General features: G+C 42.5%; 1 long non-coding RNA gene across 5 annotated transcripts; it reads right to left on the bottom strand.

Annotated features, from left to right (window-relative positions):
- Positions 1 to 22223: 22223 nt before the first annotated feature.
- On the bottom strand, positions 22224 to 65385 carry LOC108350462 (uncharacterized). Of its 5 annotated transcripts, XR_005502460.2 has the most exons (4): positions 65070 to 65385; positions 64468 to 64564; positions 64225 to 64367; positions 58071 to 58710 (listed from the first exon to the last, which is right to left on the bottom strand). It is a non-coding gene; the product is annotated as an uncharacterized LOC108350462 (long non-coding RNA). The 5 variants fall into 5 exon arrangements; XR_005502459.2 differs by lacking the exon at positions 58071 to 58710 and adding an exon at positions 22224 to 24066 and having other exon boundaries at positions 64225 to 64564; positions 65070 to 65208; XR_005502461.2 differs by lacking the exon at positions 64468 to 64564 and having other exon boundaries at positions 58080 to 58710; positions 65070 to 65234.
- Positions 65386 to 72089: the final 6704 nt, after the last annotated feature.

The following is a 72089-nucleotide window of genomic DNA, read 5'->3' as shown; positions in this document are numbered from 1 at the left end:
TGAAAAAACAAACAAACAAACAAACAAACAAACAAACAAAACCAAGATGGCCATCTTACCAAACGCTGTACATTCTCTATCAAAATAATAGCACAATATCTTTGCAGATACTGAGAAAATAATCTTAAAATCCATTTTAAAAAGATAAAGAATACAAGAAACAAAAAGAGAGACAAGGCAGTCCTGAGCAAAATAGTCAGACTGAAGATATCACCAAGCCTAATTTCCAGTTATGCCACCTGAGTTCTGGCAAAGATGCTAAAAATGTTCACTAGCAAAAAGACATCCTCTTCAACAAACGGTACTGGGAAAACTGGACATTCATATGAAGTGAAAACTGAAACTAGATCCTATTTTTACCTTCCAGAAAAATAAACTCCAAGCTGAGCATGGTGATGCACACCTTTAATCCCAGCACAGGCAGGCAGATCTCTGTGAATTTGGGGCCAGCCTGGTCTACATAGAGTGTTTCAGGCCAGCCAAGAATATATAGCGAGATGCTGTCTTTAAATAAATAAATATAAACTCCAAATGTATTGAAGACCTTAAAGTAAGACCAAAACCTCTGAAAATGCTAGAGGAAAAAGTGGGGGAACTATTTCATGATACAGGCAAAGTCAAAGATGTTTTGAGGACTCACGATGCTCAGAAAAGAAGGCCAACAATTGACAATTAGGACCTAATAAAATTTAAACACTTCTGCACAAAGGAAGCCTTCCCTTTTAAAGATTAATTCATTTAGTTTATATACATGAGTACACTGTTGCTATCTTCAGACACGCCAGACACAACAACAACATTGGATCCCATTACAGATGTTGTGAGCCACCATGTGGTTGCTGGGAATTAAACTCAGGACCTCTGGAAGAGCAGTCAGTGCTCTTGACCACTGAGCCATTTCTCCAGCCCCCAAAGAAATGCACAAACCCAAAAATGAGTAGAATGGTAGCCTGCAGAATGGGAGAAAATCTCTCCCTGCAGAATGTACAAAGAATGCAACAACAACAACAACAACACAAAATTCACTTAAAAGTGGATCGCAAAGCTGAACGAAACAATATCAAATAGAAAACACAAATAGCCACTGTGATGGTTTGTACATGCTTGGCCCAGAGAGTGGCACTACTAGGAGGTGTGCCCTTGTTGGAGTAGATGTGCCACTGTGAGAGCGGGCTTTAATACTCTAGTCCTAGCTGCCTAGAAGCCAGTCTTCCACTGGCCAACTTTAGATGAGAAAGTAGAACTCTCAGCTCTGCCGAATTATGCCTGCCTAGATGATACCATGCTCCCACCTTGATCATGATGGAACTGGTAAGGCAGTCCAATTAAATGGTGTCCTTTATAAGACTTGCCTTGGTCATGGTGTCTGTTCACAGCAGTAAAACCCTAACTAAGACGGCCACTAAGTATTTTTTTTAAGTGTTGACATCTTTGGTCATCTTGGAAATGCAAATTAAATTACTCTGAGATTCCATCTAAGAAATGTCGTAATGCCATTATCAAGAAAACAACAAATGCTGGGAAGGGTGTGGGAAAAGGAACACTCATTCACTGCTGGTGGGAACCCAAACCAGGGCAGCCATTATGGAAATCAGTGTGGAGGTTTCCCAATAAGCTAAAAATAGGCACATGATCAAACTATACCACTGACTAGGTGTCTAGCCAGCAACTCTATGTCTTATTCATAGATATTTGCTTATCTGTTCATTTTAACTATGTTTAAAATAAGAAGGAAATGAAATCAACCTAAGTCTCCATCGATATATGGATGAGTAATGAAGACAGGGTACATATACACAGTGAAATTTAATTAGCCACAATGAGAAGAAGAATCATACGAGTCGCAGAAAAGTAGATGTAACCAGAAACTGTGTGAAGTAAGACTCAGGAAGACAGAGACCACATGTCCTTGCTCTTTCAGAGCTTAGCTTCTAGCTTTCTATAGATTCATATCTTTGTGAGAGTGAAGGAAAGCATTTGCCAGGAAACTATAAAGGGGCTTGTAAGAGGAGAAAGAATGGTGTTCACCGGAAGTCCCACACCCTCGGATCCAGGCCCGCAGCAGCTCTCTGCTCCCAAACCCCGTGGGAAAGAGACCTCACCGCCTGATCAGGTGGGCACTCCTGAGGCTGCAGAGCGGAGGAGACCACCAACACTGCCCACCCCTGCCCACATCCCTGGCCCAAGGGGCAACTGTATAAGGCCTCTGGGTTCCCGTAGGGGAGGGCCCAGGAGCGGCAGGACCCCTGCGCCTGAGACACCGCCGGAACCTGAAGGAAACAGACCGGATAAACAGTTCTCTGCACCCAAATCCCGTGGGAGGGAGAGCTAAACCTTCAGAGAGGCGGACACGCCTGGGAAACCAGAAGAGACTGCACTCTGTGCACATCCAGACGCCAGAGGAAGACACCAAACGTCATCTGGAACCCTGGTGCACGGAGGCTCCCGGAAAGAGCGGCGCAGATCTTCCCGGTTGCTGCCACAGCGGAGAGGACTTAGGCAGTACCCCACGAGCAAACTTGAGCCTTGGAACCACAGGTAGGACCAACTTTTCCCCTGCAAGAAACCTGCCTGGTGAACTCAAGACACAGGCCCACAGGAACAGCTGAAGACCTGTAGAGAGGAAAAACTACACGCCCGAAAGCAGAACACTCTGTCCCCATAACTGGCTGAAAGAAAACAGGAAAACAGGTCTACAGCACTCCTGACACACAGGCTTATAGGACAGTCTAGCCACGGTCAGAAATAGCAGAACAAAGTAACACTAGAGATAATCTGATGGCGAGAGGCAAGCGCAGGAACCCAAGCAACAGAAACCAAGACTACATGGCATCATCGGAGCCCAATTCTCCCACCAAAGCAAACACGGAATATCCAAACACACCAGAAAAGCAAGATCTAGTTTCAAAATCATATTTGATCATGATGCTGGAGGACTTCAAGAAAGACATAAAGAACTCCCTTAGAGAACAAGTAGAAGCCTACAGAGAGGAATTGCAAAAATCCCTGAAAGAATTCCAGGAAAACACAATCAAACAGTTGAAGGAATTAAAAATGGAAATAGAAGCAATCAAGAAAGAACACATGGAAACAACCTTGGACATAGACAATCAAAAGAAAAGACAAGGAGCTGTAGATACAAGCTTCACCAACAGAATACAAGAGATGGAAGAGAGAATCTCAGGAGCAGAAGATTCCATAGAAATCATTGACTCAACTGTCAAAGATAATGTAAAGCAGAAAAAGCTACTGGTCCAAAACATACAGGAAATCCAGGACTCAATTAGAAGATCAAACCTAAGGATAATAGGTATAGAAGAGAGTGAAGACTCCCAGCTCAAAGGACCAGTAAATATCTTCAACAAAATCATAGAAGAAAACTTCCCTAACCTAAAAAAAGAGATACCCATAGGCATACAAGAAGCCTACAGAACTCCAAATAGATTGGACCAGAAAAGAAACACCTCCCGTCACATAATTGTCAAAACACCAAACGCACAAAATAAAGAAAGAATATTAAAAGCAGTAAGGGAAAAAGGTCAAGTAACATATAAAGGCAGACCTATCAGAATCACACCAGACTTTTCGCCAGAAACTATGAAGGCCAGAAGATCCTGGACAGATGTCATACAGACCCTAAGAGAACACAAATGCCAGCCCAGGTTACTGTATCCTGCAAAACTCTCAATTAACATAGATGGAGAAACCAAGATATTCCATGACAAAACCAAATTTACACAATATCTTTCTACAAATCCAGCACTACAAAGGATAATAAAGGGTAAAGACCAACATAAGGAGGCAAGCTATACCCTAGAAGAAGCAAGAAACTAATCATCTTGGCAACAAAACAAAGAGAAGAAAAGCACACAAACATAACCTCACATCCAAATATGAATATAACAGGAAGCAATAATCACTATTCCTTAATATCTCTCAACATCAATGGCCTCAACTCCCCAATAAAAAGACATAGATTAACAAACTGGATACGCAACGAGGACCCTGCATTCTGCTGCCTACAGGAAACACACCTCAGAGACAAAGACAGACACTACCTCAGAGTGAAAGGCTGGAAAACAACTTTCCAAGCAAATGGTCAGAAGAAGCAAGCTGGAGTAGCCATTCTAATATCAAATAAAATCAATTTTCAATTAAAAGTCATCAAAAAAGATAAGGAAGGACACTTCATATTCATCAAAGGAAAAATCCACCAAGATGAACTCTCAATCCTCATCTTCGGTTGGTTTATATACAAGTGTGCAATTTCTAGGCTTGAAAGTAAAATGATGCTATCTGGTGCTGGATAGAGGAGCCTTATTTTTTATTATGGCAGCTTGCTATTTTTGTAACATGGTGATTTGGTTGAACACAATAAAGTACAGTAGTAACTGATCTCCCCTTCTTCCTGGATGAGTGAGAAGATGATTAAATGTTGATGTCAGCATCCATGAGCATATTCAGATGAGCTTCTGCTTCTGTTGAAAAGGATGCTGTGTTTGATTGTGGTCCGAAGCTTTGAAGCACTACTTGGCATCTCCTTCCTTGGAGGTCTCACTGTTTAAACATAACAGATTTGATAGCTTGTTGGTAAGGTGAGGTCCAGCTTGTCTCCACTAGGTCATCTTCATGTGAATCCGGTGGTTATACTGTTTTGTTCTAGGGATATTTCATTTTTTTAATAACGGTTTTAGCTGACATTCATGGAGAGAATGAATCCTTAGAACTGTGCCACTAATGAAAGGAAATCCTGTCTAGAGTATGTTTCTTTACAAGGCTGTGTCACACCATCCTTTGGGCCCTCTGCTGGAAAAGTAGAATCAAGTCTCAAATAATGCCTTTTAAATTGTATCCTCTAGTATTATAGATGTAGGACAGTACTGTATCATACCTCTGTGGATGTAAAATAGCTTGTACCTGCTTTATGATACGTAGTAGTGACCGTGCTTTATCAGAGCTGTTTTTAATGATGTTGCTCAGAATGTTTTCTTTCCAGATGATGATTGAGAAGCTAATTTAAAAAAAAATGGTGCCAGGTACCACAAGAGTAACAGAACTGTGCTGTTTTCTCGGGTTTTGTTTTTTTACTTTTTTTTTTTTTAATGGAGTGTGCTGGATGTCTCTACAGTTTTGTTCAGATGACTGCAGAACCTGGAAAAGCTGTTGCTGCTGTTGATGCATAACACACTGCTATTATTGGTCTTTTTATATAAATATAAATATATATATACAGATATATAATTTGAATTTTTTGAAACTTTAGCTGTGCTGTCAACTTTGGAAAAAAGTATCCCCGTTTACTGTGTTGAGTTGGCACTGTACAGAAATTAACAGCCATATTGGTCTAGAAATGTTGAACTTAAGTTTTTTCCATTTGTACAGGGGTAACACACTGTATTAAATATTTAAGGTCTTATCTACGTGGGTTTGATTACAAAAACTAATAAAGTATTCTCTAAATTTAAAAAAAAAAAAGAGGAGAAAGAATTACTTTCATCAGAAAATTACCCTGTAATTAAATCTCCTAGCTGGTATTTATTTAAAAACCAAAAGATTGTGATTAGTTAGATTAGCTTCTGGCTATTCCTGAGAAATGTTAAATTCCTGCTGATATCCTTGATAGAACTCCCGCTTGAGTGCTAGTGAGGGGGTTCAGTAGCTGAGACAGCTTACCACCGCGCTTGGTGACGAGTTCAATCTGAGCTCCCACGTGGTAGAAAAGAAAGAATGTTTCTTTCTTAAGACATAAGATGTGCTCTGGCCTTCATGTGTATGTCAACACACACACACACACACACACACACACACACACACACACACACACACACACAGAGTAGTAAATGTTGAACGAAAGAATTCCTGTTTAAATTTATTTCTAGATATATTTCTTCCTCTAACCTGCAATATTACTTAACGTGATTCTCACCTTCCCTTTAATATAGTTCCTCATGTTCCTCATGTGGTGACCCCTCCACCATAAAATTATTTTCATTGCTACTTCATAACTATAATTTTGCTACTGTTATTAATTGTACTGCGAATATTTGATATGCAGAATATCTGATATGAGACTCCCAAAGGTTTTGTGACCCACGGGAAGAGAAACACAGCTTAATATGTTGTGGTATTTTGTAGTGCTCATTTCTACACATTAACTATTTCTGTTGCTTCCTTTTATTTTGATCTTTATGTCTTTCAACCTTCATTAATTCTCATTATGTAAATTTAAATCTTATAATAAAAATTTGACCAGAACAACAGTGTACAGACAGAAATGTGAGTTCTTTGAGACACTGTGGGAAGACTGAATCTATGAACCATGTACATAGAAAAGTTCCATTCCAAAGACATCAGAACATTTTCAGTAAAATTATAACACAAATTTTCACAAATATTGGGAAAGAAATGCCCTTCACATTATAAGAAACATCTATGACACAGACAGACAGGACTGTAAAGAGATACTCTGTATCTTAGAATAGTTAGGACACAAGATGTTCAGAACAAACTTGTTGACATTTTAAAGTTGAAAAAGAAAAACAGTAACTCACATAGAAAGGCAGGTTCGTCAAAATAACAGCTATTTCTCAATGGAAAATTTAAAAGCCAAATGTCTTGGAAGGACATACTTCAGTTCTGAAAGGCCACAGCTGCCAACACCCACTACTAAACCCTAACAAAACTATTTTTCATAATTAAAAGAGAAAGGAACTCTTTCTGTGATAAAAACAAGCCAAAGGACTTTTGACCACCAAACCAACTCAACAGAAGATTCTGGGAGGAACTCTTTGGACTGAAGAGAAACATAAATGTATTCAAGAATCATCAGGAAAGAATAAGCCGTGCTGGAATAGTGGTTAGGCAAGCGATGATTGGGAAGTTACTACATACTACAAGTTGAATTGATACATACCTTTCAGTAATAACACTGAATATTAATGGTCTTAATTCCACACTGAAAAGGCACAGAGTAGCACTTGGGTTAGAAAACAGGATCCATATGTTGTTCATTTTTTTGTCACCAAGGAACAGACTTTACCATTAAAGATAGGCACCACCTTAGGCTATAAGGTTTAAGCCAAAGTATTCTATGAAGGGAACTAGCAGACAGGAAGGCAGTATTGTTCTAACATTTGACAAAACTAGGTAGAAGGGATAAAGAAGGCTGTTCATATTGATTAAGGGAACAGTCTATTAAGAGGCTATCACTTAACATGAGTGCGTGCCATGTATGTTCTCTTGTGACTGGGTCACCTCACTCAGGATGATGTCTTCTAGTTCTACCCATTTGCCTAAAAATTTCATGAAGTCATTGTTTTTTTTTTTCTTGGATAGTTTCTATTTACATTTTAAATGTTATTCCCTTTCCTGGTTTCCCAGCCATAAGCCCCCTCTACCCCCCTCACCTTCTTCTATAAGGGTGTTCCTCCTCCCCAACCACCCCACATTCCTGCCTCCCCCCTGACATTCTCCTACACTGGGGGGGTCCAGCCTTGGAAGGACCAAGCAAGGGCTTCTCCTCCCATTGGTGCCCAACAAGGCCACCCTCTGCTGTATATGCCACTGGAGCCATGGGTCTGTCCATGTGTACTCTTTGGGTAGTGGTTTAGTCCCTGGGAGTTCTGGTTGGTTGGTATTGTTGTTCTTATGGGGTTGTAAGCCCCTTCAGCTTCTTCAATCCTTTTTCTATTTCCTCCAATGGGGACCCCGTTCTCAGTTCAAAGGTTTGCTGCTAGCATTCGCCTCTGTATTTGACATGCTCTGGCTGAGCCTCTCAGGAGACAGCTATCAGGCTCCTGTCAGCATGCACTTCTTGGCTTCATCAATATTATCTAGGTTTGGTGGCCGTATATATATGGGATGTATCCCCAGGTCGGGCAGACTCTGAGTCACCATTCCTTCAATCTCTGCTCCAAACTGTCTCCATATCCCTTCCTATGAATATGTTCGTCCCCACTTTTTAAGAAGGACTGAAGCATCCGCACTTAGGTCATCCTTCTTGAGCTTCATGTGGTCTGTGGATTGTATCTTGGGTAATTCTAGCTTTTAGGCTAATATCCACTTATCAGTGAGTGCATACCGTGTGTGTTTTTCTGTGATTGGGTCACCTCACTCAGGATAATATTTTCTAATTCCATCCATTGCCTATGAATTTCATGAAGTCATTGTTTTTGATAGCTGAGTGGTACTCCATTGTGAAGGTGTACCATATTTTCTGTATTCATTCCTCTGTTGAAGGGCATCTGGGATGTTTCCAGCTTCTGGCTATTATAAGTAAGACGGCTATGAACATAGTGGAGCATGTGTCCTTGTTATATGTTGGAGCATCTTTGGGTATATGCCCAGGAGAGGTATAGCTGGGTCCTCAGGTAGTGCAATGTCCAATTTTCTGAGGAACCACCAGACTGATTTCCAGAGTGGTTGTACCAGCTTGCAATCCTACCAACAATGGAGGAGTGTTCCTCTTTCTCCACATCCTCGCCAGCATCTGCTGTCACCTGAGTTTCTGATCTTAGCCATTCTGACTGGTGTGAGGTGGAATCTCAGGATTGTTTTGATTTGCATTTCCCTAGTGACTAAGGATGTTGAACATTTCTTTAGGTGCTTCTCAGCCATTTGATATTCCTCAGCTGAGAATTCTTTGTTTAGCTCTGTACCCCATTTTTAATAGGGTTATTTGGCTCTCTGGAGCCTAACTTCTTGAGTTCTTTGTATATTTTGGATATTAGCCCTCTATCAGATGTAGGATTGGTAAAGATCTTTTCCTAATCTAGTAGTTGCTATTTTGTCTTAATGACAGTGTCCTTTGCCTTATAAAAGTTTTGTAGTTTTATAAGGTCCCATTTTTTGATTCTTGATCTTAGGGCATAAACCATTGGTGTTTTGTTCAGAAATTTTCCCCAGTGCCCATGTGTTCGAGGCTCTTCCCCACTTTTTCTTCTATTAGTCTGGCTTATGTGGAGGTCCTTAATCCACTTGGACTTAAGCTTTGTACAGGGTGATTAAAAATGGATCAATTTGCATTTTCTACATGCTGACCTCCAGTTGAACCAGTGAAGTCATTGTTTTTAATAGCTGACTAATACTCCATTATGTAAATGTACCACATTTTCTGTATCCTTTCCTCTGTTGAAGGACATCTGGGTTCTTTCCAGCTTCTGGCTATTATAAATAAGGCTGCTATAACATAGTGGAGCACGTGTCATTGTTATATGTTGGAGCATCTTTTGGGTATCTGCCCAGAAGTGGTATAGCTGGGTCTTCAGGTAGTATTATGTCCAATTTTCTGTGAAACCTCCAGACTGATTTCCAGAGTAGTTGTGTCAACTTGCAATCTGACCATCAGTGGAGGAGTGTTCTTCTTTCTCCACATCCTTGCCAGCATCTGCTGTTACCTGAGGTTTTTTAAAAAATATTTATTTTATTTTATTTATATGAGTATACTGTAGCTGTCCGACACACCAGAAGAGGACATCAGATCCCATTATAGATGGTTCTAAGTCACCACGTAGTTGCCAGGAATTTAACTCAGGACCTCTAGAAGAACAGTCAGTGCTCTTAATCACTGAGACATCTCACCAGCCAGTCATCTGAGTGTTTTATCTTAACCATTCTGGCTGGTATAAGGAGGAATCTCAGGGTTGTTTTGATTTGCATTTTCCTGTTGACTAAGGATGTTGAACATTTCTTTAGATGCTTCTCAGCTATTTGATAGTCCTCAGTTGAGAATTCTTTGTTTAGCTCTGTTATTAGATTATAGTGTTATTTAATTCTCTGGAGTCTAACTTCTTGAGTTCTTATATATTGGATATTAGCCTTCTATTGGATATAGAATTGTACAGAGGGATGGGGATAGGAGAGGAGGCTTCAGGAGGGGAAACCTGGAATGGGGATAACATTTAAAATGTAAATAAATAAAATATCCAATAAAAAATAAAAAAGAGGTTATCACAATTCAAAACATGTATGCATGCATATATCATATATATATATTCCACAAAGTACAAGGAATTTCATAAAATCTATTCTATTCTACCATATCAAGGATACAACAATAGTAGATTACTAAAATACCATATTATCACCTTTAGACAGGTCACCCTAACAAAAACAAACAGAGAAACATCGAAATTAAATGACATCATAGATAAAAATGTACCTAACCTTAATATATAAAACATTTCAGGCAAACATGACAGAGGACACTGTCTCAGAAGCCTATGGGACCTCCTCTCAAACACAGCTACATATCATGACTGAAACCAAGTAACAGCAAAGACGGGAAATGTAAGTAACTTCTAATACTATAATCACAAAGAAATAAAACTAAAAATCAATAGAAAGAAACCTACACAAACCCATGGAGAGTAAACAAAACATTTATCGAATGGTGAATGGTCAATGGTGAATCGAATGATAAAGACATCAAAGAAATTTCTAGAATAGAATGGAGATGAAAACACAATGTATCAAAACCTATGGGAGACAGTGAATGCAGTCCCGAGACAAGCTCATAGCTCCACTCACCCACATTTAACAATCCCAGAGACTAAACAAATAGCTTAAGGATATGGAAAACCATAAGCACTGCCCCAAATCAGTAGAAATAATTACAGCGGTGCAGAATGCAAAGAATCAGTGAAATGAAGGGTGGGCTCTTTGAAATGTCTCACCAAAAGCAATCTACAGATTCAATGCAACCCCCATCAAAATTCCAACTCAATTCTTCACAGAGTTGGAAAGAGCAATTTGCAAATTCATTTGGAATAACAAAATGTCTAGGATAGCGAAAACTGTTCTCAACAATAAAAGAACTTCTGGGGGCGGGGGGGGTCACAATTCCTAACCTCCAGCTGTATTACAGAGCAATAGTGATAAAAAAAAATTGTATGGTATTGGTACAGAGACAGGCAGGTAGATGAATGGAATAGAATTGAAGACCCCGAAATGAACTCACACAACTATAGTCACTTGTTCTTCGGCAAAGGAGCTAAAACCATCCAGTGGAAAAAAAGATAGCATTTTCAACAAATGGTGCTGGTTCAGCTGGAGGTCAGCATGTAGAAGAATGCAAATCGATCTATAATTATCTCCTTGTACAAAGCTCAAGACCAAGTGGAGCAAGGACCCCCATATACAACCAGATACATTGAAACTAATAGAAGAGAAAGTGGGAAAGAGCTTCAAACACATGGGCACAGGGGAAATTTTCCTGAAACAAAAACACCAATGGCTTATGCTCTAAGATCAAGAATCAACAAATAGAACCTCATAAAACTGCAAAGCTTTTGTAAAGCCAAGGACATTGTCAATAGGACAAAATGGCAACCAACAGACTGGGAAAAGATCTTTACCAATCCTACATCTGATAGAGGGCTAATAGCCAATATATTCAAAGAACTCAAGAAGTTAGCCTCCAGAGAATCAAATAACCCATTAAAAAATGTGGGACAGAGTTAAACAAAGAATTCTCAACTGAAGAATATCAAATGGCTGAGAAGCACCTAAAGAAATGTTCAACATCCTTAGTCAACAGGGAAATGCAAAACAAAACAACCCTGAGATTCCACCTCACACCAGTCAGAATGGCTAAGATAAAAAACTCAGGTGACAGCAGATGCTGGCGAGGATGTGGAGAAAGAGGAACACTCCTCCATTGTTGGTGGGATTGTAAGCTGGTACAACCACTCTGGAAATCAGTCTTGTGGTTCCTCAGAAAATTGGACATTGCACTACCTGAGGACCCAGCTATATCACTTCTGGGCATATACCCAAAAGATGCCCCAACATATAACAAGGACACATGCTTCACTATGTTCAGAGCAGCCTTATTTATAACAGCCAGAAGCTGGAAATAATCCAAATGTCCTTCAACAGAGGAATGGATACAGAAAATGTGGTACATTTACACAATGGAGTACTATTAAGCTATTAAAAACAATGATTTCATGAAAGAAGATATCATTCTGAGTGAGGTAACACACATGGTATGCACTCACTAATAAATGGATATTAGCCCCAAAGCTCGGAATACCCAAGATACAGTCCACAGACCACATGAAGCTCAAGAAGTTGGAAGACCAAAGAGTGATGCTTCAGTCCTTTTTAGAAGGGGGAACAAAATACTCACAGGAAGGAAATACAGGGACAAAGTGTGGAGCAGAGACTGAGGGAAAGGTCATCCAGAGACAGCCTCACCTGGGGATCCATCCCAGATCCATCCCATATTCATACAGCCACCAAACCCAGACAATATTGTACATGCTGACAGGAGCCTGGTATAGCTGTCTCCTGAGATGCCCCGCCAGAACCTGAGAAACAGAGTCAGATGCTCTCAACCAACCACTGGACTGAAAATGGGGCCCCCAGTGGAGGAGTTAGAAAGGACTGAAGGAGCCGAAGAGGTTTTCAACCCCGTAGGAAGAACAACAATATCAACCAACCAGAAACCCCCAGAGCTCCCAGAGACTAAACCACCAACCACAGAGTACACATAGAGGGGGCCATGGCTCTAGCCACATATGTAGCAGAGGATGGCCTTATATGACATCAGTGAGAGGAGAGGCCCTTGGCCCTGTGAAGGCTCAATGCCCCTGTGTTAAGGGAAAGCCAGGGCAGGGAGATGGGAGGGAGTGGGAGATAGATTTGGGAGCACTCTCATAGAGGCAGGGGGAGGGAGAAGGGATAGGGGGATTCCAGAGGGGAATCAGGAAAGGGGATAACGTTTGAAATGTAAGTAGAGAAAATATCCAATAAAAAAAGAAATGTTATTTAAGATTGAGCCTTGGCCAAACTAATGAGAAGAAAAGGAAGACCCAATTTCATAAAATTAGAAATAAAAAAAAGACGCAATTTAATAAAATTGAAAATGCAAATTTTAATATCATAAGGACATATTCTGAAAACATATTCTATTAAATTAGAAAATTTTAAAGAAATGAATGCATATGACCTATTAAAGTTAAAATTAAAAAGGCACAATTTAAACAATCTTTAAAGTATTGTAATAAGCAATGAGATTAAAATCATTAAAGACACACACACACACACACACACACACACACACACACACACACACACCCAGATAGTTCACTTTAGGATTTCACCAGACCTTCAAAAGATAACAAAATGATCTCACATCATTACAAAAGAAGAAAAAAACCGAACACCACCAATCTCATTTTACCAAGCCTTTATTGCTCTGATGTTGAGTAGAGATAAAAACACAAGAAAGAAAATTACAATAATAATGGATACATATGCAAATCCTCAGTAAATACTTGCAAACAATTCAAGAACACACACAAAAGGTCATTTACCATAATCAAGATGCAGAGCTGGCTCAACTCATATTCATCAATAAATAAATCATAAGAAAAATTATAATGTCATTTCAATAAATACAGGGAAAGCTTTGGGAAAAGTCTAACTTCCCGTCATGATAAAAGCCGCAAGGAGATAAGGACTGGAGAGATTTTTTTTTCCAGACAAGGTCTCCAGACAAGGTCTCACTATATAGCTCTGGTTGTCCTGGAACTCCCTATGTAGACTTTGCTGGTCTCAAACTCACAGAGATCTGTCTGCCTCTGCCTCCCGAGTACTGAGATTAAAGGCTTGTGCCACTATGCCTGGATCCAGTATCGATTTTAATGGGTGGGGGGTGAATTAGATGCATTTATACTAATATCAGGAACAAGAGAACAAGAGACTACTATTCAGTACAGTGCTTGAAATAATAGCTAGAGGAATAATGCAAAATATATGTATACCTATCTATGTGTGTGTGCGTGTACATGTGTGTGTGTATGTGTGTGTATGTGTATGTGTGTATGTATATATGTGAGTGTGTATGTGTGTATGTGTGTGTATGTATGTGTGTGTGAGTGTGTATGTATGTGTATGTGTGTATGTGTGTGTATGTGTGTGTATGTGTGTGTGTGTGTGTGTGTGTATGTGTGTGTGTGTTGGGGGAAAGAGCACAAACAGGCAAGAAAGAAGTTAAAATGCCCTTATTTGAGATTATAGGGTTCTATACATGTAAAACTTTTTGTATTTTTTTAAACAATCCTTAATATTTGGACCAAATGGATGCAACCTACAAAATCCTGTCTTACTCTGAAGCATCTTTTAAAAAAAAAACCAATAGTTTATTTCTACAGTCATAACCTCGCATGTTTCTTCCTCATGGTTTTTTATTTCTTTTATGGGAAAATAATAACCTCAAGGATGAACAAAGGAATGCGCGGGCAATGCAAAAGAAACTCAGCAAAGTGATTTGTTGTGGCTTTCCCTGGAGTTGTCTGTATTTTGATGCTAATTCCACTACCCCAAGGACAGCTGCCTAGTCAGGTACTCAGGACTCAGCTGACTTCACCAGAACCTTCTCCCCATTGAATTTGTAAAATACAGGGTGAGAGAGAAGTTTGAAGGAAGAGGAGGAGACTGGAACAGAAAAGAAGAGAGAGGAGGAAGAGGCAGGAGGAAGAGAGAGAGAAGCCATGGCAGGTGATGTTAAGATTCTGCTCTGTGTATTTACAGGTTGTTATTAATGTTCTTAAGGGATGGATGGTATTGGGCTTTGTATGTTTAGGTGGGCAATTATATCTTATCAATTGGGTCAAAGATTATTGTGTTGTGCGTTCTTTTTTTTTTTATGTGACGGTTGAGTATAGGAAAGTGTGCGGCAACAGAAGACACTGGGCTGCCGCGGAGTTGGGATGTGATTCCCCCAAGATATCTGGGGCACTGCGGTGCCGGAACTAGCAGGGGGAATAAAAGACAAGCTACTTTTTTAATTTTTTTATATTTTTACAACAACAGTGATTTCTTTTTGTAAAAGGGCTACACCTGAACCCAAGCCAGGCTAGCATGCACACTCTTAGACAATGGCATCTGCCTATTATTCCTAACTCAGATGATGACTGTGTCTCCTCTGACGTAGCTGGATAACTGCCATGAAGGGATGGGGAATGTTTATGGAATACAAGCCCTTGCAAGTGCTCTCCCAGCGTTCAGTGTTATATCGTAGATTGTATCACAAAGGTCCCTTGACAATCTTCCGCGACAGGCCCTGTAGAGCGGTGACCTCCATCTTGATCTTCACTGGGTAGTTTGATAAGCTTGTCGTTACAAAGTGGCTGGTGCTACACAACAGTGTAGAGTTGATTCCATACTCTTGGGACCCAGCATGAGTGAGACACCTGTGCTTAGACCGCAAGCACTATCTGACTTGCCATGGTGATCACCAACTTGGTTTCCTTATGCTTTTTCCCCTTTCAGTTTACTCAGCTCACGAGCTGCATTCCACATCAAACTTTGCTTCTAGTCACTTGTTTGGATTCTCTGGTTTCGTATTTCCTATCCATTAATTTGTCTATACAATTTAAATTAGCTGAAAGTAAATTAAAAACTTGAGTCAACAAACCCTTCTCCTTTCGCTGGCTACCTCTGCCCCCTGTAGGATGTGGGAGTCAGGAAGGATGTACCTAAGCTCTACTTCAAGCCTCCTAAGCAGGTTTCAGAAAGCATTTTCTTTTACCCACATCCTGAACCCAGAAGAAATTCCTTTTACATCAGGTCTGCTCTCTTACTGGGCACGACTTATACGACATTTGGATCTTGGTGCTTGACAGCCCTAGAGAAGCTGAACTTCTTCTTGAGCCCAGTCTGGAGGGTGATAAATTTACCCCACACCTTGTGTCTTGCCACTGTGAACTCACTTGTCCACTGGAAGTGAAAACAAGGCAAGTTGTGGTACATGGGAAGCTGAGTGAAGATGATGCCCACATGCTTGCCACTACGTTGCTGTGTTATGCAGCTAGGTAGTTAGGTTGTTGTGTTATGCAGCTAGGTAGTTAGGTTGTTGTGTTATGCAGCTATGCAGTTAGGTTGTTGTGGCTCCCATCCAGGGCCCTTGGGCATGAGGCAGGAAAGGACCTCACCCTCCCCATAGCACATCAAACTTACTGATTCACTTGCTGATTAACTTTCATTCATCATCCCAACTTGCTTTAAGGGTTCCAAAGATCTTGTGATTTACAATTCTATTTCCCAAGGCGGCCTTTGAATCAACGTGACAGCACAAGGTGATACAGAAATAGGACAAAGGTTAATAACAACTCCGCCCCAACAGAGCATCATTCATACCTTTGGACATCCTGCAGAGGACAGTCCATTCTCGGACCTCTTTATTTACAAGTCTTCTTAGACCCAGACTGCCACCACCCCCAGGCCCAAAAGTGCAGGAACAGCTACTCCAAAAGAAAGATCCCTACCATGTTGGATGAATATACTCATCTGTTGCTTTGTGGAACGTATAGTTCCTGACATCATTTGCCCTTAGAGACAACTCCATTTGGATTTTTATGAACAATGAATTTGTATAAGCCATCTTTCTACTATCCACCAACAAAAACAAGATCAAGAACTTACAATTACTTTGAGACTGGCACATATACAATCAGTCAAGAACAAATTGGATAAAAGCTACAAACCAAGGCCAAACAGACCAAATAAGAGAGATCGGTTCTGTCTGGAAAGACCAGGACAGGCCATACCTTAGACACTAAAGGAAGAAAATATTTTGATGGCAAAGAATTTCTCATCGACTCTATTAAGACTGGATTTTGTTGGCTTGGAAAAACATGTAGTTACATTAGAGTGTGTTCCTAATGTCTGGTGGTAATGTGGATCCTTCAATAAAAAGAATCTGGTGTCACGTTGTGATATTGTCTTTCTGGGCTTCTGTTTTCCTCTCCCTGCTTGTTACTTTTGACTTCACCTCTCACATGGCTTCTTCTTTCTGAATTTTTGTCCTTGTAGAACTTAAAATATAAGACTCAAGACACAGTGTGTGCCTCATAATACTCTAAATGGAATTTATAATTACGGTATGTATAGTTCTCCAAAGTTCCTTCTCAGATTAACATTTTTATTTCTTAGGTTTCCTATATATGTTCATGGAAAGAAAGAAAGAGAGAGAGAGAGAGAGAGAGAGAGAGAGAGAGAGAGAGAGAGAGAGAAAGAAAGAAAGAAAGAAAGAAAGAAAGAAAGAAAGAAAGAAAGAAAGAAAGAGACGGGCTGGGGCTGGAGAGATGGCTTGGTGGTTAAAAACATGTACTGCCCTTCCAGAGTACCCATGTTCAGTTCCCAGTACCCAATACCCATGTCTGGCAGTTTGCAACCACCTATCTGTAACTCAAGTTCAAGGGGATCTGAAACTCTCTTTTGACCTCCACAAGCACCAGAGTACACATATGCAAATTCTCACACTATATAAACACATACACATTGCATAAATAATGATGTAAACCTTTTTTTAAAAAAATAAACATAGAAAAAGAAGGAAAGAAGGAAGGAAGAATAAGTTCTATGTTTGTGCCTAAATAAGAAAATTTTTAATCACCACTATTGGGCTGGCTCAGTGGCCATTTTCTGCTCAAGCATGTGGGTCTGAGTTCAGATCCCAGTATATATGACCAAGATAAAAGGCTTTGGTTGACTACTAAGCCTCAGTTCAATCCTCAGGACCCACATAGCAGAAAGAGAAAAAATTATCAGAAGTTGTCCTCTGACTTCCACATGTGCACCATGGTATGCACAAATCTATATACATAGGTGCACGAGCACGCATGCACACACACACATAAAGAGAGAGACAGAGACAGAAATAAAAGTACAATGACAATAATAGTAACAATAATAAATAAAAAGCTGAGATCGGCCTTATGTGCACACCTATAACCTATAGCCCAAGCAGTATTTTGGGTGGAGATAGAAAGGCCACTGAGCCTTACTGGCAACCAGCCTACCTTCAGGTTCAATGAGAGACTCCACCTAGAGAATAAAATAGGAGTAATAGAGCTTGATACCTGATGTTTTCCCCTCGCCTTATTGTGAATGCACACGCATCTTCACCTCCACGTGCATATATACCACACACACACACACACACACACACACACACACACACACACACCATTTTAAAGAAAGTTATTCATTTGAAGCTGTCATCTCAGAGAATGATGGGGAAGGAAAGTGGACAACGCCTTCATAAACAAGGGTATCCAAGTAAAATGTGTACGTATTAAGGTACTCAACTTCATTAGTCAGCAGGAAATGAACACCCAGAACACAGCGTAATTCCATACCCACCAAGTAGTGTGGCTAAAACAGGACAACAATTATTAACAAAGCTATGGGGCGACAAACGTCAATCCACTGTTTATGGGCATAAAATGGGGCTAGTATTTAGAAGAAATGTTTGGTAGCATCTAATACATTGAGCATGCACACATGTAGCCTAGCATTCATGCTCAGTGGTGTGCCCACCACAATTCCCATGTCCTCTATCAAAAGTGTCCACCCTGTTAAGAGGCTAGTTGATCTAAAAGATCCACAGCCTGGAGAAGTCAGGCCAGGTCACATTTGCAGGTCTAGTCTCCTGCAAGATATAGCAGTGATATTCAAACAAATGTGCTTCTGCCTCTCTGCTTAGCCCAGTCAACACCTTGAAAGCTTTGGAGTTATGGGAAGGACAGGGTCCCTCCACCCTGGGGAAAAGTTGTGGATGTAAGGGATTTCTCTGAAATCTCTCTTGCTCACACACGGGCACCTCTTCCTGCCCTTCTCTCTCCCATTCAGTCCCTGCTGTATCGTCCATAGTACTATCCTCTTTTACCTTAAGCTGTCTGTCTTAATAAAGCTCCTCTCCAGGTTTTAAAGGGAGTCCTCTCTCCTGAAGGTCCTGTTATGCTGTTGTGGGCATGATGCTTGTCCCTCTTCTGAGCTTCCACTCAAGGTCTGACCATGGCCCTGTGGAACCTGCTACTGTTTTCTTTTTTGTTTTTGTCACCGAAAGACAGATACGAGGATAGTGTTTCTCAGCCTGTGGATAGAGAATCCTTTTGGGGGGGGGCATCGAACTACCTTTTCACAGGGGTATCCTAAGACCTTAGGAAAATATACATATTTACCTTACCATTCATAATGGTAACAAAATGATTTTATTGTTGTGGTCACCGCGATATGAGAAACTGTCTTAAAGGTTGCAGCAGTAGGAAGGTTGAGAACCACTGTACTAGGATGTCAACGGTGATGTTCTCTAGAGCAGCTAAACGTGGCAAATAGCACACACTTCCGGAGATTTCAGGATAGATAAAAATGTTTAACCATGTAACAGGAAACTTGCACAGTGTCATAAATTAATATCAATACAACACAAAGCACAAACAAAGGAGACCGCTGGGCTGACAAGATGGTTCAGTGGTAAGTGCACTTGCTTTTAGTCAGTCCAGACCATCTGAGTTTGATCCTTGGGACCCACCTAATGAAAAGAGAGAATTAACTCCTACAAGTTGTCTTCTGTCCACATATGCACCATAGCATAACACACACACACACACACACACACACACACACACACACACACACGAATGTATGCACACATACATTCATACATACAAAATAGATAAATAAATAGAAAATTCAAAAAGCGTGTTTCAGGATCCTGTTCATATGACATTCAAGAACGAACAAGATGGAGTACAGTGTCAAGTCACAATCATGCATTGAGTGTGTGTGTATGTGGCAGGGGGGTCATTTTCCTTTCTGCTATGACAAAATATCTCAAAGATGCAACTTAAGATAGGAAAGATCTGTTTGGGCTCCAACTTGAGATGATACCATCTATTGTGATGGGGAAAGCCTGATGGAGTTCATAGCAGTGAGGTACATGATTGGGACTCCTTGGAAGACCGGGAACTGGGATATAACATGCTAGGCTCTCTCCAAATGACCTGCTTCTTCTAGATGGGCTTCCATCTCCTAAAGGCTCCACGATCTCCCAAAACAGTGTTATCAACTAGTTATTAAGTGTTCGAACACATGAGCCTATGGGTAGCATTTCTCATGCAAATTATAGCAGACCCTCCTGGGGAAAAGAACTAATGAGTGGAGGGGACGTGCAGAGATTTCGGAGATTCTGGAAACTCATCTTTGGTGCAGCAATAGTTGCATTGATATGTTCACTCTGGGACAACTCACTGACTGGTTATGCAGTCTTTAAGTATGTTACACCTCAAATAAAATTTACATTAAAAAAAGCAAAGCGGGTCAGAACTTGTCTTAGATCTACAGCTCCACTGTAAAACAGGAAAATTATCTCTATGTGGAAGTGAGGAGCTGCTCCTGTCTTTCAGAGTCATTGTTTTAGAGGTAAGTTCATATTTTTTATTGAACTATAATCCACATGCAATATAATTTTACCAGTGTTAAGTGTAGAAGTCACTGAATTCTCTTAAAAGGTGTAGTAGTAGGCTCAGCATCACATTTATCTTAGAATCACCCCACAACCTCCAATATTTCCTGTTCTCTGATTCCAAACTCTTCCTAGTTCCTGGCCAACACTAGTCTTCTTCAGAAACATCGTCATAGTTGACTTTTCTAGAGTTTCGTATAAATGCGATCGTGTGATACTGTTGTAGGTCACAATTAGGTTGAACTGAATGTGTCACACTGTTTTCTCCAAGCACTATAGCTTCCTTGACAAAATCCCCAGGATCCTTCATAAATGACCCATGTTAAGGTAAAATCAACTGGTGGTGTCACACACCCCAGTGAAGAATTGCATGAGAGCTAAGTTGGCAGTGCCAAGACTCTGGGTAGTGACCTGGGTGGTGATTTACAGCTTAATGGAAGAAGAGTTCTACAAAAGCTGGGTACAGTCATGTCCTGGAATGTGCTGAACCCAAAGCCGAGCACCTCCCATCAAGAAGATGGACAGAAAGAAAAGGCAGTGAAGGTCAAAGTGTCAGGGGAGGGGTGTGGGTAGAACACTTCTGGACTTGGTTGCTGGTGTCTATTTCAAATCTAACATCCCATTATAGCTAATTGGGATCTTTAATAAACCAAAAATACTTTTAGCATCACCTAGAGTAAAGCAAGGAACTCCATTAGTTAAAGCTTAGTATCGACACTAGCATCCCTAGCTTCTGTAAGAAGGCAAGACTACAGAAGCAATGTAAGGCAATAGAGATGTGGGAAACACTCATGAGCAGAAGTTACTGCTGAGATTACTCATGCCTTAACAACTTTGCAAGTAGCTTCCAGGCTAAGAAATAGAAGAGAAAAGAGAAGGTTTGCTTCCCAAGTGACATCTCAGAACTCACTAGACTCCAACGTCCTCTAACAGTTCATCAGTGAGCTTGATGGATCCCTCTTAGGTGAGTATGATTCAGGGCGAATCAGCTGGGCCACCAGAGTACCCTGCAAAGCACATGGTTGATAAGACATGATAGACCCTTTTAGGTTGGAGAACTAGGTACACAACCTCTGTCCACAGTGAGCAGAGAGGACTAAAACAGGAAGCGTGAAGATTCCCATGGGAGCATAAAACAATGTCTCAGGGAGTAAAGGAGTCGAGGAGAGTAGGCCATTCACACTGGAACCTAAAAGACCGGGCGGTGAACTATGATATAACACATGGCAGAGATGATAGTTTTCTAAAGGTCATGCTTATTTATTTAATTTACTTAAAATATTTACTTTTTATACAATCTTTTAAAATGTTTGAGATTAAAATTGTTATTGTTTCTCCTTTCCTCTTTCCACACTATCCCATGTACCCAACACACGCGCGCACGCACACACACACACACACACACACACACACACACACACACTCTTTTTTTTTTATTAACTTGAGTATTTCTTATATACATTTCGAGTGTTATTCCCTTTCCCGGTATCCGGGCAAACATCCCCCTCCCCTCTCCCCTTCCTTATGCGTGTTCCCCTCCCAACCCTCCCCCCATTGCCGCCCTCCCCCCACCAGTCTAGTTCACTGGGGGTTCAGTCTTAGCAGGACCCAGGGCTTCCCCTTCCACTGGTGCTCTTACTAGGATATTCAATGCTACCTATGAGGTCAGAGTCCAGGGTCAGTCCATGTATAGTCTTTGGGTAGTGGCTTAGTCCCTGGAAGCTCTGGTTGCTTGGCATTGTTGTTCATATGGGGTCTCGAGCCCCTTCAAGCTCTTCCAGTCCTTTCTCTGATTCCTTCAACGGGGGTCCTATTCTCAGTTCAGTGGTTTGCTGCTGGCATTCGCCTCTGTATTTGCTGTATTCTGGCTGTGTCTCTCAGGAGCGATCTACATCCGGCTCCTGTCGGTCTGCACTTCTTTGCTTCATCCATCTTGTCTAATTGGGTGGCTATATATGTATGGGCCACATGTGGGGCAGACTCTGAATGGGTGTTCCTTCAGTCTCTGTTTTAATCTTTGCCTCTCTCTTCCCTGCCAAGGGTATTCTTGTTCCCCTTTTAAAGAAGGAGTGAAGCATTCACATTTTGATCATCCGTCTTGAGTTTCATGTGTTCTGTGCATCTAGGGCAATTCAAGCATTTGGGCTAATAGCCACTTATCAATGAGTGCATACCATGTATGTCTTTCTGTGATTGGGTTAGCTCACTCAGGATGATGTTTTCCGGTTCCAACCATTTGCCTACGAATTTCATAAAGTCGTTGTTTTTGATAGCTGAGTAATATTCCATTGTGTAGATGTACCACATTTTCTGTATCCATTCCTCTGTTGAAGGGCATCTGGGTTCTTTCCAGCTTCTGGCTATTATAAATAAGGCTGCAATGAACATAGTGGAGCACGTGTCTTTTTTATATGTTGGGGCATCTTTTGGGTATATGCCCAAGAGAGGTATAGCTGGATCCTCAGGCAGTTCAATATCCAATTTTCTGAGGAACCTCCAGACTGATTTCCAGAATGGTTGTACCAGTTTGCAATCCCACCAACAGTGGAGGAGTGTTCCTCTTTCTCCACATCCTCGCCAGCATCTGTTGTCCCCTGAGTTTTTGATCTTAGCCATTCTCACTGGTGTGAGGTGAAATCTCAGGGTTGTTTTGATTTGCATTTCTCTTATGACTAAAGATGTTGAACATTTCTTTAGGTGTTTCTCAGCCATTCGGCATTCCTCAGCTGTGAATTCTTTGTTTAGCTCTGAACCCCATTTTTAATAGGGTCATTTGTTTCCCTGCGGTCTAATTTCTTGAGTTCTTCATATATTTTGGATATAAGGCCTCTATCTGTTGTAGGATTGGTAAAGATCTTTTCCCAATCTGTTGGTTGTCGTTTTGTCCTAACCACAGTGTCCTTTGCCTTACAGAAGCTTTGCAGTTTTATGAGATCCCATTTACACACACACACTCTTAAATACACAAATACAATTTGCTCAGTCCAAATAACACTACTTAGATGTAGGTTTTCAGGGCTGACAACTTGGTATTGGGTAACTAGCTGTGCTCCTCCCCAGGGAAGACTATTTCTCTTACTCTCAGCATTCCTTAGTTGCCTGTATTTCTTTCTTAGTTCCCTCCACACCAAGTTTTCTGCCTTCCACATCTATTGATGTTATTCTTGTTCTGGCTGTGTTTAGAGAGCCATGTTGCTGATAATTTATGGGTATAGAATCTGACATTTCTAGAACTCATAATCTCACAGAGAACTCCCTGTTCCACTAGTTTTTACATTTTTATTGCCTCCCCCTCCCGCTGCCCCTGCACGGATCCCTATGTCTTGGGTTCAGAAGTTGTGCTGTAGATGTGTCGGTTGAGATTAAGCTCCACAACTCGATAAGTTGACGTTTCCTTGACAGGTGTAAGAACTACACTTATCTGTGGGTGTAAAGACAAACATTTAGAATGCTGTGAGATATTGTGCTGTTTTAGTTGAACAGCAGTTGCAGACTCTTTTCCAAGATCCATGAACTCCCACTAGACCTAGGCTGTTGGCTAGGTTTCCTGTAGCAGGCATGGTTTTCTTCTGTTGAGAAAATTTTAACCCCAATTAGAGAGTCATTGGTTACCACAAGGTGTGTGTGCCACTACTGCACCTTTAGGGTTATTGTGTCTCGCGGGTCATCGTTGTGGTCCATCAGCATCATAGCTGTGTAGAGATATTGGTTGTTTCCCTCCTTAGAGAGCCTGCATAGTGCATTCTGGTCCTCAGGAAAAAGGTTTTCAGGTAAGATGGTCTTCTCAGCAATAGGGGCTTACGGTCCATCTAGGGTCAACCAAGGACAAAAGAAACAGCCATTATGTTTTGGGAGTCCCTTGGACAATATTGAACAATAATTAAAAATAAGAGGAAGCTGAGTGTAATGGTGCATTCCTATTGGTGTAGAAGAAACACTACGTAGTAACATGCTAACCAGGTCTGTTAGAGATAAGCAAAATCTAGGTTGCTAGGGTGAATGTGTTTATTCACCAGGATTCACAAGCCACTAGTCCATGACTCCATTACCTCTAAGCTCAAAGAGAGGGCAGCCCAGGGTCACATTCATCTCTAAGTCCTGGTTTGCCATTAAGTCCCTTGGCCTTATTTTCAGGAAAAAACATAATTCTGCCAGGTAGGAAAGATGGCCCTGGGTAACAAGAATTTGAGAAGAATGACACCAGTATACCTAAGAAATAATTCCAGCAAACTCTTTGCTGTGTAAATCTATCTGCCTAAGCAGCCAGACTTGCAGTCTCCTGTCTGCAAATTGTTCTGAGACCTGGACAAGATTTAAGGATGGCAGAGCATGTAACATGCATAAGCTACTGTGTATACTTCACATAAGCTAATGAAATCTTCTACTAGGCTCAACGCTTATGTGTGCATTAGTCAACCAGGAACTTAAGTAAAGCGCTTCCCTTCAAGTCTAAGTGGGTGGGATGATGTCTCACTGGGAAGGCCTGCTATTTCTAACACTATAATCCCAGCACTCAAGAGGCTTAGTCAGCCTCCTAAGCTCAACCTGGCCAACCCAGCAAAACTGTTTTAAGGAAATTACAACCAGCATCGAACCAAACAAAAGCAAATGAACAAGTGAGCCTTTGGGAAGATTTCTAGGAAATGTCTTTAACTAATTTTTAACCAAGAAACACTTAGAATTTACCAATTTAATAACCCAAAGAGCGGGTTGGGGATTTAGCTCAGCGGAAGAGCACTTGCCTAGCGAGCGCAAGGCCCTGGGTTCGGTCCCCAGCTCCGAAAAAAAAAAAAAAAAGAAAAAAAATAACCCAAGGAGCTGGGTGTCCAACTCGGTTTTCTTTTTAGTAGTGTTGGGATAATAGGCACTCACACGCTGTGCACGCACACTTGCAAGCAAAACGCTCATACACACAAAATAAAATGTTTTTTCAAAAAGACTAAGATGGGTAGAATGATCCACAGACAATATCTGAGAGGTGCTATAACTGGAGTTTTAGAGCAAAAGCTTAGGATCTGGCAGCCCAGAAGGCTAGGCATGGGCACCCATCTCAATACGGTAATTAAAGAGAGAGGTAGTGTGAATAGGAAATAGAAGAGATTTCCTCATTTGAATAAATCATAGATGAGGAGTGGAAAAAGTGGTTCCGTTACCCCAAATCATCATGAGGAACTGGCATGAGCTTCAGGTCTAAGTAGAAGAAGAAGTGGGGCAAAGGACAAGGTATGCATTATTAAGCAGTCTCAATTGAGACATAGTACCACCCTGAGGTCATGTCAGCTCTGGATTTGTAGGGTGGCCAAAAGAAGTCCCTATTGCTCAAAGGGACAAAGTTGTCCTTGGGAAATGGTTTCCTCCCAAGCTGCTTTAGGGTACAGCTTCAGCCTCACGGATAAGGTTTTGCTTTTACAGAAATCAAGGTGATCTAGATTTAGAACAATGACTTATCCCTGTGCTCTCAGCCTTGTGATCAAAAGTGAGGAGTCAATGTTTCTTAGCAAAAGCAGCTTCTAGATGTCTGCTTCAGTGATGTGAGTGGGGAATTCAACCCTGACATTGCAGTGAGAAGACTGGAAATTCACTCATTTTTTTTTAGGTCCTTTCAGGATACTATAAGATTACATGCTGAGCTGAGTCCAAGTGTAATTAGTCTGACTGAAAAGAACGGATTCTAAAGAGATAGGTTTGATCATTAAAACAAAGGACCCCAGAAATTTCCCCACGAATCTCAAGCTGGGAGAAGAAAAGCCCAGGCCAGCCAGAGTGGAAATCTCTTTTTCTAGGACAGAGAGGTTTACAACCTCATAGAGACAATGTCACTGGTAGAAAGGACCACATCTGGACCAGCACAGCTTAGTTCTTTCTTTCGTTTCAGGACTTCCAAGGTGGACTTTGAGGAGAGAACTGGGTCACTTTGTTTCTCTACCCTAATGGGGCTACACTGAATAAAACTCTGTTTAAATATAAATTTGCCTATTTTAATTGGCTTCTCAAGGATGAACTGTGATCTCAGGTTTGGTAACACTAGTAAACCACTAAGCTAAGAAGTAGTCTAGGGGCCTCTAACATAAGGTGTCAGAAGGGATCTGGCTAAAAGTATCTTGGCTCTGAGAACTACTAGGAAAGGAAGGATAAAAGTTATATACTGACTTTTCCAGAAACGAAGGCACCTGTGTGAAGATTCTTCAAGGCTGATTGGCTGGTTAGAACTTCTGTGATATTAGGCAGTTGGGATTTTATATGTTCAGCATTAAATTATCTTGGGCTATTTTTAGCCTTCCTAATAGTCAGCCATTGCTCACCTCTGTGTTTGACTTAACAAACATCTTTGTGACTATTAGTGATAAAAACAGGAACTGGTCAGGTAGGGGAGGAACTCTAATGCAGCAAGTCCAAAAACGACCTTAACAGAGGTCAGGAATTCCAGAATAGAGTTCTGTTTCCTAGTTTCTTCTTACCCTGCTTTCTAAACGAACACCTCCATCTGGACGCTACAGTGTGAGGATGTGACTGAAACTGAGAGGAAATACCAGTAGACCTAGTAGTTGGGCCAACTGGACTGAGCAACTCATCTCCTTCCCCATACCTCAGCCCAGTTTCTACCATAAGTCATTATAAAGCCCAGAGAAGGAGCTGGATGGTCCTGTTTCCTGGGACCTCCCCTTCTATGACAGAACAACTCTGCTCTCTACCTCTCCTTCTTAAGCTCCCACCTGTGAATCTACAATCAACTTCTCTTTAAAACTCACCCTCTGTAGTCCATGAGTTTCATCTTTGAATTCATAAGACAAGAACCTGAAGGCCATGGTTGGAGCAGCTTCCATGACCCTAAGCCTCCTAGCCAGGTTCACCAAGAGCAGAGAAAGGTGCTGTTGCAATCAGAGATGTCCAGAAATTTCTGTACCACTAGACAAATCCTTTCACAATTTACAAACAGTGCCCCAGCTTCCATTAACCCAAAGGCCAAGAATGTCACCATATAGCATTTGATACCTGTAACAAGGATCTCCCTACTTTGATGTGACCCACCAATGCATTCTTAAGATATTTTGATTTATGACTTTCTTTCTTCTGTTACTATAAAAAGTCATGAAGCTGTCACCACATTTGAATATGGTCTTTGGAGAAACCTAAATGAGTGTCCATAGGCTAATCCATATTTAGATTTAGAATAACAGTATTTACATATAGAATTTGAAGATGATTCCAACTTCCAAAGAACTGAGTTGTGAGAGCTCAGGTGAATCTAGCTGAAGTGAATGAGTGGAATCCAGTCTCCTTGGTGGCTTTGTCCTTTCCTCCAGATAGGAGGTAAAAAGCCCGGCAGACCATCTTTGAGTGAGCCAAAGATGTCAAAGTTATTACTGGTGTTTCATCCAAATGAGATTGGGAAAAGCAACAGTGTTCAGGGTCAAAGGTTAGATAAGCCAGGAAAGAAAGAAGGGAATGGGGTCATCGTAGAAGGTGGTAAAGAGGTATTTTTTTTCTTTTTTTCGGAGCTGGAGACCGAACCCAGGGCCTTGCGCTCACTAGGCAAGCGCTTTACCGCTGAGCTAAATCCCCAACCCCGGTAAAGAGGTATGTTAAGGAGAAACACTTGTGCCCTTTACTTTGGCTATTGGTCTATTGAAACAATGATTCCCCAAGGAACCAGAACTCCCCTCAGGAATCTCACGCAAGATGAAAAAAGCTGAAACCTCATGCCAGCCAAAGGAGGAACTTGTCTCCCAGGAAGAGATTTCACTCAGCCAACCTTTCAGTACAGACTAGAGGAGATGATGACAGATCAATAATGGATAGGACCACACCTTGACCAAACCTGCTTCGTTATGCAAACCGCTTACTAGGTATATTGACTAGAACTGATGAAAATCGTTAAAAAAGATTACAAATTAGAGATCCTTTAATTTACGAAATGATGCAAATGTTAGAATGATCCTCCCAACCAATCAGGGAAAGTTGAAAAGGGAATGTAAAATAAACTCCCTAGCCTGTTGCCACTGAGGTGAGAATTCAAGTAGAAACTGTTGAGTATCAGAAGCCGAATACATCTTCCTAAGGATGGGTTTTACTTTCTCCCAGTGGGTCCTGTGAAAACCAGTATTCAAAGAGAGGCACTTACTGCACTGCGTTTTAAAAAAGCTATTTTTTCGTTTATTTCATCTGATGATTTTTCAGCTATGCTCAAGACCCGAATGATTTTTTTCTAGACTGGTTAGCATAAAAGGAGTGGAAGGTTATATAAATCCATGTTGAAATCCTTTATCCTTGACTGATTCCTGGACATGCTGTCCCTTTCTAGCTAAATTGTATGTGGTGTTTTGTCCACGAAAACGCCTTTGTCCCTCTTTTGACAACCCTCCCAGACAAAATTACAGGGATGATTTTAGAAGTGCATGGTTCTGGTCGCTAGATGGGACACACTAATCACAGAACAACGAAGACAAAAAAACCAAAACAAACAACATCAAAAAACAGTACAGGGTAGATACAGGGGCTCCGTGAGACATTGATGGTTTTGTCTTTCAGAAATGTCTCTGGAAACTCCACTCTTCCTGAAGGAAAACCTGCTCTGCTGCCTTTCCATCCTGCTGTGGGAGAGCTTTGGAGTTCACTGATTTCTGGGTGGCACAGCTCCCACAGGTCCTACATAGAACATCTGATATTGACTACAACTGTGTGATCATTTCACTGCCTTGGGCAATCTCACCACCAAGGACTAAAGTGGGTTCATTAGAAAGAATTGGAGGCCTGTGGTGGGACCCCCCCAGGCTATCTCCAAGAAGCCTAACAAGAGCCTGTTATTCAGTTCTGCCTGACTAGTGTACACTCGACTTGGAGTCTCCCAGTCCTTGTCATCAGTGTTCTTAAGTGCACCCACTAGGAAGGATCTTCAGCTAACATTCTCTCTCTGCCCTGTAAGACTTTAGGTCAGATCTGTCCTAAACCAAAGTTGATAGCTCAGGCTAGAGAAAAAGAGTTCCCATAAAACTCTGGGATCCTACAGAGCTTTATGGGAGTAGAGGGTAAAGGTTGTTTTTTAACTGGCTTGGTACAGGAACCCTGTCTGGCGGAAAAGACCTTATGCCAGATTTCCTCATCCATTCTGCATGGGGTCCTGGTGATAGATTTTATTTTCTAAAGATGCCTTGGCTAAGGGCCAGGGAAGACTGTGAATTAAAGTGCATCACAGGCCCAATCCTGCCATTCTTAAAACCACTACTTGTAAATCCAGCTGCTGACTAACAGCTGGGCACACAGCTTTATGGACAGATCCCTGCTGGTTCCAGAGTGATTAGAGAGACGCCTACTTTTCATTTGTGTTAAAGCTTTGGTAATGACAGTGTGGTCTAAACTACGTGCTGGTTTTGCTTCTGAGCATCTGAAATTTTGGAACATACTAAATAAGCAGAGGTCCCGGTATGGCTGAGCCCAGTGAGCACACTGGACATCTAAGTTCAGTCCGCTTTCTGGAAAGGATGCATCGGACCCACAGTCGCCAGAGAAATTAAGCATGCCGTATATAACCCTTGATGGGATTACTGAAGTGACCCTAGTTTCTATAGGACATTGTCCCATCCACCTTTCCTCTTTGATTTTGCTCCGTGCCTTTTCCCTGTAATAAATTATAGCAGTGACTACGTGTGTTTAGTACTCTAACAAATCCTGAATCAGGAGACTCCAACAGGCCTTAAGAGTCCTCTAAGGATTTATGAGTAGTGGACAAAATATTCCAAGATTGAAAAAAGAGTAGACAGGGCAAGTAAACTGTGCCAGTTGATGTGGTGGTGGGACTGAGCCAACCTACGGTGGCTGCACTGCTCACTGTGAACCCAAGAGCTCACAAAACGGTTCACAAGGCAGCCCTCCAATGTTCCTAGGTACAACATTCTGTCTCATGGGAATAGAATAGCCAGTGTCCCCAGTGCTGTGGGGAGGCATGAGTAGAAGTGATAGCAATCCTTTACAGATATGTAGGGTTTGAGTATCTTTGTCCAACTCATAGAACTTTTGTGAGCACCCAAAAGTAGGCTGGACAAGAATCGCTTTGGTCACTAACTCAGAGAGCATTCAAATCCTCGTGTTCTGTGTGCTTCTGCTTTTATAAAAACTCACATGCCCCAAGACTTTTATTTCCTTAATACAATTATGTGAAAGAGGATAGATAGATTGATTATGTATGTATGTATGTATGTATGTATGTATGTATGTATGTATGTATGTATTTGACAGGGTCTCACATCTCAAGCTGGTCTAGAACTTACTATGCATCTCCAAGGATGACCTTGAACCTCTGCTACTCCTGTCCCCACCTCAAAAGTGATGATTTTACAGAGGGATAGTACCATACCTAGTGTGTGTGGTTCTGGAGATCAAACCCAGTGTTTCCTGTATGCTAGGAAAGCACTCTGTCAACTGAGATATGTCCCTAGTTCTGGTTAAGAAAATCTCCAGTGGGGCTGGGGAGATGGCTCAGTGGTTAAGAGCACCTGCTGCTCTTGCAGAATATCTCAGTTTAGTTCCCAGAACCCACATGGCAGCTCAGAACACTATCTATAACTCCAGTCCCAGGGGACCCAATATTCTCTTCCAGCTTCTACTACACAACAACTCACGTTGTTCACAGACATACATGCAAGCAAGCACTCTTGCACATAAAACAAACATAAATATTTTATATTATTTATTTAATATATTTATTTTACATTATATTTTAAATATAAATATATCTTTTAAAACTCTTTGAGGAGATAACTGTTCTCCAAATGAACTAATAATGTATCGCCTTCAGTGGGTGCCACATACAGACACTAATCTTCCATTTGTGTTATTAAAGATTCTATATTAAATATAGTCTCAAAGAATTTTAAACCTGTATTCAAGCTCAGGTGTGTTTACATTGATGTCAATCTCTGTTTCTCCTTGGAAATAAGATTTGACTTTATAATTTGTTCTCAGTTTCCAAGTAAAGTCATAATAATTTTCAACTCATGATTAGTTTTTTATTCTCTTATTTTTTTCTTTTACTTATCAAGAGGGTAACACACAAATAGCATATTGTCTTTTCATGGGGAGGTTGAAAGAAAAAAGACCATTGTCTTAGATAGACTGGAAGCAAAAGACTTAATTTTGTGACTTATTTAAAAATGAAAGAATATTTTCTAAAGTCCTTATAACTTATTTGTTTATTATTGAAAACAAATTCTTCTGTCACAGAATAAAGCTCAACCACAGTTTCCCCTCCCTCCACTCCTCCCAGCTCTGCCCTGCCTCCCTTCCTCCCCAGATCCACTCCTGCCTCATCTCCCTTCAGAAAAGAGCAACAACCAAACACAAGAAAGTGAAATACAAGAAGACAAGGCAAAAGCCCTCATATTGAGGCTAGGCAGGGCAATCCAACAGAAGGGAAAAAGTCCAAAGAGCAGACAAACCAGTCAAAGACACACCTGCTCCCATCGTTACGAGTCCCACAAAAACACCAAGCTAACAGCCACAACATATATGCAGAGGACTTGGTGCAGACTCCTGCAGACCTGGGGCTGACCACTTCAGTCTCTGTGAGCCCATATGCTCTCCACTTAGTTAATTCAGTGGGCCATGTTCCATCTTCTCTGACTCCTACAATCTTTCTGCTCCCTCTTCCATGGGGTTCTCTGGTCTCCTAGGGAAAGGACCCAATGGAAGCCTCCAATTTAGACTTTCTCCACACAACAGGGCTGTGGATATATCCATCTGTTCCCATCCTCTCTGATGATGACTGGACCAGTTTAAAAGACCAGTTATGTTTTGTTCTACCTTAGGTCTTGGGGTTATTCAGCCTCCAGTTCCTTGTCAGGCGTGGGCTCCATTGTGTGCAGTAGGCCTCAAGTTAAAACAGACATTGGTTGATCGCCATTGCACCTGCACATCTTGGAGGCATGACAGGTTATAGGTCAAAGGTCTTGTGGCTGAGTTGGTTGGTGTCCAGGCTTCTCTTTTGATAGCCTGTGGAGTAGCTTCCTGGACCAAAGAGACTAGAATATAGAGGGAGACTTCATGCAGGCACCATCTCGACCGCTACACGTTCAATGAGTTGTATGGAGGTTGTCCTTGGTGATGGGTCCCCACTGTCTGCAAAGACTGACCCTCTGTCCTAGCATCAGCCAGGATTGTTTATGGATCTCCAGGGTACCCCCTCAGCCAACAACTCAATCAAATGCAACGTAGTCCTACCGCTGGGAGCCATACCTTGCTAGAAGAGATGACGAGTTCAGACTCCTTATTCACCACTATTAGGAGTCTTCAGTAGGATCACCTTCATAGATCCTAGGAAGTTTCCACAGCACTAGGTTTTCACACTGTCCCTCACATGCCCCCAAATTCTAGCCATCTCTTCCTACATCTATCTACACCACTACCTGATCCCATCACCAACATCCCCTAGTCCACTTGTAAAATCTTACTTTCTCCTTCCCAAAGAGATCATGAACACCACCCCACCCCCCACAGCTCTCCTCTTTACCTAACTTCCCCGAGTCTATCAATGGCTGCTGTGAAATTTATTTCCTGTGTTTTCATGGGTGTAGTTAACCTCCTTAGGTTGGAGTTTTCTTTACAGCGCCTTCTGTGTGGCTGTATTTGTAGATGTTGCTTAAATTTGACTCTATCATGGAATATCTTATTTTCTCAATCTGTGATGATTGAAAGTTTTGCTGGATATAATAGTTTGGTTTGGCATCTGTGATCTCTTAGAGTCTGTAGCACATCCATCCAGGCTCTAAAATGGCTTTTAAAGTCTCCATTGAGAAGTTGGGAATAATTCTAACAGATCTGCCTCTCTATATTACTTGGTCTTTTTCCCTTGTAGTTTTTAATATTGTTTCTTTGTTCTATAATTCTTACTTTTGATTACTTTGTGGTGAGGGGACTTTTTCTTTGGTCCGATCTATTTGGTGTTCTATATTCTTCTTGCACCTTTATAGGCATCTCTTTTTTTAGGTTAGAAAATTTTTCTTCTATGATTTTGTTGAAAACATTTTCTGGGCCTTCGAAATGGTATTCTTCTCTTTCTTCTATTCATATTATTCTTAGGTTTGGTCTTCTCATAATATCCCGGGTTTCCTGGATGTTTGTGTCAGGAAAACTGGGTTTGGGGTTAAGGCATCTCTATTTAGAATCATTGTAGGACTAGGTCAGTGGTTCTCAAACTTCCCAATGCAGTAACCCTTTAATACAGTCCCTCATGTTGTGGTGACCTCCAACCATAAAATTATTTTTGTTACTTCATAACTGTAATTTTGCTACTGTTATGAATCAAAAAGTAAATATCTGTTTTTTGATGGTCTTAGGCAGCCCCTATGAGAGAGTGTTCAATCCCCAAGAGGGTGGAGACCCAGAGGTTAAAGAACACTGTTCTAGGTGCCGATTTCTGGGAGGCCAGGACTTCATGGTCTGTGGGGATCCACTCGAGGTATGGATGGGGATTGGGGGTAGGGGGAAGAAAGGGAGGCTGCAGCTGGGATGAACCTGAGGGATTGGGTCTGCTGTGAGAGCAGTGAACAAAGTTCTGAGGGCTGCCTACCTAGTCTTCCGGCAGGTGTGACCTACAGTTGAACAGAGTGCCTGCCCGAGTTGGGGGCTGGGACACAAGTGGGGGGAGAGAGGTGAGGAGGGGATGATATGTGGGATACACAAGAAGCATGGAGAAGGGGGGAAGGGAGGCTGCAGCTGGTGTTGTGTTGCTGAACCAGGTACAAGCCTGAGGGATTGGGTCTGCTGGGGGAAGAGAGAGAGAGCAGTCTGGTAACTTCTGAAGTCACAGAGATGAATGAACATATGTGGTGCATATAGCTTTGTCCTTGGCATCTCTTCGAAGTTCTGGAGATGACAGCTAAGCATCATTGCTATTAAAAAGCTGAGACACAAGGAAGGAGAATCACATACTTGGGTCGTGTCTTCCTCTTGGAGTGCTCCGTGAAACTGGCTTGGCAGGTCACTTGTGAAATCATCAAATGTCTTCCTCTGACGGGTGACAAAAAATGCCCAAGTCAGCAACTTCCACTGTGTGATGGACCTCTGAGTATAAACAGTCTCATCCAGGAGTAAGGTTTCTTTTCAACATCGGCTTTTATGGCCCACCTGTGACTCATTAAACCTGCAGAAGAGGGATAGGAATGGCTGGGTGTGTCATCGCATCTCACGGGAGAGTGCGTGTGGAAAGGACTAGGGAGACTAAAAGCCAAGCCCTGGATTGGGCTGGGGAGGGGACATTAGAACAGGGATGGAGATGAGATTGGTCTGAGTCAAGTGCTGAATGTGTGGAAGCGAAGGCAACAGCGAGGCAGCTGTAGTGGCTGTTTTGACTCTATTGTCTTTTAATGAACATTGAAAATTGGAATCAAAATGAAGCAGATAGAAACAGAACACATCTCAGACCCAGAGCCAGAAAAAAATAGTCAGTGAGCAGGGTAAAAGCTCACAGTCCCCTCCAGGAGTGTCTGCAGAGATGTTGCAGGGGCCCAACAAACCATGGGGCACCTTTTGCCAAGAGGCTGGCTTGCCAGCTTCAGAACTTGTTTAAGTTTTTAATAGTGTTTGTTCCAACTGGTAAAGACTGGAACACCAGTGGTGTGACCAACGCTCACCCACAGAGGGGCTGTAGAGCCCCGAGAGGATAACTAGCTTGTACAACATGAGCGGCCCGAGTTTCCCATCCACAGGCCTCACTTCTCCCACTAGTCACTCACCCAGGTTCTATACAGCACTACGTGTGGGGCTCTTTTTTCCCTAAACCTATGGAAGTGTTAGGGGTAGCTATTTTCTTTTTAATAAGATGCAAGTCTCAGAAGGGAGCTGAAGGATTCTTATTCCCTAAAACCTGTCCTCCTCGGTTTGACCCTGTCTATTTGCACAAACTTGACATCTAACCTCCAACCTCCTGATCTGGCCCAGGCTCCTTTTGGCTCTTGGCGTCGCTGGGCTTGGCCTGGGCCTGTACACTGCAAGAGTAACTGACGCACTCTTGAATTCCACTGCTCCATGCTTTGCTGACCCTTACTGACCCTAAGTGGGCTCCATCTCCATAGGCTGCCCCAATTAGACTGCTAATCAATCGCACTCACAAGCATCATTAAGATCTTAAGGCTAAAAGAAAAGTTTGGGGCCATTTAGTTGAATCCTTTAATTTTGCTAATGAAAAGTGGATCCAAGATGGTCATGCTATTCACACAGAGATACAGAGTAAGACCAGAATTCTAATTTGGTCCCTCCTAATTCTAAATATAGCACCCTTTTGAATAACTGTGCCATCCCCCCATCCATTTAATTCCATTGGGTTTAAATGAATAACGGCTCTGAGACTGACTGCCGACTGTTTTTTAGTATAGAAAGAGGAGAAAAGGCATGCAGAAAGGAACAGAAATTACAAACGAATCTGAAAGGAGCTAAGCGGAAATGAGGCAGAACAGGATCCTTTCTACTACCCCCGTGAAGTTTGCAATCCAACCGCAATCTCAGCACTAGGGAGGCAGAGGCAGGAGGGTCCTTAATGTGAACATGCTAATTTTCAGTCAGCCTGGAGTAAATAGTGAGGTTACCCCTAGAATTATACAGAATGAGTCTGTGACACAGAACAGTTATCAGTGATTTAAAGGGATTACACGTGTTAGATTAAAGCAGAAGGAGAATGCCCAAAGGCTGCGGGGAAGAGATATCACTTAAACGGGCTTATGTCATTGACAACCATTTCAGTTCCCTTGTAGCTGTGATTTCCTTGAAACTGGTCATGTGACTCTTTTGACCAATGAGCTGTGTGCATGCTTGCTCAAACTTTCCACAGTCCACCACCTTTTTTCACGTGTAATGTAGGCGATGCCTAAAGACGAGGCCCTGCCATTAAACAGGACCGAGTACGCGTTTGGAAGGAGCCCAGTTCCTAATCCAGCCCCATGCAGCTTGACCCTGAACATCTTGCTGAACAAGATAAACTAATCCTTATTTGGTTCAGTGAGAGTAGCAGAATTTGTTTTAATGCAGTGAAACCCAACCCTAAGTGGTTCACAGACCTTGAAAGGGCCGTAGAGTTTCAACGAGCACAGGTGGTTTTAAAAAAAATGAGCCAAGAATCCGGAAGGGGAGAATGCCAGCACGTTCTTGGCAGAGCAAGGAGAACACAAAGGTTGATCAGAAGAAAGGCTGGGAAAGGTCAGCAGGAGTCGGTGATGGAAGATGCCGACAGGGGTTGGTGGTGGAAGACGGGGTGTAGTAGTAGACTTCATTTCATAAGCAGATGAGAGCCAGCGAGATGGCTCAGTAAATCGGCCCGATGACCCGAGTTAGAGCCCCACAACCGGCATGCTGGAAGGAGAAAAGCAGTTTCCCAAAGCAGTTGATACTAAACCAAGCCCATTTTGCTTTGCTGGGTGATATTGCGATCACCAAAGCCGTGAGAGTTTACAAAGTGGCCAGGGAACCCTCTGATTCAAATATACCTCCAGACACCAGGGCTTAGGGGTGTCTTTGAAGTAAAGAAATGAAGAAGTGGGGTTGTCTGAGATAGGGCGAAAGGCTGGTGGAAGCAAGGAGAGCAGCAGTGCTCTGCGTGTGTCACTAACGTTCTTAGTTTTTTGTAAGACGCATGCTCAGGAAAGTGATGACTGTGGGTTGATCTGAGGGTTTCCGACTTTCTGTCATCAAAGATTATCCACCAGGCACCTGTGAAGACCCAAGTAAAGAGATCGGTGGCTTTGACCTCTCTGAGCTAAATAAAGCTATCTCCACATGCTCCCAGAGAACTTTTAATAACTGCTACCCTGCGAGGGGTATCAAAGGGATTATCTATTGCAAAGCCAGGGGGACATAGAGCTTGTGTAATTAAGCAGGACTTTGTTTGGTTGGTTTTTTTTTTTTTTTTTTTTTTTTTTTTTTGAGACAAGGTCTCACTATGGAGCCTCAAAGTTTTGGATGTCCTACCTTGTCTCCTGAAAACTCAGGTCACAAACCTATGCCACCAGGCCCCATTAAGCAACGCCTTCCATCAGTGAAGAACACATAGGAAGCATGGGGTTTACTCAGGCCTCCAAGTTTCAAAAGTAAGAATGTGCTTTTTGGTTTTTTAAACTTTAATTAGGGAAGAAGAGTGGTCCAAGTCCTTGCGAGAGGAAAATTATTAATTTCATTATGAAGACTTGGTCTCACAAAAGGGTTTGGTGAGAGAAGTGAGCTGGCTGCTCTTAGAGCTGAGGTTAGTTCCTGGACTCTTGCCTTAAGTGCTTAGGTGAGGGAGCCTTGAGTCCCAGGTGAGCCAGCAGCAGGCGGGGCAGCTGCTGTGAGCCTGGAGCCAGAGTGGGTGGCTTCACTCGTTCCGATCTGTGGGCACACACATTACATTTCTGTTCGCATGGGCCACGGCAACCACAATACCGCAAGCACACTTGCATCCCGAAGGCCCTGCCCGCCCTGTGCCAATTTCCTCCCACCACCAATTACTAGGCTAGCAAACCACAGCCACCGAGCCCAGCCCTCTGGCTTCTACAGCAGGTGCTGTTTTAACGGCAGCACTGGGCAGGCCACACACCTCATCCCCAAGAAAGGCCAAACACGAAAGAGATAAGACAGATGTGCGTGGAAATTAAATGTGACCTGAGGTTATCAGTAGGAGTGTGGAAAAGAAAAGGTAACTGAAGTGCCCTTCACAGCCACAGGGAGGAAAGCCCAGCTTCATGTGTTCGTTCTGCCTTTTCCACTCAAGGCTCTACCTCTAGATTCAACCAACCTCAGATCAATAACATGTAGGCAAAAAAAAAAAAAAAAGTTATCATCTGTATTGAACACATACAGATTTTTCCTGTCGCCCTCCCCATTGACTCAGCAAAGCACTAGCTGTGTAGGATACATACATACACGGTACTATACTCCATCTAGACATTATGTGAAACACACAAGAGAATATGCATAGATTATTTTACATGTATTTGTCACCTATTTACTGTGTATGTACTTGTGTGTGCACACGTGTGCGAGTCTGAGGACAATGTCCCAGAGTTGTTTCTGTCCTTCCATCGTGTGGGTTCTGGGGTTCAAACCCAGGTTACCAGGCTCGGCAGAAAATGTCTTTATCCATCAGGCTGCCTCTCTGGCCTTACACATATGATTTTATATAGGGACACAAGCATTGCACACTGGGGGATCTGTTATCCCTGAAGCTCTTCCCCATGGACAAGCAGAAGCGCTATATGTACTTCTCTGATTGAAACACTGAAAACTAGGATGTTGGGAAACAGTCCAGTGAGAAAGAAAACTTCTGCACTCACCTTGCTGTGTGAGCTAAAAACAACCAACCAACCACAAAACACACAAACAAACAAAACAAAAGACCACGATGCCCTCGGCTCCCCATCCCCTCCCTACCCACTTGCCCATTAAAGAGTTTGGACCAGAGAGACGAAAGCCTCAGCCTCTTCGAAACATGTTCTGTTTTCTTGGGCACAGACGCACAAATCTGTAATCTCAGCATTTGGTAGGTAGAAGCAGGAGAATGGTGAGTTCAAAGCCAGCCTAGGCTATAAGGTAAGACCCTATCTAAAATGGGGGGAGTCTATTATAGTGTGTTTAATGTAATGAATGTTCTTATATATAAAATTACATTGTGCAAGAACTCAAAATATTAACTAATTCATCATGTCACATAATTGCCATTTCCTGTACTGAAAACACTGAAAATCCACCTAGCAGCTTTGACATACATAATTTATAATAAAAGTCACCACTCTGGGCCACAGATCATTAAAGCTTATTTCTCTAGCCTGACTGAAACGTTGAGCTCCACAAGACCACGCTCCAAGCACCCACTACTGCCCTTAGTCCTTCCCCGACACAGTTCACACTCTGGGGGTGGGATGGAGGTCTGAATCTGTCCTGAGTTCCTATGGTACCTCCAGGGCAAGAATCCTGTTTTCTCTACAGAAGAACCTCAGTATATTTTTACAAAATAGACTGGGGAATTGCCTTGGTTGTCTCTTGATAGGGATTTTAGGAGAGGAGTGGATATGTTCTCAGAGCCTGTACTACAGGAAAAACTTAGCATTATAACTAGCAATAAATGGCACGTCAGCATAGTGAGTTGATTTTTTTAAATAAATGTTGTTCTGTTCGATATTATTAATATTCTATGAGAAAATGGATGTTTGGTCCAAAACAAGCAATGAAACAGACAAACAAACCTTAAGAAAAGCTATGCTTGTAATCCACAGACCCAGAGAGGTTAGATATGGAGGAAGGTGTGTGTGTGTGTGTGTGTGCGTGTGTGTGTGTGTGTGTGCGCGCGCGCGCGCGCGCAAGTGCGTGGGGAGGGGAAATAGAATAGATTTTATGGGTAGACTGGTGGCAGGAAGGATGGGAATGGGAGGACCAGGTGAGGAAGGAGAGAGGAGATGGAGGTGAGGGAGAAATGTAGGGAGAGACAGCTAGAACTGAGTGGTGGTATGAAAACCTAGTCAGTGGAAACTTCCTAAAATCTATGAAGGCAATCCTAAATGTCTCAAATAATGAGAGAGAGAGAGAGAGAGAGAGAGAGAGAGAGAGAGAGAGAGAGAGAGAGAGAGTGTCCCAGCTGGCCATCTCTTGTCACTAAATGAAACTTTCAGTATGGAACTGAGTTACATCCAATTGAGCTGTTGGCCAAATAGGTCCCATGGAAATCCACAAACAATCTAAGCTGTTGCCAAGACAGCAGGCTGCTCTCCACCAACTGATAGCAAGGCCCTATTGCTGAAAACAACCCTCACACAGTTCGCCGAACATGGAGAGGTTGAGCTGGTGCCTATGCAGAACCTCCACCCTGTGTTCTAGTGTCTTTGGTACTCTGTAGGCTCCCAAAAAGAGAAAAATAAACACCAAGCCAGCCACTACACCTTATATCTATAACCTGCCTGCCTGCAGTATATGCTGGAGCAATGGTGGCATGAAGCTGGTGGAGTCACCAACCAATGTCTTAAGTCCCAGTCCATGAGATGGAGCCCATACCCCACACTGCCTGAGTGACCAAGAACCAGAGGCTAGATGGCCTAGAGATCAAGAGTAAAACCAAACACTACTGGTTTAAGAAAAAAAGTAATAAAATGATTCCTAATGATATCAGCAATGCTCATAGATCAGTGCCTTATTCAACCATCGTTAGGGAAGCTTCCTCCTGCAGCAGATGGGAACCAAGACAGAGACCAACAGGAAGATGTTATGTGGGGGGAGGGGACACACACACACACACACACACACACACACACACACACACACACACAGACAGAGAGAGACAGAGAGAGAGAGAACTTGAAGCACACAGTTCTAAATGGGATGTCTCCATCAAGTCCCTCCCCTCACAGCTCAGGGCACCCCATGGGAGAGGAGGTATTAAAACTATAAGAGCCATAGAGTATGGCAGACACCAGGAGAACAAGGCCCAGTGAGCCACATGAATTCAGAGAGACTGAAGTAGCAAGTGCAGGGCCCTGTAATCAGCATATATTGTATGAGAGAGAATCTATTTTTAATTAAAGGGGGAGGGGTGGTAAGCTTTCTTTTTATCTCCCTCTTTGCTCTGTGAACATTAGCCTAGGTGCGACATTGAGAATGCTCTAATGAAGATATTTGCTTGGTTATGTGGGGCCTAGAATTTCCCAACTTAATCTTCATGAAGCCTGTTTTTAGAAAACACATATAGACAAGAGTGAAGCTCACAAAACACTGGTTTCACATAAATAGTTCGTCTACTGGATCTTTTACTGACAAACCTATGAGGAGCCCCTCAAGGGCTGGAATGTTATTGGTCACTGAACGAATAAGTGGCAAAGACATAGGATTTGGACATGTGTAGCGATCCAGACCACTGATAGCATCATCACCATCTGGAAGGTAACGTATTCTCAATATGAGCTAATGGTCTACCATGTGTCAAACACAAAGACTAACAAGATAAATACAACAGAGGTCCCTCTCTTCAAAAGAACACTGCCTAATCGGAAAGAAAAGAATCATGTCCTGAGTTTAAAGAGATGTACAGGGAAGCAGGAAGAAGAATGCATCTGGAAACCACACCTGGAATAATAAAAACAGCATCATTAATAATAAAGTCTCGATATAGTACTTGCTATGTGCCAAGTATGACTTTTAGCACTTTAAAAACACTGCTCTACTTAAATCTCAACATACTCTTGCTATGCATCTCCAGTATTTGCATTTTAGAAATGAGATCACTGAAGCTCCAAAAGGCCAGATCACTTCATCAAGATCACATGACCAGAGATATAGCACAATCTTCAAATGCAAACAGTCTGGCTCCAGAATCTGTGTGTTTTAGCAGAAGGGTGCACTGCCTCTCCAAGGGTGAGCAGCATGCTGGATGAAGGACAGAGCCTGCTAGACAGGGCAAGAGAGAAAAGAGCAAGTGGTCCAGTGTGCACAGCACAGATACGTAGAGCAGAAACAGCAGGTAAGGGAGGATGGAGAGGTCGCAAAGCAAGAGTCAACGCTATGGTGGGTCTTGATTCTGAATGGAAGCCCTCTCCTCACACCCTTCCTCCAGCATCCTCAGGCAAGAAAGAGGGTTTACAGGTTGTAGCTGGGCTCAAAAGACCTTCAGGAACTTCTTTTGATGTTTTGATGATGAAATATACACAGTAATCTCACATTCTATACCATTACAGAATCGAATTGACACCATGTGGGAAATCTCAGCCACTTAAATGTTCAAATGACATTTTTTGCATGGAACTTCAGAGAGATACACTGTTGCGCCTCGAGTAGCTTCTGGTATCCCTGGCAACTTGTTTGCAACTCCAATTTCCAGTTGGAGACAAAAAATAAAAAGGTCATATGATGTTAAAGCCAGGGCACATAAGCTTTTCACTATATGATTCTGGGGATATCAAGGTCCTAAATGTAAGTATTCATCCAGAGAGAATTGTCCCAGCACAGTGCACGTCTGCAATAGAATATCACCATCCCAGGCTGTGCTGAGCTTAGAATAGCAACATGTCCAATACTGACGCCCTGCATGGAGAAGACAAAGCAAAATGAAGCCTAACAGGAGAGAGGAGAAGATGAGACCCAAGAAAGCACAAATAAAATAGAAAAAGAGAAATCGCAGAAAAACATCTATTCATAGGCAGAGTCCCAGAGCTGGCTCGACAAAAGGAAGGATCAGCAGTTGGCTGAGGAAGAAAGAAGAAAAGAGAGGCTTAGGCAGTGAGACCAGATGCCTGGGCAGCCGGCTCTCTTGGAGGGTAAACCCAAGTTAAGAATAACTTCTGTGGCAGGTTAAGAAGCACAATGCATGTAGGAGACAGAGTACTAAGATAAGAGCGATGATGAGCTCAGGTTTAGACAGAGGGGCTGGGAGAGCTATAGTGACACGAGACGGACATCTTGAAAAAGAAATGAGGTCCTTCATCTTGGGCTGTGATGAAAAAGGACAGAAACGTCAGATCCCCCAACTCCACTTTATACTAGCTTGATCTGAAATTCTTTGTTCAGTTAAGCCACAAGTCATGGTTTGCCTAAAAGGGAAGGGGACTCTGTGGACGGGCTAAGGGATGGAATAGAGCTCGCCTCCCATCCTATCACCATTGACAGTTATATAGCCAGCCTGAGATTGCAGTCCTTAGAACGGCTTGCCCTGGAAGGGCAGCTCTTGGTTGCCATCTGGAAACTTGCCTGGTGAACACCTACAGGAACGTGGCTTATGCGAAGTACCTGTTTTCCTTTTAAAATGACAGAAATTTGAAGCGTGCCAAGGAGAAAGTATCTATGTACCAAGCCTGATAATGTATTCTGAGTACTGCAACTTCTGTGTGTCCCTGGGAGGAATCACCTGTCACAGCTTGTCATGATTTATCATTGAAGACAGAAGCACAGCTAGCCCTTGGCTTTCCTTAGCCTCTACTTCCCCTCCCTCCCCCCTTTCCCCTTTGATGTTCACATAGGGTCCTTTAAGTGTAATGAATCTTTGCCCCTGGCTGAATTGTTACTATATGCTGAGTCCTGAGTTGTTCTAGCAAATTACTAACTCTGAAGTAAACTCGGGGACATCGACATCCCTTCTCCCGGACGGAGGTGAGGTGAAAGACACACACCCTGAATCTGCATGGCGTCTCTGCTCTTCGTTGTTTACCTATCCTCAGCCACTACTGTTCCAAATGAAGATGTTACTTGAAAATGCTCGAGAAAAGCCTGGAGCGTCTCGTAGAAACAGAATCTTGTAAGAGAGGTGTGACCCCGCATCTCTGACGGCCTGTGACCCGCCCGGTGAGCTGTTACGTGCCTCGACCTGAGCGGCTCGGCTCTGGTGTTTGAACAAGATGCTAGATGATGAGTCTGTGGCCTGTAAGCGCCTATTAATTCTGTGACGCTGCGATTGCTCCACGCTGGAATATCCGGGAATTCTCCTGAGATAAATCCCAGCGGAGGAAACAAAGACAGATGGTCACAGAGCCTGTAAAAGGAGGTGTAAAGAGAATCTTCCACCCCTGGCAAGCATCCAGAGTGGCCCCAATTAACACGTGACCAGTGACAAGGGATCCGCGTGCGGTCCAGGTTCAGCATCGGCTCCTTCTCCCAGCCAGGCCCTGGCTCCAGGGGTCTCAGTCATAAGGGTGTGTCAGGGAGGAGCTGCTAGACGAGCAGTGGCTCCTGGGCCAGTGCTTTAGACACTGCCAAGGATGCCACCCTGAGAAGAGAGAGGTATGGTGACCTTTTTATGTCACAGGGGTTTTTTGGTTCAGTTTTGCTGCCACACCTTATAATACATTGTCACGAGCTGGGGTGAAAATCGCAGCCCAGCATCCCTTCACTGTCTATCCCACCTGCTGAGGACTAATTTCCTTCCCTTGGTTAGCATTAGTCACAGTATTTATAGTTTCTATTCTTTCCAGAATATTCTTCACTCCTCCCAGGAAAAACCTCGAATCCCCAGAATTAATATTAACCCCCCTATCCAGCTACAAGTGGGAGAATTTTGGATTAAGAGAGCATAGTTTCCTTCCTATGCATAAAAGTAAAGGCTGGTGTTTCCCTATAGTTCCAGAAACCATCTAAGTCTAAACTCAGCTTTTCCTAGAATCCGGATTCTCTTGGAAGTTTACTAAGAACTTGCTATTTTCTTCTTGGTTTCACCTCAGTTCTATAGCCATTCACACTAGAATTATTGTTCTTTTCCTCTGTAGGGCAACTATGGTTCTAAATGATTACTGTCCAGAAAGGCTGAGTTTCTAGTGTTGTGAGTAGACCTCTAAGACCGGAAGCAGTCTCTTAAGCACCTTCCTCCAACACAGCATCCTTCCTTGGGAGTCTGCCTCATTCTCCTGAAGCCAGCCAGGGATGATCCCTGAAAATCTCCTTCCCACCATCTCTCGCTCACCCTCTCTCCCTCTCACTCTCTCGCTCTTTCTCTCTTTCTGTGTCTGTTTGCCTCTCTGTCTGTCTCTCTGTCTGTCTCTGTCTCTCCTCATCCCTCCGTTCCTCCCTTCCTTTCCCTCTCTTCTTCCTTTTCCTTTTCCTTACAGTTCAGCAGGGCTGGAATGGAATGTACTATGTAGCTCAGAATGTCCTCATAGTCCCGCAATTCTCCTGTCTCAGCCTCCCAAATGCTAGGATTATAAGCATAAGCCACTTCGGGCTCTTTGTTTTTATAGATTGAGAATTTCATACAAGCACATAACGTGATTTGATCAGGTCTGCCCCCAGTTCCTCTCTTCCAACTTCTCCTCTCTTTTTACTGTCATGATTCCCCACCACACCGTATTCTCTGTCTTTTTATAAAAATTTACGAAGTCCACTTAGTGCTACCAGTATGTGCAGGAATAAAAGGGCAGAGCAAGGATAGCCCTCAGGAGCTAGCTCCCTGAGGAAAATGGGCTCTCCCTTTCCCTGCAGACATCAATTGCCACCAAGTGGGGGCCATCTTAATTTGTGTTTCCACATAACCTTGCTTATGTGGTCAGCTAATAACGTGTCCTAATGTCATTTTCTTATCCATAATATGGAGGTACTCTGAGAAGAAAACGTAACTTTTTGTTAGTCACACTGGGCCTCAAGCCTGTCTTGGAGCAAACCCTAAATAAGAGGTGTCTTGAGCTTCAGTTCTCCTCAGTTTCCCATGCTCAGAGCTTTGGAGCGCCACAGTACTGAGAACTGTCTTTTTTTAAAGTTCTCTCTTTTAGTATTTTATTAACATGTTTCTTGTTTTTCTTTCCCATGGGCTGTTAGCCCTGGCCTACTGACCTGTGTTCCTACCATCCTTCCATACTTCCTCCTTACCCATTCTTTTTCATTCATGAAAATCTTTTTTTTTTCCTTCTAGATAGAGTCTTAATTACACCAGGGTGGCTGTGAACTTCCCAACAGTGTAGCCAGGATGAGCTTGGACTTCCAATACTGGTGTCTCTACCTCCCAGGTTCACAGACCACAGGCATGAGTTCCATGCTCAGTAGGTGTGGTGCTGGGGACACCTTCCTGCAGACAGGCCAGCACTCTACCCCCTAAGCTACATCCCCAGCCCCCCACTCATCGTTCACATGACTCCCATAAACTTCCTCAGTCCACAGTGAGATTTACAGATCGCAGACATCCTTCCCATGGAAAAGGCACTCAAAGTTTCTGTTTCTGCGAGTGAGCCACTGGCATTTGAAGGTTAACAAAAGATTCTATGAAAGAGGCTGTTGTTTTCTGATTCTGTTCTAAGCTTTGTGATATACATATAACAAGGAGATAATGTCAACTGAGGTTTCTATAGAGCCAATTTTCTTTTTTCCCCATAAGCCGTGTTCAGGCTAAATGTTTCTTTCCCAGGGTTTCTTTCCGTTCCGGTTCCACAGCTCCTGACAGAACAATGGTGCCTTGTGTTCTCTGGTGGTTTTCTGAGATCTGCAAGGGAAACATGAGCATGAAATCCCTAACACAACCGTGCAAGCTCTAAGGTGAGGGAAACGAGAGCTCTCGTCAGATTCAGAAATTGGCTAGAGTTAGCCATCAGATACATGCTGAAGCAAACCATGAGGAAGCATCCATTCACAGCCAGAATGCAAATTATCAGGAAGGCAGATGGTGAGGCTCAAAGCTTATAGAGACACGGCAGGTGGATATGTAAACTTGTGTAGCCGCTTTGGAAAACAGGCTGGTGGGTGCTCAAACTGTTAAATGCGGGCTTGCCACATGATGTGTTCATTTCATTCCTAGATATGTACCAGATGAAAACGTCCACACAACATGTGCATGAATATTAACACTATTCAAAATGGTCAAAAAGGAGAAGAAAGACGGGCGGCCATGAAAGGAAAAGCAGGTACAGAAAACGGGATTGGTCATATAATGTGATGTTCTCCGAAATTAAAAGGATAAAAAGCAAATGGGCAATAAGCCCCATTTGTGCTCGATGAAAAGGCGGAGTACAAAGGACCATGGACTGTACTACTCTTTCATACAAAGTGTTCAGACAAATTTATAGAGACCCAAAAGAAATCAGGGGTTGCTCTGGGCTGAGGAGTGTTGTGGGGGGTGAGCGGAGGTGACTGCTAATAAGAGCTGGGGACCTTCGAAGAGCCATGAAAACATCCTAAAGTCGTTTGCTGAACTCCGTGAGGCCTAAAGCATTTAATTGTATATTTTGAGCAAACTTACTGGTATATGAATTTTATCTCCATATAACTGTTACATTAAAAATAAAAAGGACAGTAAGGCTCTCATCTACAAAATAAGACTGTTCTGGTTTCATTTCTCCTTCAGTAACACGATACCTTGAAAATGAACAACTTAGGAAAAGAAAGTGTTCACAATTACAAGTTAGAATCTGTTAATGAGGGGAAGGTTGAGGAAAAGAAATTAAGCGGTTAGTCGTGTCATGTCCACAGTCGGGAGCAAAGAAAACTGAGATGCACCCAGGCCGCCCGCCTGCTTGCTCTCTTCTGGCTTTGTCCTGCCTAAGCAGTGGCACTGCCCACAGTAGACCGAACTAAACAGCCCCTCATTCCGGCTCTCAGGTAATTTTAGGTTGTAGCAAGGTGACATTTAAAACTAATAATAATGAAGACCAAGGCTAAAAAATAATCATGTGAATAACTAAAAGCCCTCTGGGGAGACTCCCTGACATTCATGTGGAATTATGGGACCTGTGTACATAGACACAGGACAATAGATGCAGGATGGGGACACGCTGATTCTTGTCTTCTTAGATGACACTAAAACCAGGACATTTTGAAAAGCAAAGACAGTGATGGTAGACTGATCAGAAGGAGAGAATGGAGATGTCATTCCACGCTTCCCCCAAAGTGGCCTGAGAGCTTCTTTCACCTTTTGAGGACCTTGGCTGAGACAAAGATGGATTCTGAACTTTGCTGCAGAAAAGAATTTGATGAACCAGTATGAAGCAGAACCGAAGTTTATTAAAAATCGTCTCTGGTATCCCTCCCTTGGAGCACCTCCCTTTCTTTCCCATTTTCCCTTAATAAACCTGTATTTGCTCTGCTTGCTTTTGGGTCTTGAGGAAGAAAGTGAGACAGGACTGAGACCGTGGGTGTAGGCTTCACAAAGAAGAGTTTTTAGTTTGTTGTCTTTACAAGAGTCATGTAAAAGGTTTTGGTGATTTCCAAGAGTTGCTAAGGCATTTAAGCGAGACAACAGAGTGTGTCCTGAGACATACCTGCCGAGACTCCAGCTGATAAGGTATGTCTTTAGATAACAGGGATGAAGGGTGTTTGGGTACCTTCAATGTAGACAGAATTAATAGTCATGTTTGTGAGAAAATATGTGGGGAGGAGAGAGGCCCCACATGAGATCTGAAACATTCAGGTCTTGTGCCTGGTTTATTGTTATTCTTTTAAAATTATGTCTTCTAATCTATCTATCTAGCATCTATCTATCTAATCTATCTATCATCTATTTGCATATCTGTGTGTATATGTGTGAGGGCACATATGACAGAGGATAACTTGTAGGAGTTGGTCCTCTCCATCATGTGGCCTCTGGACATCAAACTCAGGCCTTTTAAGTATGGCGGCCATCTTGTCAGGCCTATATTGTTCCTATGTCAGCAACCTTCACGGCAAATGTTAATTCTGTTAGAATCCTTGATTTTCAGCTAGCAAAAGGTTTCAGCTAGACTCTGGAGTGAGTACCCCCCCACACACCTCTTCCCCCCCATGTCCTCACAGTTTTCCTGTTTTTGTCTCAGGCCTCAAAAGAAAACATCTTCTGAAGAAATAGCTCCCTACATTTATAAGAAATTTGTACGTAGTGTTGGGACCACTGTGTAGTATGAGAGGCCAAGCTTACTGCTGGAGAGTCACAGGCTGGGAAGGGTCTCCATTTCATGGAAAGCCCTTAAGGTAAACTGTAAAACCCTAGGCCAGATGCCGGGGTGGCTCATCTCTGTAATCTTGGTACTCATGAGGCAGAGGTAAGAGGAATATAGCCACTTGGAGCCAACCTCGGCTACACAGGGAATGTTGTTCAGATCACACCCACTCAGTGCAGCCTCTTTCTTACGGCCCCTGTAAAGGCAATGACAAGTCTGTCTGTGTGTCTGTAAGCCCATATCAGACTCCCTAGATGCAGGTGCCACCATTACATCCCCAGTTCCTCAAGGATAGTCACAGGCTCAGGCAGTGAGACTCTGGAACATCAGAACTGCTGGTGGCACATCCCCCACCTGTGTAATGGGTACACCTTGACTAAAGGAGCCTTCCCACATCCTTAGAGTCACATTCCTTCCTTAGAATTCTCTTCTCTCCCTCCTCCTCCCCTCAGGAATTGGGGACTGCCTGGTTGCAGGCCTGTCCTGTAGGCTACCCATGAGCCTTATGTCTCCTTTACGGCATGAAACGCTCCCTTCCTCTAAGTTCTATGAAAAGGGACCTACACCCTGTCCGATGGCCCTAAACTCTCATTAAAGTCCCTGCCACACAGATGTCTGTCTACTCATGGTGCTAATTACTCTTCCAAAGGTCTCTTATCCAAAAGGATAATCTTTGTGTCTCTCTTGAATTTCAAAACAGAAACTTCTCAGTGAGTTAAAAAGCCAGCCTGGGCTACACAGCGAGAGCCTCAGAAAGCAGAAGAAAGGAAAGCTCTAGGCTATGCACAGCCAAGACTATGCTAACAACAGTCTCAACTTCAAAGTGTCACATCTGGTGTCAAGTCTGGATGACACAGCGGTTTCATGGAAGGCTGGTCTGGGAAGCTTCTGCATTGCCGACTTCTCACATTGGTTTGGAATCTCAAACAAAGAGGATGTACTATATTCCCATAATTTCTAAATTTCTAAATAAGCCCCCAAGGGACAAGGGAGGCCATGATGAACTGTGTGGAGTTGCCATCAAGGCAAGCTTTGAGTAAGTGCTTATCATCACTGACTAAGCACTGACCGTCTCAGTTCTGCTGATCTAGAACCGATCAGGGGCGTTGGCTTCTCACCACTCTGCATTTGGAAAAACATAAAATTGTGTCTTTCCAAGACAATACACAGAAATAATCCCAAGCAACTCGGCTTCTAGAAATTGCATCTGCTGAAACAGTCGTAAAACTACATCGAGATACCTATAAGATAATAGTCATTACCACAGGACTACTGACCAAGAGTAGAAAATGGTGGTTGTGACAACAGTCACTAATGGGTTGATTACGTGTGTGTCTAGCTCTTCTTGAAGTTTACCATCTGTTGGGACAACAACCCTATGGGATGCCCACCGTTTCACTTCACAGACAGGGAAACAGTGACATGGAGAAACTGTGTTACTAGCCAAGGGTTCATACTCGGGTTTCAACTTTTGACATCTGGCAAACAAACTAACTGGTACCTTTGTTGCTTCGGTACTCATGTCTGTTCTCCATTTCATTCAAACAATATTTATTGAGAGTAATCACACTCTAGGCTGTTAGTCTGCTAAGCACCAGAGACACAATGAACAAAAACAGGCCGGTCCCTACCCTCACTGACATCATGGGCCTGGCAGAGGACATATGAAAATGCAGAGCACAAGTCATGAGTGCAAGAAGAAAGTCACAGGGTGCATCTCTAATGAGGCAGAAAGTTAAGTCAGACATATGTGACTGTGAACTAAAAGAAAACCAGCTCAAGGGACCAGCAACCAAGACCAGATGGCTGTTTGGTTTCAGACAGCAGGACAAAGGGCTGAGGTGCATACTTTACATACCAGAGCAGAGATGGCCTCCAGGTTCTCCCAGCATCCCTCAGTCCTTACCTGCATACCCCACACCCAACTCTGAACTTTCCCCATAGGCTTTTTGCTATATAATCCAGACATTTTGTTTCCTTCTCCTCTTCTTTTTCCCCCTTTCCTTCTCTCTGCTTTCTCCTCTTTTTCTCTTCCCCTTCCCCTCTCTCCTTCCTGAAAGCAACTTGACCATCTGAGAGCAGCTTCCCAATAAACATGCATTTAATATAGTCTAATCTGGTTTGAATTGGCTTATTGCACCAGCAGAGAAATAACCTATCAGTGATACAAATCCCTTCTCATAAACAAAGAAAACAGAGGCAGCCAGAAATAGATCCTTTCAGAGACTCCTTCCTTTCGTTTCTGTAAGGAAAACCTCAGGGGCTGGAGAGCAGGATCTGCTGGAACCGCTCTCTGCCTTTGGTGAGCATTGTATCTTTTTCACTTATAGCAAATCCATCTTTTCACCATGACCATTCTGTGTCTTGCTCAGTTCTTTGTCAGATACAAAGCAAACAAGAAAAAAACCAAGCAAACCCTGGCCTTTATGTTACAGGACAAGACTCTTACCTGTAGTTTCAGAGACTAAGGAGTAGATCACTCGTTGAAGTCCAGGGTTAAAGGAAGGATAGTCGCAAACCAGATCTCACAGAGGAAATGATTTAGAGGAATTAAGTTAAGTAGAAGCCCCTTGCCCTGTCCGTAGTGTGTGTGAGCGTGCGTGCGTGCGTGCGTGCGTGAGTGCGTGTGTGCGTGTGTGTGTGTGTGTGTGTGTGTGTGTGTGTAAAATAGGGAAGGGAGACACCACTTGTACAATAACCCTGCTGCAGTGAGGAATGAGGATGTAAAATGATTGTAAAATCACACCAGTCACTACAAGCACCATTTAGCATCTTGATCTGATAGGAAAGTTGGAACTAAAATGTTGCATACTCTCTAGTCCATAGAACAGGAGCCCAAGGCTGCTTTTACCAGGAATCAATTTGTTGTATTAGCTTCTGTTGAAGTATTATCCTTAAACTAGAGAGCTGTCACACGGTTTTGCTCTTTTGTCTTCTATCTATGGCTACATAAATTCTAATCTGATCATTTAAACTACTAGGCAGTAATGGTAGTGAGAAGGGAGAGGAGGGGAGAGAGCTGCTGGAGAGAGACACGGTCAGTTCCCATACCCACGTGGGAGCACTGACCAGGGAGCACTTAGAAAAACTTTAGTAGAGGAGGACTGAAGATCTTCTTTCATAGAACTGTGAATTGTGAATGAAAATTCTGAAGAAGGAGCTGTGTCTGACTGTGAACAACTCCTAGAAGGAGTCTGTGTCTGCAGGCACTGATAGACTGATTAGAATTTCAGTGCTGTGAAGAGACTCGATGTAGGTATCTTGGGCTAGTTTTAGCCTTCCGGACCAGCCATTCCTTGCCCGACTCTATCTGAACTAACACCTCATGATGATAGATAGATAGACAGACAGATAGATACATGCTATTAACTTAGCAGCACACTACCTTCCATCAATTCAAGAGCTAAGAGTGCCATTTGATGGTACCGTGGCCCTATAGAATAAAACTTCCCCATCTTAATGTATCTGCCTTCCTCATGTACCCACCAATGTAGTTTAAACTTGCCTTGACTTAGTTATACTTTAAAATTATAGAAAACCCATGCAGCTGCTTCCACATTGGAACATGGAATTTGGGGTCATCTACCTCTGTGCTCTTTGGTCATGTCATTCATAATGGCTTCAGGATAAACTGTCTCTTAATCCTTTTAAGATGAGAAGAGAGCTAATGGGGGTTTTTCGTTTTGCTTTGTTTTTGTTTTTTTGTTTGTTTGTTTGTTTTTTAATGTTGACAATATGCAGAAAACAACCTACAAAATACAGCAAAATACAGCAAAATACAGCAGGAGGTCTGTGTAAAATGCATTCCCTGCGTGACACATGCTCTTCGGACTTTCTCCTTAGCTCCCGAGCCTGCCCTCATTCCCGGGAGTGCTTTTTCCTTTCTTAATAGGCTATCTATTTCTATCTGATGACTAATTTTAAAAGGGAGGATTTTTTCCATCCACCCCTCCTTTTCATGGCTGCTGGGATTTTCAATTAACCTGTACTAAGTTTTTATCTTAAACACTGATGAAATTGTCCTTGAATTTCTTTCTGAGACTGTTTCTATGTTATTTTTTTTTTTTATGGAGACTAAGAATTCCCCACAGGAATTCAGTTTCCCTGGTAACACTGGCTTTGGGAGAAACCTACACATGCCATCCCTTTTGCAACCTGCTAGCCAGAGGATCCTGGAACTTGGGAGGGTGGAGGGTTGGGCTAATTAGGAGTCCAAGCCCCTGGGGAATTGTAGGAAATGTAGAACATGCACATACCAGTTACTGGGGTGGGGTTTGCTTAACATTCACCCCATGCAAACAACAGTGTTGGATGTAAATACCTGCAGAGTGGAGTGGATTTCATTTGGTCTCTAGGGAGGCCACTCCTGTGGCCAAACCTTCAAACACACTCTCTTCCAGAAAGGGGAGGCAAAGGCAGATGTTGCCTAACTTAGGGTTTCAGCCTATTCCCCAACAAGCAAGAGTAATCCACCCATTCTCAATAAGCAGATTAAAACAGCCAAATTAATAGTGAAAAATAGAAAGGGGAATTTACTCAGTGGGACCTGGGAAGAGCTCTCCTACTTCAGGACCATCTTTGGGATCCTGAAATGAGGTTGAGGTTTAAGCGGAGGGTCAGAGTTACACATATCTGAGGAGTGCTGGTCAAGGCATGGCCCCACTCAACACTGACCCATCATTGCCTCTCCTGGAAAAGAGATGTAATAGGTTGTAAATCTCTTCCTAGAAGAAAAGTCTCCCTTTGGCTGGTTCAGGATTTAGGGTTTGTCTTCTCAGCATGAGTAGACCATTGTATGACAGCAAGAGTGGAGAACATAAATGTCTCTTTAGAATATCTTCATCTCTGTCAGGCAGATTTCAAAGGTACTATGCCAAAGTACAGACAGAAGGTACTGGGTCTGGCTGTCTCTCAGAGTCAGACACAAGTCCTGTTTCCAGCCACTAGAAAGCAGGTTTCCCAGACTCACTGGCTTGTACACTCTGTGAGCTCTCAGTAGGTGCAAAGACATCCTAGACTAGTGTATCTTTGCTAGACTGAACGCCATTTTAGAATAAGGGGCAATACCTATAAACAAATGTAACACAAGGGCAAGGAAGTATATGGTCAAATTCTCTGTCAAATGTTATAAAAATAACCACATAAGATCAACTGAAGTTTCACAGACAGTAAAAATGACTAGAAAGACTTATTGTAAGTGTAATTTTAAGTATTGAATTCTATAAGGTTTTGTTTTACTTTTTTATATTTCCCAAATTTTTAAATTAATCATAGACTGCAGTTGAGTTGGCAAGACAATAAACTCAGCCTTAACACATTAGCTCATTACTTCAATTGCTGTTTGTTGAACACTACTCCCCCAGGCAGTTCTAGGCACTGGGGTGTTCAACAATGACTGTGTTCTGCATGTCAAGATGCAGGAAGGCCCACATGCTGAGACAACAGAAAGCAGAGACCCAAGATAGAATCATGTAGGCCCTATTAAGCATGAAAAGATTGTGGACACTGGGTCTGGAGAGAGAGCTCAGCAGTTAAGAGCATTGACTGCTCTTCCAGAGGTTCTGAGTTCAATTCCCAGCAACCACATGGTGGTTCACAACCATCTGTAATGGGATTTGATTCCCTCTTCAGGTATGTCTGAAGAGATCAGCAGTATACTCAAATACATTAAATAAATAAATCTTAAAAAAAAGATTATGAATATCAGTCTAAGTGGGATTATACAAAACAGTAAGAAAGAGCTAAATACTTTTACAGGAAAGACAGCAAGAAAGTTCATAACTACATGGCTTTCACTGATACATGACTATTGGTGTGTCTTTTTTTAAATGCAGAGGCTTACTGTTTAGCCATGTGGTGGGTTACTGGTCTACAGTTATGCTATCTCATGAAAGAATTCCTAAAAATACTTTAAGTGCTAAAACTGTCTTGAGTAAAACTGGTCTCTGGTCACTTAGACCAGCCATAAATTCATAAGATAAACTGGACTCTAATCTAACAGTTATGAGAACACCCTGACCACTTAAATGCTTGCTATCTCTCTGCTTCTGTCAACAACACTTGCTTGCTGCAAATGTCCACTCCTGCCTTTCTATATATGTCACAATTGTGGTCCTTGACTTTAAAAACAAGCTACAGGTCAATACTGCTTCCTGCTGCTCTGGTTGGGACAGTCCCGATGGAGGTAAAATAGAAGAGAGCGACTGACTTATTCAGGCGTCTCTGGAGTTTTTCTCTTCAGGTACCCCATAGCCATGATCAGCCTGGAACTCTTTCCAGATATTGGAATGGTCTTGAACTCACAGGGATCTTCCTTTCCTTGCCTCATCAGTGTTGGGAGTAAAAGTGTGAACCTTACACCTTGCTGGAGTGTCTTTGAGAGTGAAAGAAACCAGACCACAGAGGATGAGTTCTAGAGAGATGTGACTTACTGATTCATGGGTGGTAGCTTAAATGAGAAAGAGAGAGAGCAAGAAGGGTTCCGGGAAATAAGTTTGAGCTGTTACACTGGCTTTTTACAAAAGATTTATGGTAAAGACTGGGGCGAAGTATGAATGGGTAGCGGGTGAGCTGTCCAGCCCAGCTGCCCAATCAGGTGTCAGGGAGCCTCTTCTCAGTCTCACCTCCACGGGCAGGAATTCAGAAGTGCTCATCTGGAGAACATAACCAAGAAGCTGGAGCCAGACTCTCTTCACCCAAGGCAGAACCAGGGGAAACCAGAGCAAAGGATATTTTAAAACACCTGTTTTAAAGTCTTTTAGAATCCCCTGATAGGCTCATAGGAGCATCAATCTACTGGGCTCCTCTTTGTGGGTTTTTATCTTGGCTTCCAAAGCTTGACTGGAGAAATATGAACTCAGGATATTTTAGTCAATTTGATAGCTGTTTGGTACCTATGATCACAGCTTCCTCCTGGATCTCCCTTCTGAAGATCAAGAAGGAATTTAACTGTTATTTGATTTTTAGGTTAAAGTGATAGAGAACATGTCTCTCTCAGTTGTAAGTCCTGTGCAGACACTGATATAATGAAGTTGAACAAAAGTCATGATGTCCTATATCTGGGCAGCATAGGTTCACAATTATTACAGCCTAATAACAGCATGCAATCCGGGTAGGCTCATTCCGCCCACATTTAACTACACCAATCCCTCCAATATTAGTGGGTGATTCCGGAAATATTATCAAGGGATGGATTAAGAGCCTTGCTTTTAAATAAAAAAAATTGACTTCGCAACTATTGTCTGTAACCCTAAAACTCAAGTGACTGATGCAGGAGGATTGTTAGAAGTATAAGGCCAACATCGGTTTCCAGAGAGCTCCAGGCCAACCTGTGTAACCCTCCCGGCAGGAGCAAAGGTGCCAGAAACTGACACTTTTAATTCTTTCCTTGTCTATCAGACCAGGGAAATAATGGTCTAAAGCCATTGAAATGCCCACAGAATCTCATGCAGCGGAAAGCAAAAGGCTGAACTTTGTGCTAGCCAGAGAAGGAACTTGTCTTCTGGGAAGAAATCTCACCATTCTGGTAGCTTGCTGGCCCTTGCAGGAGAGACTGAAGTCTAGACAGTGAGGGCTAAGGACCACCGGGTTATGCAGATCCCTTTGGTGTAGTTAAACTTAAACCTCACTAAACCTTAGGAACATTAATCTAGATTGGGGAGGGGAGGTCCCACTGGACCTCTTTGTTCCCCATCTTAATGCATCCATATTAAGCAAATCTCATTTTCCTGCTTTTGTACTACTGTTTGCCTCTTTAATTGGCCTATGTAGGACTGGTGACCTAGGTTTTTATAGTTGCCAGGATCCAGAGTTTGAACCTAATGATTTCAGGGTCACTGAGGGTACAAAGTGAGACCCTGTCTCAAAACAAATAAGAGCACAAACAAGTAGGGGCCAAATAGATGAACTGTTCTCATTCAAACCACCACACCTGCAAACATGGTGATGACTTTTACTGGTAGCGGAGGAATATTCCATTGTGTAAACAACCACATTTTCATTAGCTATTTATCAGTGGATGAGCATCTAGTCTGTTTCCTGGCTGCTGTGAATGGAATCAGTTTTCCTGTACTTGAGATTTGCTTTGTATTCTAATATGTGCTCTATATCTGGAGAAAGTCTCATGGACTGCTGAAAAAAATGTGTATTCTTTAGTGTTTTGGGTGGGATTTTCTGTAGGTACCTATTCAGTCCACTTGATTTATGATGTTATTAAACTCCACAATTTTTCTATCCTAGTGTTTTTTTTAGATGACCTCTTTGTTTATGAGAATGGGATACTAAAATCACCCACTACCACTGTGTGATCTGTGGTATTGAGTGTAAATGTATTCCTTTTATGAAATTGGGCACTTCCAAATTTGGTGTATATATGTTTAAGATTGTAATATCTTATTTGGTGAATTTTTCCTTTAAAGACTAAAATGCTTCACCCCAGCTCTTCTGATTAGATTTGGCTTGGAGTTTGTTTTACCAGAAAGTAGAATATCTATGCTTGGTTGTTTCTTAGTTTCATGGGCTTGGAAAACCCTAAAGTGATGTCTTCTATTGGTCATAATGTGTGTTTCTTTGGAAGAAAAAAAGATGAATATTGTTTTCTGATCCAACCTACTAATCTGTGTCTCTTCACTGAAGAACCAAAACCATTAATATTGAGAGTAACTACTGAATGGTATACATTAATTCCTGCCATTTTGTTTTTTGGTGGTGTTCTCCTTGACATTTTTAATTTGATGGCCTGAAATTACTTGTTCCTTGTGCCTTGGGAATGTTTAACCTTCTCTTCAGACCTGAATCTCCCTCTAGTATTCTCTCTATAACTAGCTTTGTAGATGTATGTCCCTTTCATCCATTTTGTAAAGAAAAGCTTTACAAAAAGCTTTCCTTTCTCAGTTGATTATGACTCATAGTTTTAGTGAGTATTGTAGTCTGGGCTGGCATCGGTGATCTTTCACAGATCTTTCTGTCTTTCACTAGTCTTTCTGTCTTTCACAGTCTCCATTGAAAAGTCGGCTGTTATCCTGATGAGTCTACCTTTGTATGAGACTTGTTTTTTGTTTTCCTGAAACTTGTAATATCCTTTGTGTGCTTTGTACATTTATAGTTTCTATTATTATACGATATGGGGAGTTTCTCTACCTGGAGAAGAAGGCATGTGTAAGACATGTGGACCTTGTGGCATAGGTGGGTCTCAGGGGTGGGTGGAGTTACTGTGTGAGTTTAGTGTTCCTCCTAGGAGGGGAATTGTCCTCAGGGCAAAGGGGTTGGTGGAATTTATGGCCTAGGTTCCTTCCTTCTGTCTGGAGAAGTCAACAAGAAGCCAAAAGCTTAGCTATGGAAAGACAACTCTGCTCTTCCTGGGAATCTCTTGTCTTGTTTTCTTTTTCTTTTTTCCTTTATTTTATTAGATATTTTCTTTATTTACATTTCAAATGTTATCCCCTTTTCCAGTTTCCCCTCTAGAGCCCCACATCCCATCAACTCTCTCCCTGCTTCTATGAGGATGCTCCCCTACCCACCCACTCTGCCCCCCACCTCCCTACCCTGGCAGTCCCCTACCCTGGGGCATCGAGACTTCACAGGACCAAGGCCTCTCCTCCCATTGATGCCCGACAAGGCCATCCTCTGCTACATATGTGGATGGAGCCATGGGTCCCTCTATGTGTACTTTTTGGTCGGTGGTTTAGTCCCTGGGAGCTCTGGGGGGATCTGGTTCGTTGATGTTGTTGTCGTTCCTATGGGTTGCAAACCCCTTCAGCTCCTTCAGTCCTTTCTCTAACTCCTCTATTGGAGACCCTGTTTTCAGTCCAATGGTTGGTTGCGAGCATCTTCCTCTGTGTCTGTCAGGCTTTGGCAGAGCCTCTCAAGAGACAGCTCTATCAGGCTCCTATCAGCATGCACTTCTTGGTATCCACAATAGTGTCTGGGTTTGGTGTCTGTATATGGGATGGATCCCCCGACGGGGCAGTCTCTGCTTCCTTCCTTTCCTTCAGTCTCTGCTCCACACTTTGCCTCAGTATTTCCTCCTGCTACTATTTTGTTCCACCTTCTAAGAAGGACTAAAGCTGCAGAAGGTCAGAGTCCATGATGTCAGAGCAAAGCATGGCAATAGGGACAGCTGAGAGTTCACATTTTGATCTGCAATTAGGAATGGGGGAGGGAGGGATGGAGGGAGGAAAGACGGAGGGAGGGAGGAGTGAGTGAGGGAGGGAGGAAGAGAGAGAGAGAGAGAGAGAGAGAGAGAGAGAGAGAGAGAGAGAGAGAACTGAGAATCAAATCTTTTGAAACCTCAAGGCTCATCCCTAGATGCACTGCCTCAAGGGCACACCTCTAATCCTTCCCAAACAGTTCTACCAAGTGGGGACTATTTATTCAAATATATGAGACTGTGGGGCCTATTGTCATTCAAACCACCACATCCCAGCCCCTAACCTCCATAGGCTCATGACCATATCATAATGCAAAACACATTTAATTAACCTCAAAAATACCCATAATATTTTACAGTCTCAACTCAATTTAAAAGTCCAAAATCTCTTCTGAGACAATCCAATCTAGTCTCTTAGTTGTAATCCCCTGGAAAATAAAAGGCAAATCACTTATTTCCAACATGCAAAGGCATAGAATATATATTATCATTCCAAAAAGGAAGGAATGAGAACATAGGACATAATAACCAAAGAAAGAGCAAAACTCAGCAGACAAAACCAAATCCTGTAGCTTTATGTCTGATGTCAACAGGCTTAGATGGTTCTACCCCTCCAGCTTTACTACCTACACCACATTTTTCTTTCTTGACCTAGTTCCACTCCCTGTCGAAAGCCCTCCTTGTCCAATGTCTCACAGCTCTGGCTAATTACCAACATCTTGGGGTCACCAATGCAAGCCAGGCTTCATTTTCACAACTTCACACAATGGCCTTTCAGGGACTCTATGCGAAGCCCATCCTGCTACCTATTTCCGGTCTGTAGCAGCTCCCCTTCCTCATAGAGGAAGATTACACAATTCTTTTCCTTTGTATCCTTCAAGACTCTAAGGCCAGAAGTGTGTGAGTGAAGTAGCCAGAAGTGTGTGAGTGAAGTAGCAAGGTCTAACTGCCTGCTTGGGATGGAACCCTGACTCTTTGAATTACATTTACAGAAATCTCCCTCTGTTGTTGCTTCTTAGGAACAGAAAAATTTTGGCCTTTTTTTTTTCTTTTTTGTACATCGTGGAAGTTGAGCTGGGTAGGGCCTTGTCTTGAGGTCTGGCCTCTCCTCACTCTTCATCATATGTCCTGCTTCCAACACTAAATTTCCTGATGCTTTTTCCCTTTAAACTCTATATTTTGTGTTTACACACACACACACACACACACACACACACACTTGCTCTTTTTAATAACAATGTGGCAAAATCAATATTAGACCTTCTTGAACTTCCCTCCACCAAAAAACACAATGCAGTACTTTTCAATGTAGGACAAGGGCAGAACGCAGCCATATTATTTGCCAAAATATCATTAAAATGGTTTCTAGTCCAGTTGCTAATATTATCCCCCTTTGAAACCTCTCAAGCTGGACCTCCACAGTCCACCTGCTATTAGTACTACTATCTTCCAAAACCCTGTTAGGATGGCCCATTAAGCTCTGTTTATAATATTTAACTGTATTTCTAGTTCAAAATCTTCCAGACATCCCCCAAACCAGCATCATCAGGTCTGTCACAGAAATTCCTCCAACTTCTGTCTTAAGTTACTTTCCAATTGTTGTGATAAGACACCATGACCAAAGCAACTTATGGAAGAAAAAGTTTATTTGGGGGGCTCACAGTTTCAGAGGGTTAAAGTCCGTGACTATCATGGCAGGGAGCATAGTAGCAGGCAGGTGAGCTAGTGCTGAAGCAGTAGCTGATTACATCCTAAAATCCATAAAAACCATGAGGCAGAGAGAGCTAATTGGGAATGTGTGGGCTTTTGAAACCTCAAAGCTTACCCTAATGACATAGCTCCTCCAATAAGGCCACACCTCCTAATCCTTCCCAAATAATTCCATTGACTGGAGACCAAGTATCCAAACAGATGAATTTTGGGGCCTCGCCCATTGGATGACACAATGTATCTTTCTGTTGCTTTCTATATGCTCTTTTACTTGGAGACCTGGGGGGAAGGGACACTCTGTATCTCAACTGAAATCTTGTAATCTGAACTTGAGCTGGTTGTCTCATGGGGCTTCCCCAGTCATTTCTGGTGGATGCTGTAAGCAACAAATCTAATGTTTTGCTATCTATCTACAACTTGCTTTTTTTGTTGTTTTATTTTTGTTCACTGCATGCTTAACAAACTCGCTTACTCAAAACTAAAAGTACAGCTATTTTGGACCATTCTCTGGAAAGAACATCAGTGATGAGAAGTAACTGAAACCAAACCACCAGATGGCTAATCATCAGTGTCATCAGAGAATATTGTTCAGAAACAAGGATTAAACTATCAAAATAAAAATGGAGTTATGCTGAGGAGGGTAGCACATGCCTATACATCTAGAATGTGGGAGGCTGAGGTGGGAAGACTGTAAGTCTGAGATGAGCCTGGGTTTCATGGTGAGACTGTCTCAAAGCAAACAACAAAAATGAAACCACTCCTGGCAGCCCTTCCAAAAGGAACTAAGGCCTAGAGGTTATGGGGAGACATTTTTGCATGTGGTTGCCTGACACCAACTGAATCTAACATCTCCCCTACTTGTCTTCTGTTTACGATGTATGCTATGCCATGGTCATTTCCCCTCAAGAAGGAGGGTGAAAACAAGGCAAGGATCATGGCAAGGATGAAGATGTTCTGACAAGACACTCACGACCTTCTCTGTAGGTGCATCACACGGATACAATGCACTCCAAAGAGCTGGAGTTTCCCAAGAATCTTGTGCATAGAGATGGAAAAGTCCGGGATCTGCTGCCCATCAGAAAGGCAGCTTGTTTCCTGCAAGGAGATTCTGTACAGTTCTGACAACTTGTCAGGTTACCTTACAGGAGAGACTGCAGCCCCAGACAATGATGATAAGCAGGACCTTGATAGGGATGCTTAGCCATGAATGTCTCTTGTTCTTTATTTCAGTCTAAACCTCATGGTGAAACCTTGAAAATGGACCTGGGGGTACGAGGTTGGGGTTAGTGAATTTCTTTGCTCCTCTTCACAGTGTGGACACATTAAAGAAATACTTTTGTTATAACTTTGTTATGAACACACACACACACACACATACACACTCACATACACACACACACAAGTACGCGTGCATGCACATTAAAAGAATTATCCAAAGACATAAATGCAAAAACACTACAAGTAAATCAAGCTGTGTGGATGGTTGGCTTTTCTGTCAACTCAACGTAAACTAGAGGCTAGAATTGTCTGAGAGGAGAGAACCAAAACCGAGAAAATGTTTTCACAAGACTGGCTGTAGGCAAGCCCATGGTGCATTTTCTTGATTAATGATTGGTGTGGATGGGCTTATTTTATTTCGGGCAATGCCACCTCTGGGAAGTGGTCCGGGAATGAAAAAGAAAGCAGGCTGAGCAAGCCCAGAGGAGCAAGTCAGAAAGCATCACTCCTCCGTGGCCACAGCATCAGCTGCCTCCAGGTTCCTGCCTTGAGTCGCTGCCCTCACTTCCCTCAGTGATGAACTGTGACCTGAGAGTGTAAAATGAAATAAACTCTTCCCTCCCAGATTGCTTTTCAGTGTGATCTTTATCACAGCCGTGTGTTTTTTAAAAATCCACAGAAAGGCAGCCAGGGAAAAGAAAAAGTGAAAGCTAAAAGATAGCAAATAGTGGGGGTTGGGGATTTGGCTCAGTGGTAGAGCGCTTGCCTAGGAAGCGCAAGGCCCTGGGTTCGGTCCCCAGCTCCCAAAAAAAGAACCAAAAAAAAAAAAAAAGAACCAAAAAAAAAAGATAGCAAATAGTGGAATTGCAGATATAAGTTCTAACACATCTGTAACCGAATTATGCAACAGTCTCCTGTGTGTGTGTGTGTGTGTGTGTGTGTGTGTGTGTGTGTGCGTGCGCGCGCGCGCGCGCGTGCATGCATGCGAGAGTGCTTGTGTATGTGTAACAATAACACCTCAGAATCCAAGAAGTAAAATGATATTGCTAAAACGGAGAAAAACACAAACCCACCATTACAGTTGGGGACTCTAGTCCTGGAGAAAATGATTACTGAGGAAGTCCCCGTGCCCTGCCACCTAAAGTGTGGACAATCTGAACACAGATTACATTTCAGAATCAATACAGAAACTTTATGTGCAGGAAAAAAAGTCACAAAAATGCAAGTACTAAAATAGGTCTGTTAGGTAGAAGGAGGCCTCAAAGATCATTTTTCCCAAGATCTGGCCTAATGTATTATTTCTTTCTTCAGTATTTGCTGCATCAAAACTATCTTGCATACTGTGTGAAACCAGAGGGCGCAGGAGGGAAGGGGAAAGCAGCTTGTCCTTTTACAGAACACCATGACTGATGCTGTGATGGGAGAAAAGAACTGAGACGTGGCTTTAACCTATGTCCCAATAATTCTCACGACGTATAAATGTACATGTTTACAAAAGTTAAAATATACCACTAACAGGGACTATTTCAACGGATTCTTAAAAGCTACCTTTGCTGAAAAGCATTGACTTGGGCCCTGCCTTAGTTACTTTTCTTTTGATGTTAAAAGATACCACGACCAAGGCAACTTACAAATGAAAGAGTTAATTGGGGGCTTGTTTACAGTTTCAGAGGGTGAGACTGTGACCATCATGGCAGGAAACATGGCAGGCAGGCAGGCAGGTAGGCAAGCAGCCATGATGCCAAAACAGTAACAAAAAGCTTACATGTTGAGATAATAACCAAGAAGCAGAGAGAGGGGGCTAACTGGGAATGGGTGAGTTTGTGGAACCTCAAGCTTACCCCCAGTGATACCCTCCTCTAAGAAGGCCACACCTCTTAATCCTTCCCAAATATTTCCACTAACTTGGGACAAAGCATTCAAATATACAGAAGCCTACAAGGGCTATTCTCACTCAAACCATCACTGGCCCACAAAAATAGCAAGATGAAAACTGACATATCTGTCTTTATCTTGCAAATGTTATTTAGGCTAAAAGCTAAGAGATAAGTTAGTGGCCTTTACTTCTCTTAAGTCACCTTGGATTCCAGGATCAAAACCTTGTGGGACATCTCAAAAACTCAACCAGAGTTGGGACAATGATAGATTGAAGGCAGCACCTCAGCTCAACCAGACTGCTTAATTACACATCTTCCATCGTCTATTTAAACTTGAACCTCATGTGAGAACCTCATGTAGAAACTTCTGGAGTACTTGGACACCTTTATCTGTCCCCCCTCCAAATGTAGCCACGTTGAATCAATGCCTTCTTTGTGCTTTATGGTGTTGCTCAACTCTGGACATTGTTCAGCTCTTTAATTGACGTATGGAATTGGTGGCCCAGCCTAACTCATGGAGGTTGGGGTCTGAGCTTTGCTTTTGCTGTAAAAACACATTTGCTACTCTCTCTAGCATTATAGAACTTTCTCCAGTCCTTCTGTCTTCCCAGCCCTCTGTTTTCCTCTAATCAGAAGACAATGTAATCTTACTTGGATTTAATTTATAAACATTACTGTCCACCACCACAGTGACCCTACCTCTCGCTTTTGCTTCACTTCTTCCCACCTGTCTCGTCATCCTCGTCATCCTCGTCATCCTCGGAGGTGCTCCGTTTGCATTTCAGTGACTGTCATCTTGCCAGGCTCCATGGCGTTCCCGTCTGCTCTTCCCCACTTTAGCCCTGTTAGGTGAGTAGTCAGACATTAGTAGGCTTGGAAGTCACTGACACAGCCCAGCCCTCATAATCAGCTCTAGACCCCATCTTCTGTGTTCCCGGTTACATGCTAATTCACAGGAAGGAGACCATTCTGCAATGGGAACGTCTCCATAGATGGAGAATCACATGGCATGGAGGAAGTGGTGGGGTTTTGTTGAAGCCTGTGAAGGAAAGAATAGTTCCTCTTGGTAAAGTATGACTATTTCAGGGTTGTACTTTTTATTGTTATTTTTTAATTCTCTTGAGTATGCTCTGTTATATAATTTCTGGACAGAAGAACAGGATCTAAATCTCCTCTGGTCCTGGGTTGGCCAAAAAATTATAAGATTACAAAGACATACTACTGATCCCTCTGTTAAGTATTCATCAAAATTGGGCTGTCAATCAGGAAAATATGTCTTCCCCTGACCCCCCACGGCCAAGCCACTGGTTCCAGAAATGGTAAACCTAAAGACAGTGCTAAGGAGAAAAATACCCATCCCCTTAATGAGGCGTGTATTTAAGGGCCTACCCCAGAGGCCCCTCTCTCAGTCACATGCATTTACAAACCCTCACTGACAAAGCTACCTACTTTGTGAGTTCTTTGAATTATCTAAAATCATAACTCTTTTTCATTTCCTCCATTTTTATCTCCTTTTTATGACTGGATATTGGCCAAAAACTTACAATTGTTCTGGCACTCTAGACGTTCTCACTTCCCTCTCTGAAGCCAACTCTGGCTCACATACTCACGATGCCTGTAGACCTCTGCTGCTCAGTCTGCCTGGCTTCCTGACCTCTAACTCAGAAGTCCTGACCTCGAATTCAGAAGTCCTTGACTCCCTCTCTTCCTCTGAGCCAGCTTCCTCCTCTCAGCATGTACCAAGATCTCTAGCTTGCCTACTTTGTTGATTTTATCCTCTCAAAATCCAATAAAATTGTTCTCAAGTTTCCTTCAGAGTCTATTTCCAGTCTATTTTATCTTGAAGACTAAGAATAGTAAAAAGGTAAAGCCTGTGGCACTAATTTTTTTCAAACCAAAAGTTTTGCAAACCAAAAGTTTTCCTTTCTTCTAGCTCTTCAGCAGACTGAGATAAGGTAGCATTTTCAGAATTAAATGATAAAAAAGGTTACAGAAAACATGAACAGAAAGGAAATGGTGTGTAAGTGTGACTATTTTCATTTCTTCCCATTTGTTTATTTTATGTGTACATGTTCATGCATGGGCCAGGGGTGCATATCTGCCATCGCATGTGTGTGGAGGTCAGAAAGTAACTTTTAGGAGTCAGTTCTCTCCTTCCATCATGAGAGTTCTGGAGATATAATTTAGAGAGTTTAAATAGCACTTCTATTGCTGTGATAAAACACCACGACCAAAGGCAAGTTGGGGAGGTGTTTTAGTCAGGGTTTCTATTCCTGCACAAACATTGCAACCAAGAAGCAAGTTGGGGAGAAAAAAATTTATTCAGCTTACACTTCTACATTGCTGTTCATCACCAAAGGAAGTCAGGTCTGGAACTCAAGCATGTCAGGAAGCAGGAGCTGAATCTGAATTAGGGAAAGGCAGTCTCAACTAACCTAGATCCCTGCAATCTCTCAGACACTGAGCCACCAACCAGGCAGCATACACCAGCTGATATGAGGCCCCCGACACATATACAGCAGAGGACTGTGCCTCAGTGAGAGAAAAAGCGCCTAACCCTCAAGAGACTTAAGGCTCCAGGGAAGGGGGAGGACTGTTGGGGTGGGGGAGAGGATGGGGACATCCTCTTCGAGATGGGAGGGGGGATGGGCTGACAAACTATTGGAAGGTGGACAAGAAGGGGGGATAATGACTGGACTGTAAAAAGATTAAAGAATAATAATTATTATTATTAGAAAAGAGGAAGTGAGACAACCACGTGACACGGTGCTCAGCACCAGGAAGTGCTATTTCAGTAGATTATGCTGCCTTTTATCATCACAATGTATGCTTTTGATAAGTATCAGAATGTGAAAATGCAAAATAAAAAGAAATGCATATTTGAGGCTCCAAAGAAAAATACCAGGATTCCCAATTTCATACAATAAACAGTGGTGGACACTGACTGTCATGTTGGTCCTGGCACAGTAGTGGATGATTTCAAATACCTGTTCTCCTCTCTAGATAGGGTGTCCAAACCAAAAGTCAAGAAAAAAACCCTAAGAATTAAATTACATCATAGATCAAATGTGCATGACAGATATCTACAGAATATTGCATCCAACAGAAACAGAACATATGTCTTTTTTTTTTCAGTGTAGTAAGCTACTGAACTATAGTTACACCATCTTGGGAAAGTATTCAGGAATACTTTTAAGTGCTAAAATTATCCTGAGTAAACTTGTCTCTCATTGTGTAGACTGGTCATAAATTGTACTGGTCTCGTAGACTAGTCATAAAATTTACTGGTCACGTAAACCAGCCATAAATTCCTATATAATGTGTCCCCGAGTTCAAGGTTATGGGAATTAACTAGTATCTTTCTGCTTCTATAAACACCTTGCTTGCCTGCTTCCTGTAGATTGTCCACAGCTACCTTTCTGTGTGTGTCACAGAAGTTTGGTTTTTGTCTTTAAAAAATTTGAACAAATTGGAGATTTGTTCTGTGTCTTAACTACTACTCTTCTTGGTACAGCCCAAAAGAGAGAATAAAGGCTCCACATAATTTGACTTATTCAGCTCTCCAGTGGCCTTTCCTCAGGTATCCATAACACCAACAGCCTGGGAAACATCTCTAAAATGGATCATGTTCTAGGCCACTGAAGAAAGCACCTTCAGTGGGCGGTGAGGCACTCAGCAGCTAGGATGCCCACGGAACATTCGTCTTTTGAGTATTCTCGGTCTATTCACACAAACACTTCTGACAATCCCATGCTGTTAGAAAGCTTTAACAGACATCTCACCAAGCAGCTAACACTTGGCTGATGCAGGGTCCTACTGGGTAAATCTTCTCCAGTGAGGATGTTTTGGGAGCAGGCCCAACCCACATGCTCTGTGGAGCCCCTCAGCTGGGACAGGCCAGGAGGATGACTCTGGCAGAGATCCAAAAGGTTCTTGAGAGCTGCAGGGCTGGCAGGCAAGCATGTGTGAGCTCAGCAACAGACATGTGTGAAGTGGCTTGAGACCGCCACATCTCAGGAACATGGCGGTATAATGCTCAGGGTCGCTTTTTTTCTTTTTTACTGAGACACAGACTTTATTAAGATTTTCACGTGTAATAGAGCACAGTTTCCATTGCATCCAAGTAGCAATCAGGAATGGCAGCATGTCGTTTTGTAGCAACTGACACTGTGGCTTTTTAATTTTGGTTTGCAGAAACCTTATCCTCAATTAAATCTAGTCATGCTTTTGAAAAACGCTTTAGGTCACTCCGAGCCTGGCAATTAACATTTGGCATAAACAATGGTAAAACCACCACAATAGATACAAATACAGCCTCATAGGCGGTATTTGTATCACAGCAAAGGGAACGGTAGCCCGTCAATAGTAACCGGTTAACAGAGGAATTCAGTGAAGACATCTGGAAGCTTTGATTCCCAGCCCTGACAGTTCTCAAAGTGGCAACAATGTCTACAGTGCAGTTCACAGCCGAGAAGTACAGCATGAGCAGCCCATTTGAGTTAGTGTGTCACAGCCTTCTGAGTTATCAACAACACCTCAGAATAAAAAATATTCAAGTTGTATTTCTCATACAACCTTCTGTGCTTCCTGAAGGGTGTTAAATGGATTTAATGGAGGCAGTAGTTTCCCCTAAGGTGAATTATTTTTAGCATTTTTATAGTTGTATAGACCTAAAGACTCTCAGAATTATCAGTGACGAGTGTGGGAACATTCCCACTTATCGTAATATCATATACTTGACTCACAATGTCATTCTGTCAATTTACCTGAAATTAAGTTTTAGTCTTGTAACGAATGCATAAGAATGGTATAATAAATAACCGATACACTGGAGTAGACGCAGCTACAAATGACAGTTATGGGGGCGGGGGCCCACACTCACGCCACTGGAAGTTTGAGCGTCTGCATGTTTGAACTTACAGAAATACTGACGTGCATACACACCTGTCTACTTTAGTCTGGTGTCTTCAGAAACCCAAGATATGGTCCCCATTTATCCAAGAAAAAAAAACGTGTAGCTCGTAGTTTCTCCTTTGAAAGTAATGAAATAATTCCAAGACTTTTAATAACCAGAATTTAGAAAAGAACAGTTTTAGTTAGAAATTGATTAAGTGTATAGAGATGAGTGAATGAATGACTCGAATAGATCGCAAAGAGAGATCAAACTAGAATCCAGATGAAAAGTGATTTTAAGGAGAAGCACAGGGGTTGCTGGCAGGGACTACCAGTGGCTAGGATGTGGTTTCCTACATAAAGGGCCTTCCATGGGCGCTAACAGATGTTTCCCTGGAGTGGAGGTAAAGGTGGTTTCGCTGTTTCATCCCTTCTAATGTTCAATATTTATGTCAGTTTGTTTAGCAGTAGCTTTGTACTGTTGGGGCTCAGAGCTCAGAGCTGGCTCAGTAACATATCAATGCCATCTTGGAGTTGGTTCATTAGCATATGAAAGCCTGTCTTGGGCTTGGCTCACACCTGAGCTGTCTCCGCTGGATCCTTATCTGATATGCCTATCAGAGCTTGCCCTGGAGCTTGGTGCCACTCTGAGCTGTCAGGTGGCAGGCTCCTGTCTTGCATGCCCTAAATTATTCTAAGTCACGCGAAATGGTTTTCAAGTTCTACAAAATGCTTTCACTTATGTTCCTAACAGCCACAAATCAAGTCTTTTCTAAGTCTTAAAAAAATACCTTTTGAGATCATAATGCAATAAACATAGAAATCAAAAGCAAGAAAAACCAAGAAAACCACAGATACATGGAAGTGGGACAATATGTTTTGTTTTGTTTTGTTTTAAATGGGTGATTTGTCTACATGTATGTCTGGGAAATGCATGTGTGCCTGGTTCCTGAGGAAGCCAAAAGATCCCTTGTAACTGGAGTCACAGGTAGCCAGCCATGAGCTCCCACGTAGGTGCTAGGAGTTGATCCCAGGGCCTCTAGATAGGCAGCCAGAGCTCTTAATCACTGAACTGTTTCTCCAGCCCCATGGACAAAATATTCTTGAATGAACAGCAGATAGTTAAAGAAATCAGACAAGAAATTTTAAAAATCCAATAATCCAATGAAACTGACAGCACAGAGCAAGGCAGTTCCAGGGGAGAGGTTGCAGTTTTCAGCACTAACAGTAGGGGAATCCGAGCGATCGCAAACGACCTGATAATAAACCTCTAGGTCCAGGAGAAACTAAGAACAACCCAAACACAGAAGTACCAATGGCAAGAAATAATAAAAACCACAGCGGATGTTCACGAAACAAACTAAAAAAAATATTTCAAATTTATCCAATAAGGAGATTTTTCTTTGAAAAAAAAAAGAATAATATTAACAAACACCTAACTTATCTACCCAAAATAAGACACAAAAACTCCAATTGATGAAATAGAGATCAAGAGGGGGGTTACTGGAGATTCATTCATTTAGATGAACAGAATCCTTAGGGAGTGATTTGGAAACTGAAAAGCCTAGATTAATCAATTCCCAGATACATTCAACCTACCAAAACCAAATCAAAAACATATAAGCAGCTTAGACCCATAGCTGTCAATGGAACTGATGCAGTGATGAAAAGACTCCCACAAAACAAACAAAGAAACAAAGTCAAATCATCCCTATTTATAAAAGGCTCCTTTACTGAGAAAGGTCCTAAGGACCCCACCAGAAAACCTGGACTTGTTAAACACTTTCAGCAAAATAAGAGAAGACAAAAATCACTTTGGAATATGTTAATGGCAAGTTCGCTGAGAAATAAATTAAGGAAAAAAATCATATTCACAATAGCTTAAACAAAAAGAACAAGAAGATCTAGACAAACTCCTAGGCTGCACCCAGTCGTGAAGTGAAGGGCCTCTACTAAACCTTTAAGAAACTGAAGAAGTCAAAGACACCAGAAGAGGTCAAGTCCTTCCATGCTCATGGATTGGATGAGTCAGCCATCTGGGGACACAGGAGATCTTGCCTCAAAGCACTCGCACGCGCATGGCACGCTCATGCACTCTCTCACACATGCGCCAATGAGGGACTCGTACGGGAAAAGGAGAAACTGACTCCCTTGAGTTGTCATCTGACAGCCACAAGAGCTCATGTGTATACCCCCAATTAAATGAATAATGTAATAATAAAGAAAATTCTTTAAAACTCACACTATTGAATAATCAAAGCAATGGTTGTATGAGAAACCTTATAGAAGTCCTCTGCGTTGTAAGAGCTGTGGTTTGAATGAGGATGTCCCCCATAGGCTCAGGTATATGAAGATTCATTCCCCTAATAGTGGCACTGTTGGGGAGGTTGTGGAACCTTTAGGAGGCAGAGTCTTGCTGAAGGAAATGTTTCACTAGGCACTGGTGGCTTTTGGGAGATTGCAGTGTCTTCCCACTTGTAGTCTGCTGTTTTCAGCAGGTTGGAAATGTTTCTCTTATCTTCCTGCTCAGGCTACTCTAAGCTCAAATAAACTCTTCTTTCTCTAAGTTCCCTGGTCATGGTAATCTGTCATACCAACAGAAAAGTAACTAATATAAGCTAATATATATGAGCATATTCCAATTTCACACATGTGTATACATATTTCATTTTGAATTGAGGTACTCTTTATGTGGAGATCATATTTTCCCCACAAGCCAGTGAGCAGCATTCCTCCATGGGCCCTGCTTCAGTTCGTACCTCCAGGTTTCTGCTTGAGTGCCTGCCCTGATTTCCCTTAACGAAGGATGTGGATTTGAAATCTGAAGTCAGATAAAGCCTTTCCTCCCATGAGTTACTTTGGATAATGCTGTTCATCACAGCCACAGAAAGCAAACTAGAACCAAAATTGGCAGGGAAGTGGGGTAGGCTACCGCTGTGACGGACCTGACCAGATTGTTTTGGGAGAGATTGTAGAAAGGGTTGGAACTTTGGGTTGGAAAAACTCTTCAGTTCTAAGAATGTAATGGGCTGTTATATGGAAGCTTATAAGCTAAGAATGTTGGAAGAAATGCAGGCGACAGAGGGGAACAAAGAATCGATTGGGTTGTTTGTATGATGTTCTCCATTAAGAATCTGTGTGATTTGTAAAACCTGTCCTCTACTGAGATCCTGGATGCTGCTTAGCTGGGGCACAAAAGTTAACTGTGAATAGTAAGAGACCAGTATCACTGAGGGCAAATCTTCTGGGAAGTATTTCCTCAGGGTCAGCACGCAGATGCTGTCCAGAGGGGGCCAAGGCTGCACCTCAAGCTGTCAGCTGAACTTGTAATGTGCAAGTCCACCCCACAATATTGGCTTTAACAGCATGAAAGCTTGAGGAATGAACAGGTCCTAGAGAGATGCTAAAGCTCATCACAGAGCGTCTGAGTTCCAAAAGAGAGGCCATTAGTGAGGAAGGTACAGCCTTGGATGCAGTATAGACCCCAGGATACTGGAGATCCTAATACTGTAGGATGCCCACCAAAGACAGTGTCAGGTACCAGGGCAGAGCTGGGCTGAGCCTGTAAGAAGAACTTGGTGTGCTGTGATGGCCAAGTCGAAGAGGAGTTTTCGGATCTAGATCATGAGTCTCAGATGTTCAACGCTGAGTTACATTTTTGGGCTTTACTT

The sequence above is a fragment of the Rattus norvegicus genome, chromosome 3 (assembly GCF_036323735.1).
Source record: "Rattus norvegicus strain BN/NHsdMcwi chromosome 3, GRCr8, whole genome shotgun sequence".
Lineage (NCBI taxonomy): Eukaryota > Metazoa > Chordata > Mammalia > Rodentia > Muridae > Rattus > Rattus norvegicus.
Note: the sequence above shows the minus strand (reverse complement) of the source record. Positions and strands in the feature narration are given on the sequence as shown.